This window comes from Bombina bombina, chromosome 4, assembly GCF_027579735.1.
Source record: "Bombina bombina isolate aBomBom1 chromosome 4, aBomBom1.pri, whole genome shotgun sequence".
Lineage (NCBI taxonomy): Eukaryota > Metazoa > Chordata > Amphibia > Anura > Bombinatoridae > Bombina > Bombina bombina.
In genome coordinates this window covers 348379051-348451139 of record NC_069502.1, presented here as the reverse complement: position 1 = coordinate 348451139, position 72089 = coordinate 348379051, and positions in this window count along the sequence as shown.

The following is a 72089-nucleotide window of genomic DNA, read 5'->3' as shown; positions in this document are numbered from 1 at the left end:
CTGAACAATCTGAGAAAACACATTTGGATGGAGAGACCACTCCCCTGGATGTAAAGTCTGATGGCTGAGATAATCCGCCTCCCAATTGTCTACACCTGGGATATGCACCACAGAGATTAGACAGGAGCTGGATTCCGCCCAAGCAAGTATCCGAGATACTTCTTTCATAGCTTGAGGACTGTGAGTCCCACCCTGGTGATTTACATATGCCACAGTTGTGATATTGTCTCTCTGAAAGCAAATGAACGGTTCTCTCTTCAACAGAGTCCAAAACTGAAGAGCTCTGAGAATTGCACAGAGTTCTAAAATATTGATTGGTAATCACGCCTATTGAGATTTCCAAACCCCTTGTGCTGTCAGAGATCCACAAACAGCTCCCCAACCTCAAAGACTTGCGTCTGTAGTGATCACAGTCCAGGTTGGCCGAACAAAGAAAGCCCCTTGAACTAAATGCTGGTGATTTAACCACCATGTCATAGAGTGTCGAACATTGGGATTTAAGGATATTAACTGTGATATCTTTGTATAATCCCTGCACCATTGATTCAGCATACAAATCTGGAGAGGTCTCATGTGAAAATGAGCAAAAGGAATTGCGTCCGATGCTGCAGTCATGAGGCCTAAAACTTCCATGCACATAGCCACTGAAGGGAATGACTGAGACTGAAGGTGCCGACAGGCTGCAACCAATTTCAAACGTCTCTTGTCTGTTAGAGACAAAGTCATGGACACTGAATCTATCTGGAAGCATTAAAATGTGACCCTTGTCTGAGGAATCAAGAAACTCTTTGGTAAATTGATCCTCCAACCATGTTTTTGAAGAAACAACACTAGTTGATTTGTGAGAGATTCTGCAGAACGTAAAGACTGAGCTAATACCAAGATATCGTCCAAATAAGGAAACACTGCAATACCCTGCTCTCTGATTACAGAGAGTAGGGCACCTAGAATTTTTGAAAAGATTCTTGGAGCTGTTGCTAGGCCAAATGGAAGAGCAACAAATTGGTAATGCTTGTCTAGAAAAGAGAATCACAGGAACTGATAATGTTCTGGATGAATCAGAATATGAAGGTATGCATCCTGCAAGTCTATTGTAGACATATAATGTCCTTGCTGAACAAAAGGCAGACTAGTCCTTATAGTCACCATCTTGAAAGTTGGTACTCTTACATAACGATTCAAAATTTTAAGATCCAGAACTGGTCTGAATGAATTTTTCTTTTTTGGGACAATCAATAGATTTGAATAGAAACCCAGACCTTGTTCCTGAAAAGGAACCGGCATGATTACCCTTGAAGACTCCAGGTCTGAAACACACTTCAGGAAAGCCTGAGCTTTTATTGGATTTGCTGGGATACGTGAGAGAAAAAATCTTCTCACAGAAGGTCTTACTCTGAATCCTATTCGATACCCTTGAGAGACAATGCTCTGAATCCATTGATTTTGGACAGAATTTATCCAAATATCCTTGAAAAACCTTAATCTGCCCCCTACCAGCTGAGATGGAATGAGGGCCGCACCTTCATTCAGACTTAGGGGCTGACTTTGGTTTTTTAAAAGGCTTGGATTTATTCCAATTTGAGGAAGGCTTCCAATTGGAAGCAGATTCCTTGGGTGAAGGATTCGACTTTTGTTCCTTATTTTGACGAAAGGAACGAAAACGGTTAGAAGCCTTAGATTTACCCTTAGGTTTTTTATCCTGAGGCAGAAGAACCCCTTTCCTCCAGTAACAGTTGAAATAATAGAATCCAACTGAGAACCAAATAAATTATGACCTTGGAAAGAAAGAGATAATAATCTAGACTTAGATGTCATATCAGCATTCCAAGATTTAAGCCATAAAGCTCTTCTAGCTAAAATAGCTAAAGACATGGATCTAACATCAATTTTGATAATATCAAAAATGGCATCACAAATAAAATGATTAGCATGTTGCAGTAAGCGAACAATGCTAGATATGTCAGAATCCAATTCTTTTTGCGCTAAATTCTCCAACCAAAAAGTTGATTCAGCCGCAACATCAGCCAAAGAAATTGCAGGCCTGAGAAGATGATCTGAATATAAATAAGCTTTCCTTAGATAGGATTCAAGTTTCCTATCTAAAGGATCTTTAAAAGAAGTACTATCTTCCATAGGAATAGTGGTGCGTTTAGCAAGAGTAGAAATAGCCCCATCAAATTTGGGGATCTTTCCCCAAAACTCTATAGAAATTGCTGGTAAAGGATACAATTTTTTAAACCTTGAAGAAGGAATAAAAGGAGTACCTGGCTTATTCCATTTCTTAGAAATCATATCAGAAATAGCATCAGGAATAGGAAAAACCTCTGGAGTAACCACAGGAGGGTTAAAAACAACATTTAAACGTTTACTAGTCTTAATGTCAAGAGGACTAGCTTCCTCAATATACAAAGTAATTAACACTTCTTTTAACAAAGAATGAATATACTCTTTTTTGAACAAATAAGTAGATTTGTCAGTGTCAATATCTGAGGAAGGATCTTCTGAATCAGATAGATCCTCATCAGAGGAGGATAAGTCATTATGTTGTCGGTCATTTGAAATTTCATCAACTTTATGAGAAGTTTTAAAAGACCTTTTACATTTATTAGAAGGTGGAAATGCAGACAAAGCCTTCTGAATAGAATCAGTAACAAATTCTTTAAAATTCATAGGTATACCATGTACATTAGAAGTTGAAGGAACTGCAACTGGCAATGTACTATTACTGATGGATACATTCTCTGCATGTAAAAGTTTATCATGACAACTATTACAAATGACATTCGGAGATATAATTTCCACAATCTTACAACAAATGCACTTAGCTTTGGTAGAACCGATGTCAGGCAGCAAATTTCCAACAGATACTTCTGAGGCAGGATCAGATTGAGACATCTTGCAAAATGTAAAAGAAAAAACAACATATAAAGCAAAATTATCAATTTCCTTATATCACAGTTTCAGGAATGGGAAAAAATGCAAACAGCATAGCCCTCTGACATAGAAAAAGGCAAGAGGCAAATAGCAATGGGGTAATAAATAAATGAAAAATTTGGCACCAAATATGATGCACAACGTAACTGAGAAAAAATGTTGGCGCCAACAACATCCGGAAATGACACACTTGCGTCACTAACGACGCAACCATGTGTAAGACTCGGCATCAACTACGATGCCAGAAATGATGAACTTGCGTCAACGGACATAATTTCGCGCCAAAAAAATCTCGTGCCAAGAATGACGCAATAAAGTCTAGCATTTGGCGCACCCGCGAGCCTAGTACTGCCCGCAAATTGTAAGAAAAATCTAGTAAATCAGAAAAAAAGACTAAAACCCCAGGTAAGAAAAAATATTTCTTAATATGTTTATTTTCCCCAAATGTGAAACTGACAGTCTGCACCAGGAAATACATGAACCTGACTCATGGCAAATATAAGTACAATACATATATTTAGAACTTTATATAAAAGCATAAAGTGCCAAACCATAGCTGGGGTGTCTTAAGTAATAAAAAACATACTTACCAAAAGACACCCATCTACATATAGCAGATAGCCAAACCAGTACTGAAACAGTTATCAGTAGAGTTAATGATATATGAGAGTATATCGTCGATCTGAAAAGTGAGGTAGGAGATGAATCTCTACGACCGATAACAGAGAACCTATGAAATAGACCCCCGTTAGGGAAATCATTGCATTCAATAGGTGATACTCCCTTCACATCCCTCTGACATTCGCTGTACTCTGAGAGGAATCGGGCTTCAAAATGCTGAGAAGCGCATGTCAACGTGGAAATCTTAGCACAAACTTATTTCACCCCCTCCATAGGAAGCAAAGTTTGTAAAACTGAATTGTGGGTGTGGTGAGGGGTGTATTTATAGGCATTTTGAGTTTGGGAAATTTTGCCCCTCTTGGTAGGATTGTATATCCCATACATCACTAGCTCATGGACTCTTGCCAATTACATGAAAGAAAGCTATGATTTCATTACGGTAGTTGATTTAAACAGAAATGTACAAAAGCAAGAAAGGGAAATCATGAACAATGTGCTGATATGGTATTTAATAAAGAGAGCATCATATGACCCACATTGGTCCATTGCCATTCTACCCAATCCCACATTCAAGTTCAATGAAACAAGATCAATCAAATATACTTAAAAGAGTGCAATGTTTATTAAAAAAAAACATATTTTAAGAATAAGAGAAACAATCAATTAATCAATCAATAAAAAACTTTCCTGTGATAAAAAAAATGAAGGATAGGTAGCTTTATTATTTTAAGGAGATATTTCAAGAATGCATTTATGAATTCAGAAAACAAAATAGGCACATGAAATTAAGAGTAAATTTCTAATAAAAGAATATAAAAATAATCAAGCTAATTAAAGACTAATGAGTAAATTAAATAATGTAAAGTTAATTTAAAATGCAGATTATTGTAATTAAAACAAAAATAATAGAGATTTCCCATCTCAACTATATAATAAACTACTTTATAGAGAGAGGGACACTGTTTCCTGATCTCAGAGTTAAGTTGTAGCTATTTGATGCCAATCAACTACTTATTTATTGTATGTGGGTTCACATAGAAAATAAACAACATTGAATCTATCCTAGAAAAATTTAATTGCCATATAAATGATGATAAACAACTGATTAGACATTTTTTTCAAGAATCTTTGGGCTCTAAAAACTGTGAGTTTAATTTAGGTAAGAGCACTCAACATTGGAATTTGACCTGAAATCTCTTTCCACCTTTGGCATTGTAAATAGGGATACTAGGAAAAAAGACCAGGGGAATCTATGGGCTCCAATTTATTAAACGTTGAGAGTTGACATGATCACTGCAAGGGCAGTCAATCATCCAGATTGGATCGGATAGAGATGATGTCAATCTACCACCTTTTAACCTTTGGTGGACAGGTTAAAGAGCAGCAGTCTTAAGACTGCTGCTATTTTACTATTGTTTCAAGTGAGCCTGAAATGCCAAACCTCCTAAGCAGCTATCGCTGCTTGGTAAATGGAGTCCTTGTGGCAGCTTTGCAAAGCCTGAAGAAAAAGCCAAATTCAGAATAACTCACTAAATATATCTAATTATAAATGGGACGTTTTTCCAAAGGAGAATGCATAAAATGAAATAGCATTTTTGTTTATCCCTGCCTAAAACCATGCAAACACACATTGGATATCTTATGTTTTCAAAATATTGGATGCCATTTATGACTGTAAATATATTGATTACATTCTTATCTTTGCATTTCAAAAGTAATATATAGCCTATTTTTATTGTACAGGTAGCCCTCAGTTTATGCCGGGGTTAGGTTCAAGAAGGAATAGTTGTAAATCAAAACCGTTGTAAATTGAATCCCAGTTTATAATGTAAGTCAATGGGAAGTGAGGGAAATAGGTTCCATGCCCCTCTCAAAATTGTCATAAGTAACACCCAATACATTATTTTAAAAGCTTTGAAATGAAGACTTTAAATTCTAAACAGCATTATAAACCTAATAAAATAATCACACAATACAGAATATATAATTAAACTAAGTTAAATGAACAAAAACATTTGCTAAACAGCATTATAAACCTAATAAAATAATCACACAACACAGACTTCACTTGCATTTTTCTGCAAACAGTTCTTTCTATGCATTCCAATCTGGACTGATTTATAGACAGGAAGATCTTGTTCCTTTGAAATCTGATCGATATCTCAGGTCTGGTTAAACTGATTAATTTCAGCTTGCTTGGCTTTACTGCAACACAAGCGGACAGCTCCACCTACTGGCTATTTTAATAAATGCACTGCTTCTCAATGCTTTTCAATAGCAGTCACATGACTGGAAAAAAAGGTTGTTATTCTGAAACGCTGTAAATTGAACCGTTGTAAAACGAGGGCCACCTGTACTTTCAAGCAGAACTAAACATTCAGTTCTAGCAATTTACTCTTAAAATATTCAAATAAGTATAGTTATTTTTGTGAATGTATCATTGGGAAAAATGCTTCTTACTAAGGTTGTTTAAAAAGTAGTAGCTTTCCCAAATAAAATTCAACTATAGTTTTGTAAGAATTTATTTGCTCATTATCCATTTAAAGGACCATTAAACTTGACATTTCAACAATGCATAACATGTTTCATTATTGTAAGTGAAACATTATTGCAATATAAATTCATTATTAATTGTGCAACCTTTTGTTGTAAAATACATCTAAAAAATGTGTTTGTTTCACTTTCTCCTGGGGAGGCTTGGGTTAATAATTTAAGGCAATTTATGTGAGCTTTTGTTTACTTTCCCCTTACTCCCTAAGCTTCTATGGTGTAACATGATTTTAAAATGTGGATTATCAGTTTCATATCAACAATCAAGATAGGCAAATCATTCATTGTAATTGTAACCAAGTTGAATCAGTGCTTAAAGGGACATTGATCCCAATTTTTTTATTTTGTGATTCAGATAGAGCATGCAATTTTAAGCAACTTTCTAATTTACTCCTATTAGTAATTTTTTTTCATTCTCTTGGTATCTTTATTTGAAAAGCAATAATGTAAGTTTAGCTGTCTGCCCATTTTTCGTGAACAACCTGGGTTGTTCTTGCTGATTGGTGGATTAATTTAACTGACCAATAAACAAGTGCTGTCCATTGTTCTGAACCAAATAATAGCGTAGTAGGAGTAAATTAGAAAGTTGCTTAAAATTGCATGCTCTATCTAAATCATGAAATAAAATATGTGGGTTCAGTGTCCCTTTAATTAGACATGTGCATGGCGAAAAAATTCGGTTTGGTTCGGATCAATTCAGATTTTTTCTAATTTCGGTTCGGAGCGATTCGAATTCGGAAAAATTTGAATACATTCGGTTCGGATTTGTTTCGGATTCATTCGGATTCGACTAAATTCGGTTCGGATTTGTTTCGTATTTATTCGGATTCGAATAAATTCGGCTGGATTCGGTTCGATTCGGTTCGGAAATTCCGAATTTCGGTAAGTGTTAGGTGGGATTAGACTAGTATTATGTACTGTACATTAGGTGTTACCCATAGCAGAGTGATATAACCTAATATACTGTACAATACTAGTGTAATCCATGGCCATCCGAATCTACCGAATAAATCCGAATAAATCCGAAGTAATTCGGATTTATTCGGTAGATTCGGCACAATTTTAATTCGGAGATTCGGTTCGATCTGAATCTCCGAATTTTCCGAATTTTCCGAATTTCAGAATCGAACCGAACCGAATCGCACATGTCTACCTTTAATCACCTTTAAGGGAATACAAAGGGACAGGCTACAAGTCTGCATATGTGCAAAGAAAGTTTGTGCTACACCTGAAATATTAGTTTGTGATTGGTTAGCATGGGTTCTTTTGTTCTGAGGGAAAGATAAATCCGTGTATAGAATAAACATAAAACAACATACTCATTTAACAAAATAAAGCTGCAGTTTTCAATGCAAAAGTATTCTTATATATAAAGGTTTAAAATCATGTAGTTTTCCATTTGTGTTTAGTGTTGTGTCTGTCTATCTAATCAATTAGAGGAGTCTGGCAAAAAAAAACATGCTTGGTTGATTTTATTCTCAATTTTCTAAGACATTTCAATCCATTTGAGATTTTCCAGGGAACAGTGTCTTTTTGCTCAAAATGTGCCTTTCACAGAGAAGAACTTTCCTGTAGTATTTTAGTCTGGTCCAGACTTAACAGTAAAGACCAGACAAAATACCAGGCAATCCCTCTCTGAATGAGAGAAACAGCAAAATCCCAGACATACATTTCTGCCTAGTGTGGGCCTCATCAATGAGGTGCAGCCATATCCCTCTAGGGACATTGAGCAAAGGGTTTACGTCTGGTTTCCCCCATCATACTTAGGGGACATAGAACAAGCTACTGAGTTGTTGTTTGTTCCTAGTAGAGTGCTTCTCTTTCTTTATGCATTTGAAACACAAATACATCTGTGTGCGTTCATGGTTTTATAACACCATGTTTGCTGAACTTCAAATTCTTTGTGGGCTTTTTGCAAAAGTTCATTGAAGGATAGCCAATGGCACATTATTGCACCATCAAAAATAAATTAATTTACACTGCATTAGTTCATGTTAGTGATATGTTAGTTCATGTTAGTAATATGTGTTTTAACCACACAGTAAACATTGGAGAACGAAGGCCAGACAGGTTATTAGAGTGCTAGAAAAAGAGGTAATGTTAAAAAATACATATACAACAGACACATACATACACATAGGGGCCGAATTATCAAGCTCTGTATGGAGCTTGATGCCCCTGTTTCCACGCGAGCCTTTAGACTTGCTGGAAGCAGAAGTTATGAAGCAGTGGGCTAAAGACCGCTGCTCCATAACTTATCCGCCTGCTCTGAGGTCGCGGACAGAAATCAACCTGATCGAATACGATTGGGTTGTTTGACACCCCCTGCTAGCTCACAAGAACTGCTGGTGCAATGATAAATACAGACAGCGTATGCTGTCGGCATTTGTCGATGTGCAGCAGACATAATACGCTACATCGTATCATGTCCGCTCACACAATGATAAATCTACCCCATAGAGTACACATATATTGCGTTTTAAATTTAAGATGCACACAAACTTTTTAAATTTCTTTTTAAAATATACTGTTTATAAATTATTTACTATAAGAGTGATAAAAGGAATAACTTAAAGGGACACTGAACCCACATTTTTTCTTTTGTGATTCAGATAGAGCATGCAAATTTAAGCAACTTTCTAATTTACTCCAAATATCAATTATTCTTCATTCTTTTGCTATCTTTATTTGAAAAAGCAGGCATCTAAGCTTTTTTTGTTGGCTCAGAACTCTAGACAGCAATTTTTTATTGGTGGATGAAAAGGTTGTTCACCAAAAATGAGCTGGCATCTAAACTTACATTCTTGCATTTCAAATAAAGATAGCAAGAGAATGAAGAAAATTTAATAATAGGAGTAAATTAGAAAGTTGCTTAAAATTTTAAGCTCTATCTGAATCACAAAAGAAAAAAAATTGGGTTTAGTGTCCCTTTAAATAATGATTGTCATACATGTTGGATTTAAACCTACATTGTCATAAAATGTAATATTATATCAACTTAAGAAGAAAAAAAAAAAAAACAGACACAAAATGGGTAAAGCATATAATTGATAAACATGAATTACTTGAGCACTTACCCTTAAACTTATAAAATGAGGGTAAAGGAATCCTAAGTACAGACATGGAATGTTTGTCACAATATTGTTAGCAGTGGAGGATATTTTCTTTTTATATCCTTTCAATGATGCTAATAATAGGAACAGCATAGAAAGTCTAAATTCAGTTATATTAGCAGTTAGATATTGTATTCTTAAAAATTGGAAAAGTAAGCGTTTATTAGGACTAGCTGAGGTGTTTAAAATATTTCAAGATCAGATTGTCTTTGAATCATTCCATCTCCATGATGCCTCTGAGAAAAGAATTAAGAAGTTCTTATGGAGATGGTCACCGGTTATTTTAACCTACCCAAGTGTTATTCAAAAAATGATTCTCTCCCCCTTCTTATCATCAGTAAGTTTTGCGGAACTGACACTATTAAATGTCTTTCCACATAGTTGGATCAAGCAGCCTGGAGGGGTCGGTGTGGAGGGGTAGTTGGAGAGTGGGGAGAGGATTAGTTTATTTTTTTTTGTTTGGTGTCTTGTCTTTTTATTTATTGTTTGGTGGTTCACTTCTTTTTTTTTCTATAATATGTACAAAACAATATGACATGGTTATTTGTTTAATTTGTAAATAATGTTGTGTAAAAATTCCTTAAAAAGTACAGCAGTGTATGTTATTATTTAGAAAACCAGCTATGGGCAATATGTAATGATGGTCAATTTATATAATGATGCAATCATTTCTTTGTGTGTTTTTTTTTCTTTTTGCTCTGCTTCGGTATGTTATTTTATGTTGTTTTTCGCCCTGCGTGGTGCAAAGAATTGCAATTTGATTTGTCTTTTGTTTGACATACACTGTTGGTTATATATAAATAAAAGTTAAAAAAAAAAAAAAAAAAAGGAATGTGTGCCACGCAGTATAATCTAGGTTTCCCAGGACATTTTTCATTCCTTTAGATGACTAAAATCTCGTCTTCCGGCTATGTCATCACTCAAAGAAAGAGAGGACTGAAATTAACTTCTTCCAGCACTTCATCAAAGCCTCCAGGACATGGCCTGGAATATCAGCAAAAAGAGAACTAGACCATTTCACTGGTATGCCTATTGAATGGCTGATAACTGCCAGAGGTTAGAAGTAAGGTAGAGCACCATCCTTTTCATATTAAGTAAAGCCCCTTTTAGTCTAAGATATTAGTCATCCTTGGGCAGCTCATACATAAAATGGAGACTCTAATTGGTCAGCTGATACCTTTCAACTATTTCCACATTCCTTATTCCCTAAATAAATAAAAAATCAATATCTGACGTGTTTTGTGTCTTATGGACCTCATATGCTTGTCCTATGGCCATCCATCTCTTACGATCATGCATTGACACATCCCCTCTCATAAGCATTGTCTCTCTCATACCAACATCTCACCCTAGTGCTAGCACAGCTTCAGCCACAGGTTGACTGCCACTTGCTCTCCCTCTCACTGTCCAGGCCTCAATATGAGGCTCAAGCACTCTTAGCCACTTTTTAAACCTTGGACAGCCACTGCAACTGCTGTGCTCTTCTGCATTTCACTGGCCCATCCCATCTCTTAAAGTGTGACCCTCTGACTCCATTCTGCTACCCTGGCCTAGTTCCTCACTGAGGGCCTGATGATTAAAGGATTCTCCACTGCAATAGCTCTCTTATTTCTGTATATGAAAGAAAAGACAAGCTCAGTGGAATATAGCACAGCATGATAAGAGTGTTTTGTTACAATTGCACTTTGTGCTTTGTATTTTATATTAATTTTACACTTCAGATTTGGTTCTTTCAGTATTATTACATTTAAGCTTTGAAATTTCTATTTTATATTTTAGTACATTAGATTTACATCCAGTGGTGATTTTACAAATTCTGATTATGTTTTGAAAGTTTCTGTGTTACTTTAACAAATTATGATCATACTTTGTATATTTCTATCTATCTTTTACAAATTAAATTGTACTTTCTATTTGCTCCATTGTAAAAAGTGACAGGGAAAGGGCAGCTCCTTAGACTGAATAGGGGAGTTCCCATAGTATGTCTGAAGCTCTCTTACAATTTTTATGAAATGATGTAAGCATTTTAAACAAGCTGATCCCACTGACTTATCCTGCCAGCTGTATGCAGAGGAAGTTTTCTCAAAATTAACAATAAACTTATTATAACTAACAGAAAAAGTAATATACACTATAGACAAAAACCAGTAAAATTGTAGTAAAACATTTCAGTTTAATTTGTAATTGATGCAAACTGAGCCTTTATATAAACCACAAGTGTTCTCCAGTTGCATTCTCTCTCTCTCATGTGAAATGTTGTATGCCAGAGAGCTTAATTAATTTATATGGAAGGCATCTCTCATATCTCTAGGTTCCACCCTTTTTCTTAGAAAATTCAGTGAGCTGAGTCCCTATGATGTCTACATCATAAATTCTCTCCAAACTAGTGAATGTTTTAGAAATTAATTACGCTCTCTGGGAGAATGAAGCTGAAATGTTTTCAGTTTTAATTTAAATAGAAGGAATGCAAAGTGCAATGTAATTTGTAAAATATACACATAAATATACAAAGTATGATTCTAATTTTTTAAAGTTACAAAAAAAACATGAAAGCATAATGAGAATTTGTAAAGCCAAAATTCTAAATACAACTCTACATACAAAATATAATACAAAATAGAAAGTGCAAAGTTTAAATGTAATAAAATGAAATCTACAGTAATATAGAATACAAAGCACAATGGGCCGATAATCTAAAGGCCTCTTGGGTGCTGAGATTATTAAAGAATGCTCATCCAGTACTTTTATTTCCCTGGTGGAATGATCTAAAGCTTTTTACCTTGAAAACAGGGTGTCTCACTAAGGGGAGTGTACTACATTTTTATATGGAGAGGAGATGCATTCATTACAAAAATACAAAATGAAATTCATAAATTAAAAATCATACAAAATGAATAATTGAACCATTCACACAGAAATACACAGGAAAATGTTATTTGTAAGGTGCATCAAAAATCGTAACAAAATTGTTCACCAAAAATCTTACCTTATCAAAAACATTTGTATGCAAATCACACAGGAATAAATCATATTAAATATGCACAGCAGGGGGGCGTGTCTAGGCAGCGGCCATGAATGGTCGCAACTTTAGGAGCTCTTGACATGAGATGGATAATCCACCAATTATCTATGCAACATCAGATCATCTTGACATGAAACCAATATACATCTTTGCTGTGGGATCTAAGGACCTCGCTGATACTCTGTTTGATGCTTTTATGACTGCAGTCTCCTAAACTGGACCGCTGAGGCCTTTAGTGGCGGACCTACTCCAGATCTCAGCACCCCCCCCCCACACCTAACCGCGGGTAAATACAGTCAGGAATAGAATGTTCTTCATATAACTACATTGCTATACCGCGACCCATCAGCTTACTGGTCATGGGGGAACTTTGTTACGCCATTCTGGCTTTATTGGATGACTTTGAACACAAAATCTGTAAGACAATGGCGGACTTGACCCTGCCATTACAGCTTGGAGATATACAGGCAGATAGACCAACATTGAAATGTGCTATCAGTGAAGCTGCCACAAGACCCAACAACAACATGCAGTGACTGACGTCTCAGCTACCTACTTCCCAGGCGCAAGATCTACGTATTATGTCTGTATTACAAGAACCCAGCATGCAGTCAATGATTATTCCTGCCCTCACTCCGGGGATTGCGGCCGACCCCCGGAGACGAGATGTGGGACATTTACATATGGAACAAGAGGACTGTGCAGAGGGCACATTACAGATATCAGTCACGCATTTACATAAATACCGTGACATAAGAGACACCGCATACGAACAGACCAGTACTCCTTATAGCTTGCCAGTCGGACTGCAACAGGAGGAGATTAGGACCCTCAGTGTTGAATTGGTGCCACAACTTAATAGGTCCTATAGAAGATTGTCCGTGCGGCAAGTCTATATCCAAAGGGTTGAATATGTGACGTTACTTCTACAGCCTGTCACCTTCCACGTAACTGCCGGAGTATATATTCTCGTCAAGAGAGGTGTGGGATAGGTGCTCGGTATATTACCTAGCTTACTGCATGGGCTCACCCCGGATCATGGGACCGAGTAGAACATTTTAACTTAACTTGTAATTTCTGAGGGCTCTTGACAAGATAGCTGGTATTTAGTGACATTACATTTCTAACATGTTTGGTTTATAGGATAGCTTGGGTTGAAATATGCATGTACTGTAAATTATACTATGTGGCTCCTACTGGTAACCCAATCTGGGTATATATTATTTTAGGCTGCTTGTCAAATTTAGCTATTAAGCATTTTATTATGTGTGATATTCTTCTACTGTATTGCGATATTACCCCATAGCTGACTGCAGACGTTTACCTATTTCGTTTTTATCCCTTTATTGCATACGACTTTAGTTACTAGGTACCCACTTACTTCAGTTCTTGAGTCACACCTACTATATGATCTTAATGATACTTAATGCTAGGTAGAGGCTTTAGATTCCCTTATAGTACTTTACTTACAAGGTTTGCTATATTATAAGTGTACTCCTTTGCCCTAAGCACCTTTTCTAGATGATAAGAGGATATTTCATAGAACATATATAGCATGCTCAGGGTTACTTACTTTGGAAATTTTACAAGCTATAATTCACATGGGAGATGTTCATTTTATACCTGCATATGCCTTGAAAGTTTCTTCATTGCTCATTATTATAATTATGTATAGTCCTTTTACAATAAGAGGTGCAAGGTCGCAATAAACTACCTTACGCTATATATTAGGAGAACATAATTATACTCTACCACTCCAAATTAGAATTAAGCATATAGCCCCAATGAAACTAGTTGTTAAAATGGCTCTATATATGTTTTCAGATGAGCTAGATATATTAGGTTGGGAACCCTCATATTTAAGTTTTTAGAGTTCCCCCATGACAGCTATGATTTATTATTGCTATTTGATGGATTAACCTTTAAGACTGTATCCTTAGTCATATTATGATGTTTCAGGTTGCGGTTATACATTAGACCTAATTATAGTCCTGAGGGTCCAGGAGTGGCCCTATCTGTTTTATCTTGATTGCAACTCTAAGACGCAACTGATTGTTATTCTTTGAAGTTCATCACCACACAGAGTCTTTACAAATATTATTTTATTGTTTATTTTATATGGATAAAATATGGTTCATTATTTAACTACACATTATATAAATCAAGAAAAGTGAGGTTGTATGTTGAGACCCAAGAGTGGCTTCATTCCGACCATTATTGCCTTCTGTATTTTTTTTTTCTTTCTACTTTGTTCCAATGCAGGGTCCAAAAGTAGCCCTATGTGTCATTTAGAGGGCATAGAGTTATCTTCAGACAAGCTTTTTATTTACTTATAACTTTCAATATCTTCATATGACTAAGATATATTTATGCAATATGACTTGCAGTGTATCTAATGTTGGAAAGGATTGTATCTTTTGACTATTCTGCTGTTTATTTTCTGATTGTAAGCCGGAATTGAACTTCAATAAAAAAAAAAAAAACCATGCATACAAAAATAACAATGAATTGAAGGTACAGTGCCCTGAAAAGTATATTGTGATTTCTATTAGGCATAAAATTCACGTTTAAACATATGCCAGTTTCTCCCTGTGTACTTCATTCTCCATTGCAAACTTTCACATAGCAGGAAGCTCTCATTATGTTTATGGGAGACATCTCACCACTCTCAGGAAGATACCTTTTTTAGAATTGCACTAAAATTGCCCCTGCAAGGCTAAACCTGTTTTTTTTACATTTTGGTGACAAACGTTTGATTATCGGGCCCAAAGTGTAAATGCAGCAGAACTCTCATGTCATGCAGTGCTATGTTGAAGTGGGCATGTCTCTCCTTCACATACAGAAATGTAGGGAACACCCCATGGAGAATAATAATATAATCTGTAATTTTAAGAATTTCACTAGGGATCTCACAGTGCTGGGGTATCATTTTAGATCATCTCACCTGAGCAGAGAGCTTGCGATCATCAGGCCTTGAGGCTGTGCACTTCCAAAAGGGCCAAAACATCTAGCATAGTAGGATCCATCTTGGATTTATCTGCCTTGCCCATGTAAGTATCAGAATTGTTGACATGTATGCAATTAATCTGTTTTATATAATAACATAATATTGACATATGAAAAAAAACTTTTTTAGACATTTCTAGTTAAATATATATTGTATTTTATATTGCATTTGAAAAGTTAAATACTGTGTTATACCTGTTTTTATTAATTATCAGCTAGGAAATGATTATGTTTTTTAAACATAAATGACTATCCAATCCAAAGCACTAGAAAAGCATTCAAAGACAAGACGTGCTTTTTTTGCATAGAATTGTACATGTATGAAAACAACACCTACATGAAAAAAGAAAGCATTAATAGGAATGGTCAAGTTTAAGAAAATACGTTGAGAAAAGGCAAGATATTCTGTTTGAAAGATTTCAAAATGTACATTCAATTTGTCAATGTTGTGCCAGTGACAATGCTAGTAATGTGTCCTCTGATGAACCAGACATTTTTGTTAAATTGTACAAATGAAAAGTATTGGGAAAGTTAAAAAATAGAAAGTCAAAATTAAACTTAATGATTGAGCATACAATTTTAAGAGGCTTTTCAACTAACTTCTATTATCAAATTTACCTCACTCTCTTGGTATCCTTTCTTGAAAGCAATAACTAGATAGGCTCAGGAACAGCAGTGCGCTAGTGGGAGCTAGCTATGATGGGTGTAATGTATCACCAGATGCGTTCATTTAGCTCAAAGTAGAATTTTAGACCATTCCTTTAAGCCTAATATTAGACTGTCAAGAAAATGACAATTAATATCTAGAAGAGCATCTTTCATGGTTGTCAAATGTATAAGCTTTTGCTTAACTTAAAAGTGCAACTTTTTAAAACCTAATGACAATTATTTAAAAAATGCTAGTTTTGTTATCATTAGAATAATTCAATCATTGACCCTTTCAAATGTTGAATAGGTTTATCCATTCAAACAGCACAGTTTTTTATTAAAAAAAAAAGATCAGCTAGATTGCATATAGCACAAATACAGTTAGACAGTTATGTTTAAGACAACCTAAGTTAATGTTTTATTTACTTTAGAATGACTCCAGGAAGATCATTCTTTAAGACTAGGGCAAGCCTGGCCATTACAGTCTGACAGACAGTCCGAAAAAAAATACCACACAATAACTGGCGAATCTGAAACATATTACAGGGATGCATGTAGTAAAATAAAAATATATAATTCTTTAATAGAGCCCCATCATCTTTGTTTTGTCATTTAAAAGCTGTTTTTTGCATGTTGAAACCTCTACCTATAGTAGTATACTCTTTAGAAAAGCTATATAAACAAGAGACAGTAAGCAGCAGTCAAGTTATACGTGAGGGGAGGGGAATAAATAGGTAATAACATTTCCCCTTTCAATTTCTCTCTATAGGTTTTGACCATTGTGTATATGCACAGAGATAAGATAAAGAGACCTTAATGTATATATAGATAAGAATATGAGTTCTGCTATATCTGCATGCTCAGACCATTAATATGGGCATGACCTTGAGAATAATGGTTTCATTTTTTTAATCTGCAGACATAGCTATTTCATGTATACAAATAAACCAAAAGAGACATTTCTCATATACTTTATACTCTGCTGCTGCTATAACAAGTAATTTTATACACACTAGATTAAATCCAATTTTACAGTCCAGCATCCATTTAACCCCGCAAATTATGGGTCTAAAAAAGAGGCAGAATAATATACCATAGATTCCACTATGCTGATGCTGTAACATGCTACACAGTGATTACTTCATCAGTGTTGGAGCTCATCTATATTTTTATCTAATTGGCCACAGCAAAGATTTAAAGATAACATAAGCAATGGGTACAAACATGGACAAATAAATGCTTGTTTTAAATAATCTTTTGTATGACCTTTCGTAATGTTGTGCATAATAGCTGAGATATGTTATGTGTGTGTCCATAGACAGAAAGACAGACAGACAGATAGTTGCAAATAATAATGTTATTGTTGTTAGATGTAAATGTGCTTTTTATAATATTGAAAAAAGAGTAATATTTTAGATAGATGCTAGATAGCTAGATGATAGATATTTAACTCATCAGAACCTTCTATTAAAGAGCAATAAAACACGATAATGCATTTATATTTTTATTTCTTCCATTGATCATTTTTTCAGAGAGGTGAATCTAGATTATGCTTGAAGGAGCTAAAGGATAAATAATTGGCATATTTTAATGGGGTGCATTAACCGTAATATGGATTTTGCATTCTGTTAGTCGTGGCTCCCCATCGTTTGATAGACGTATGTAAGGTACCCTGACAGTAATATTTTCAGTTATAATAACTATTAAAAAAATATATATAAAAATGTTATTCTTCAAAATTAAGTTGTGTCCTGAAGGTTTGTTTTATTATGGAAAGATAGTCTCATAGCACATCATAATTTATTCCTGTACTTTTCTACCTCTGAAATAAACAACTGTCATAATTTTGTATTGTTCTCAGAGATTCTAATTGAATTTTAAAACTTCAAATATCAAACAACTACTTCTATGATAGTTAGAGCTAACGATATGAGATTTTGATTTCCCTATTGGCTGGGTGATATAAACAGAAAGAAGTAAGAAAGAAAAGGGAAAAAATGTGTATGGATTTAATTCAGCAGCACAGAAAAGCTGCTAATTTTCTGCTGCAAAATGCACAGCCTACAAATGAGGCGAGAGTCAAGAGGTAAATGGGATACATATTAATATATTTGGCTTCAGGCTCAAACAAAAACATTTTAAATGCTTCAGCTGTCAGACAACCGATTCAGCATGCTAAAGTTGTGTGACATAAAGCAAGATCAAGGAAACAGCTGAGAAATTCAGTCATAAAATCCTTCACCCACAGCTCCAAATAATGAGAAATATATTTCTGTAAATCACTGTATAAATGTGCCTGTTAAACTAAGCATGCATTTGCTTGTTTTGTTTTTTATGTCAATAGTGGACCAGATTACAAGTGGCATGCTATCAGATTTTTTCTCGTTAGCGCTTTAACTGAAGCGAAACCGGATGCGCAATAACTTCAGGACTTCGGATATCGCAACTGTGTTAACTTCTTTTCCCCTTAGGCTTAAATGGAGCGCACTATAAAAGAAAAACTAACCCCTATCGCTCGCACGCTAATCTGATAACTGATTAGGACCTACAGCGTAGTTATACATATTTTACATTCCAATGTTCTTCACATAGAAGAAAATGTTCTTTTTATTTTTACATATTTATGTATATATATATATATATATCTATGAATGATAATTTTTTTGTAAAATAAATATCTATACCTATTAATCTATTTGAATATATACAGGTATAGATATAAAGAGATATGTATATATAAATATAATTAAAAAATATTAAGAACATTTTCTTCTAAGTGAAGAACATTGGAATGTAAAATATTTACAGTAAATACATAGTTAAACACGTAACAAAATATTAAAAAATATTAAAAATCAAGTTTTAAGTTATTTGACTGGAAAGGGCTCCAAAGAGTGTATGTCTGTATGTGTATATATATATATATATATATATATACATATATTTATATATATATATATATATATATATATCCAATAACAGAAAGCACTCCAGAAGTCTTGTTAATATATCACCTTTAATCGTGAACGTTTTCGGGCTACAAACAGCCCGTCCTCAAACTTACAAGGTTTTTGTAGCCCGAAAACGTTCACGATTAAAGGTGATATATTAACAAGACTTCTGGAGTGCTTTCTGTTATTGGATATATCGTGTTTTTGTTAGCACCCGAAGCAGCTGTACTAGGAGGATCTGGAGTGCACTTTGTATGTATATATATATATATATATATATATATATATATATATATATATATATATATATATATATATATATAGGTGTGTGTGTGTATATCCAAAGAGAGAAGCGCTCCACCAGGAATGAACAACAGCTCAGTAGCTTGTTCTATGGCGAGTTACCACCTAGGAGCAGTATTATATATGTATATATATATATATATATATATATATATATATATATATATATATATACAGTATATATATATATATACAGTATATATATATATATATATATATATATATATATATACAGTATATATATATATATATATATATATATATATATATATATATACTGTACATATGTATGATATATGTGTGTGTATGTTAATACATGTGTATAACCTGTAGAGTGTAAGCTCACCAGAGCAGGGCCCTCTTCCTCCTGTACTAGATTTGTTTAGTTTTATGTTTTGTATTTTATCACAAATCCTTGTCATTGTATACCCCTATCACTGCATACAGCGCTACGGAATATGGCGGCGCTATACAAATAAATGATAATAATAATAATAATTTGTGTGTTTTTGTGTGTATATATGTATGTATATACATGTATAAACACATAAATACACATGCTCATACACACACACACATACATATATATATACTTTTTAACAGAATCAGGTATGTGAAATTGAATGGAAGAAACATAAATAAACTACATTTTGAGGGATGCCTAAATATTGTGCTATCTGGTTTAAATGGTGTCTACCCTAGGTAACTTTATGGAATGAGTGGCACATATTAGTATGTACTGTAATGTATTTTACTGAGAAAACCATTGACTGGGTGTTGCTGCGGTGATAGTTATTTGTATTCCCCTTTCGTTGTTTGATTCTGTTGCAGTCTCCATTTCTACATCTAATAAAACCATTGTATAATGTAGTTTTTGTCGTTTTCGAGCTCTGGCTGCAAAAAATAGCAACAGCCATGAAAAGAGGCAGAAGGTTTAATAAGGAAAATATTAATTATAAATACTTTCAGTGTTCATATGATGCCTTTTTCAAACTGTATTTTATTCCAATATGATGCAATAAATGTAAGAAGAAAAAAAAATCTGTTATATTAAATATATTTTTAACAAATTCAATCCATTTGTTGAAACTAAAAGTTTTTTTTTGAATAATCCAAAATTATTTATCTTTTAACTAAAGTACTGAAACAAAATGAATAAAAGTGCAAAATTATTTTCTCGACTTGCTATACAAAAATAACAGGTAAAAAGAGAAAACTGGTCAAAAGACTTGATTTAACCAGTAAAGGTACATGATAGCTAAAATGCACATCTTAAGCAATATTAATATCCAGAATAGATCTTCATCAATATAAATAGAAATTTGGAACTGGTTTTAAATATACGCATGTTCATTCCAGTCATATTATTGAAAAAATATTAGGTAGTATACTGCATGAATATTGAAACCAAACAAGTTTAATTCCATTCCTTGCACAGCCCTTAAATAGAAAGCATATGCTTGTACAATTATACATTTTTTTATTACTGAACTTAAAATGTTATATATTAGAGTACACACCCAAATGTTGACTGAGCCGGCGGATACAAAAGGGGACCCGGAGAAAAGAGTCAGGAAATTTATCCACAAGTGGGAGGCTTACCTTCTATTTCTTTCACCTAGAGTAAGAGACAGTGTTATATACCCATTTAGAAATAGCCTTTTCATCTTGAGTGAGAACCTCCGAGGTAAATGGTGCCTACAGACTGACTGACTTGTCTCGCTTATCTGTGAATTCTGGAGGTCTTGACATTTGTACAATTACTGGATGTTGCTGCTTGGTCTGTGGGGGGCGAGTCGGAGGGCCCGGGTAAATGCTAATGTTATTCTTTGCGAATTGTCTGTTAATATTTTTCTTTTGTTTTTTTTTTCTTTGTTTTTGTTTTTGTTTTATTTTTGGTTGTTTACCTGGAAAAAAAATGAAAATTGTGTGGACGGTTTGATTCCCTGCCTCTGCAGGAGGAAATCTTCCTTTATATCATCAGTCACTATGATGGACTTGGCGAATCTTACAAGTGCTTTGAAATTTCTTATTGTTAAACTTGTCATGTATATTGTGGATCATTTTGTCCTCACTATCTATAAATAAAGTTATTAAAAAAAATAAATGTTATATATTAGTAATTAGGGTATAAACTCCAGAGACACAATTTAACACCATAACCACCTTATGGAATAAAACATTTCACAATAAACCTTCGTTAATGGAACTACTTGTCTAGGTATTGGGCTTCACTTGTTCCAGATTCTTAGCAGATTTCCAAACAGGTTATGGTAGGTAGAAATAAAAAAAATGGGTAAATACATCTACATACTTCCAACATGTTAGAAGCCTGTGCTAGTTTAGGGCATCATTACGAGTTGTGCTGCATTTAACTCCGCTAGAAGTAAGCATTTTGCGAGTGTCGGGTAGCGCTTCGAATTGCAAGTTGAAAGTAAAAAGTTTTTGCTCTCGCACTAAGCCGATGCTAGAAAATTCTGACTGTGTTAACGTATTCCCCCATAGAAGTCAATAGAGACTTTACTCATGCACAAACCCAATCACATTTTCTCAAGCGTGCTAACCAGACATGAAAATATTAATATTTCACATTCCAATGTTCTTCATATAGCAGAATATGTTCTATTTATTCATAAAAACATATTTCTGCATTAATATGATGGTAGTTTGATATATCTAAACCTATATATACTGTATATATATATATATATATATATACTGTATATGATTATATATAGTAATATATATATTTATATATAATCATCTATATATATATATATATATACAGTATATATAGGTTTAGATTTAGATATATATATATATATATATATATATATATATATATATATATATATATATATATATAGTCGTATGCAAAAGTTTAGGCACCCCTGACAATTTCCATGGTTTTCATTTATATATAATTGGGTGTTTGGATCAGCAATTTCATTTTGATCTATCAAATAACTGAAGGACACAGTAATATTTCAGTAGTGAAATTAGGTTTATTGGATTAACAGAAAATGTGCAATATGCATCAAAACGAAATTACACAGGTGCATAAATTTGGGCACCCTTGTCATTTTGTTGATTTGAATACATGTAACTACCTAGCACTGATTAATTGGAACGCACAATTGGTTTGGTGAGCGCATTAATCCTTGAACTTCATAGACAGGTGCATCCAATCATGAGAAGAGGTATTTAAGGTGGCCAATTGCAAGTTGTTGCTCTCTCAAATGACCTGAAAACAAAGATTGTTCAACATTATGGTTTAGGGGAAGGCTACAAAAAGCTATCGCAGAGATTTAAGCTGTCAGTGTCCACTGTGAGGAACATAATGAGGAAATAGAAGACCACAGACACAGTTCTTGTTAAGGCCAGAAGTAAAATATCGGAGAGGCAAAGGCAAAGGATAGTGATAACAGTCAAAAATAGCCCACAGACCACCTCCAAAGGCCTCTTGCTGCAGATGGTGTCACTGTGCATCAATTCAGCGTATGGGAGAGTTATGCGGAAGAAGCCTTTTCTGCACACACGCCACAAACAGAGTCGCTTGAGGTATGCAAACGCACATTTGGACAAGCCAGCTTCATTTTGGAAGAAGGTGCTGTGGACTGATGAAACAAAGATTGAGTTATTTGGTCATAACAAGGGGTGTTATGCATGGCGGCAAAAGAACACAGCATTCCAAGACAAACACTTGCTACCCACAGTAAAATTTGGTGGATTCCCCGCAAAAGGCCCTTTTAAGGGCTATTTGTTATTTAGTGTAGGGTAGTGCTTTTTTATTTTGGGGGGCTTTTGTTAGGGGGATTAGATTAGGTGTAATTAGTTTAAAATTCTTGTAATTATTTTATTATTTTCTGTAATTTAGTGTTTGTTTTTTGTACTTTAGATAATTTTTTTAATTGTATTTAATTGTATTTAGTTTAGGGAATTTATTTAATTATACTGTAGTGTTAGGTGTTAGTGTAATTTAAGTTAGGTTTTATTTTACAGTTATATTTGTATTTATTTTAACTAGGAAGTTATTAAATAGGTAATAACTATTTAATAACTATTCTACCTAGTTAAAATAAATACAAAGTTGCCTGTAAAATAAATATAAATCCTAAAATAGCTACAATGTAACTATTAGTTATATTGTAGCAATCTTAGGGTTTATTTTATAGGTAAATATTTATTTTTAAATAGGAATAATTTATTTAATGATAGTAATATTTATTTAGATTTATTTAAGTTAGGGGGTGTTAGGGTTAGGGTTCGACTTAGGTTTAGGGGTTAATAAATTTAATATAGTGGCGGCAATGTTGGGGTGGCAGATTAGGGGTTAATAAGTATAATGTAGGTGGGGGTGGGCTCCGGGAGCAGCGGTTTAGGGGTTAATAAGTTTATTTAGTTGCGGCAAGGTCCGGGAGCGTCGGGATAGGGGTTAATAACTTTTATTTAGGTGGCGGCGGTGTAGAGACGGTAGACTAGGGGTTAATAAGTATAATGTAGGTGGTGGCAGTGTAAGGGGGGCAGATTAGGGGTGTTTAGACTCGGGGTACATGTTAGGGTGTTAGGTGTAAACATTCCGATAGGAATCAATGGGATATGGGGCAGCAGAAACATGAGCTTTCGCTGCTTTCCGACTCCCATTGATTCCTATGGCATCCGCCGCCTCCAGGGCGGCGGATTGAAAACCAGGTACGCTGTGCCGGAATAGTGGCGAACGTACCTGGTAGGTATTTGATAACTGACAAAAGTAGTCAGATTGTGCTGAACTTGCGTTCGGAACATCTGTAGTGACGTAAGCATCGATCTGTGTTGGACTGAGTCAGGCAGATCAAATTTTACGTCACTAAATTCTACTTTTGCCGGTTTGTAGGGTTTGATAACTAAGGGGAGTCAGGCTCACCACAAATACGCTGCAGAATTCCAGCGTATTTGCGGTTGACGGCTTGATAAATAGATGCCCATATCTTTATTTATAAAAAAACAAATATATTATATGAAATACCAAAGAAGTCTCTTTGCCACATATTCTATAAAAAGTACATGCAAACCCAAATCTAATACACCTGTTCAGTAGGATACAAATACGATAACTAATGTGTCACATTAAACCACCTATTGTTACAATCTATTTTAAGCTGTGAAACCAGATATTATGGTACAGAAATTCCTACATGTAAGGACAGAGTATACGCTGGTAAAAAAGTGTCCAGGTTAGATGATATTGAGCTATAATATGCACAGTTCATAACTTTGGTGCCCACTCTTTCTGGTGTATAACCGCAGTTCACACCGCACTCTAGGTTTTAACCGGACTGTTTAAAAGCAAGCAAAGTCAATACTGTGGTGCTTACGTTACCTGAGCAGTGGAATATTCCCCTCCTGGGACTCCCTTTCACGGGAGCTCGTACACACACGAGTAGTATGATTTCATCTGTTAAGCCCTCCTACATCTCTGATGTCACAGAACATCTTGTAGAGCGCACTGGTACAAACGTACACACACCTGCCTTGAATGAACCTATGACTCCTTTCCATATAGGGACAGTATACACACTTCCCACATGGAAAGCTTCCTTTAATACCCCTATTCTTCCTAAGCCAGTCTGATGACGAGGGACTTTTTACAAAATTACTTCTCACCAATTTATTTTTCAAATTTGGGGCCCTCTTAGCTGTGAGGAGGGGGTAATCTCCCACTACCTCTTTTACTTTATCATCTAATTGTAGAATATGCCAATTCTTTTTTAATTTGTATTTCTTAAGTTGTTCCATTGATCATTAAATGTTGTTATAAATCTTATTTGCTTACTGTACCTTTTTGCTTACTTCTATAAAGGAGGTCATCCCTACTACTATTTCTTGCTCTAGTGTATGCTTTGTTTACACATTTGTTAGAATATCCTCTCCTACTGAACCTATCCTTCATTGATACTGCATGCTCTTCAAATTTATTTAGTGATGAGCAATTTTGTCTCAACCTTAGAAATTGACCAACAGGGATCCCTTTAATTAGTGACTGTGGATGGGCACTACTTGCTTCCAAAATGCTATTGGTAGCATTTGCTTTTCTATAATTGTCAACTTCACTGGTCAAGAAAATATTCTTATTATTCTTATTTAATTTACCAATACAAACTTGTAGGTCATCATAGCTACCATCCCACAGCATTAGAATATTGTCCACATATCTTATCCATAAAAGGACAGAGGACTCAAATATTTCACTATGTACATCAAAAATTTCATCTTCCCATGCTGTGGAGACATGCATATGTGGGGGCACATACTGCCCCCATTGCCATGCCTCTCACTTGCTTGTAGAATTTACCATCAAAAGTAAAAATATTATTTTGAAGTATAAATTCCAAAAGCTCACATATTAAGTCTGTATGTTTCTCAAAACTTGGGCCTTTTATCTCCAAAAAGGATCTTATTGCTCTTAAACCCACTGCATGTAGAATGGAGGAATAAAGACCTTCTACATCAAGAGATACAAGAAGAGTGTTTTCAGAGACAGTGATTCCATCAAGTTTTTTCAATAGATCACCAGTATCCTTTACATAAGAGGGGAGGCTGGTGAGGAAAGGTCTTAGAAAACAATCCACAAATTGTCCTAGATTCTCTGTACAGCCACCAATGCCAGAGACGATGGGTCTCCCGGGTGGCTTAGTCATGCTCTTATGGGAATCGTATATAACACTGTGACTGAGTATGGTAATTAAGTATACACCTTGTTTGGATGCTGGTGTAACATTAAAACCGGGACTGCCTTGGAATCGGCTTGCACGGCTTTAACACTCCGGAGGGAGATGACCTTTTGAGAGAGAGAGGAGGTCTATGTGTTTTTCAGCCTCTCACTAAACAGTGCTGTTTGCATTCAAGGCAGGTGTGTGTACGGTCATCTGAAACCGTGAGTACCTATTTATGGCGTTAGATTTTTAAGGGCAATGCCCATACAAATGCCCCTTTAGGTTTATTAGTGTTAGTTTTTTTTATTTTGGGGGGTTTGGTGGATGGGGGGTTATACTGTTAGGGCAACTTTGTTTATTTTTAATGTAAAAGAGCTGATTTCTTTGGGGCAATGCCATACAAAAAGCCCTTTTAAGGGCTATTGGTAGTTTAGTATTAGATTAGGGGGGGTATTTTGGGGGGGGTTCATTTTTATAGTGGTATTACTTTAGGTTTCATTTTATTATTTTGGATAGCTTTGTTTATTTTTGTCTGTATGTTTACTTTTTTATTTTTTGTAGCTTGTTTTTTTTATTTTTAACACACAGACTGTCCTCTGAGCAGTATATATATATATATATATATATATATATATATATATATATATATATATATATATATACAGGGAGTGCAGAATTATTAGGCAAATGAGTATTTTGACCACATCATCCTTTTTATGCATGTTGTCTTACTCCAAGCTGTATAGGCTCGAAAGCCTACTACCATTAAAGCATATAAGGTGATGTGCAGCTCTGTAATGAGAAGGGGTGTGGTCTAATGACATCAACACCCTATATCAGGTGTGCATAATTATTAGGCAACTTCCTTTTCTTTGTCAAAATGGGTCAAAAGAAGGACTTGACAGGCTCAGAAAAGTCAAAAATAGTGAGATACCTTGCAGAGGGATGCAGCACTCTTAAAATTGCAAAGCTTCTGAAGCGTGATCATTGAACAATCAAGCGTTTCATTCAAAATAGTCAACAGGGTCGCAAGAAGCGTGTGGAAAAACCAAGGCGCAAAATAACTGCCCATGAACTGAGAAAAGTCAAGCGTGCAGCTGCCAAGATGCCACTTGCCACCAGTTTGGCCATATTTCAGAGCTGCAACATCACTGGAGTGCCCAAAAGCACAAGGTGTGCAATACTCGGAGACATGGCCAAGGTAAGAAAGGCTGAAAGACGACCACCACTGAACAAGACACACAAGCTGAAACGTCAAGACTGGGCCAAGAAATATCTCTGTGGTTGCTGCTGCACGCAATGTTGATGGTGAACAGATCAAAACACTGACAGAATCCATGGATGGCAGGCTTTTGAGTGTCCTTGCAACGAAAGGTGGCTATATTGGTCACTGATTTGTTTTTGTTTTGTTTTTGAATGTCAAAAATGTATATTTGTGAATGTTGAGATGTTATATTGGTTTCACTGGTAAAAATAAATAATTGAAATGGGTATATATTTGTTTTTTGTTAAGTTGCCTAATAATTATGCACAGTAATAGTCACCTGCACACACAGATATCCCCCTAAAATAGCTAAAACTAAAAACAAACTAAAAACTACTTCCAAAAATATTCAGCTTTGATATTAATGAGTTTTTTGGGTTCATTGAGAACATGGTTGTTGTTCAATAATAAAATTAATCCTCAAAAATACAACTTGCCTAATAATTATGCACTCCCTGTATATATATATATATATATATATATATATATATATATATATATATATATATATATATATATATATATATACCAATTTAGCAGAGCCCACAGTGGATAGAACAATATGAGAAAATGGACAAGCACTGAGTGGGAGACAGAGATGACCCTTTAACACTTCCCATTCAGTCTTGGTGCCAAAAGTACAGCAGAGGTCACTTCTGACAGAAAAGGTATAAATAGCACTATCATAGCACACAGTTCCAAGTTAATGTAGAAATAAACAGCTCAAAAAGCACTGCCAGCCACACTAAGCCAAAGGCTTCTTAACAAGGCTTGAGTTATCCCAGCCTTAGGATTCTTCAATATAGCAAACCCACAGGTCCTGGCAGCCACAACTGTGTACCTTTGTCAGTGCTCCAGGACCGACTCTAAGTAAGCATAGAGTGGTCTCTACTGCACATTGAACCTGATAGCAGAACACCTAAAGAAACTTGTAAGGGTTGAAGAGATTATGTCTGTGCATGTAAGCAAGGGAGAGCATAAGGGGTAAGCATACTATTGGGAGAGCACACAGGTTTGTTCATTAAAGGGACAGTATACACTCATTTATTTTCATATAACTGCATGTAATAGACACTACTATAAAGAATAAGATGCACAGATACTGATATAAAAATCCAGTATAAAACTGTTGAAAAACTTACTTAGAAGCTCTCAGTTTAGCTCTGTTGAAAAGGTAGCTGGAAAGCCCACTGCAAGTGGCAAATAAGACACCCCCCTCCCTTCTTTTGCATATGAAAAGAACCTTTACACAAACACAAGCAAGCTGGAATAGGTAGCTGACGGTATTCTCATAAAACTTTGGGGCTTGGTTAGGAGTCTGAAAATCAGAGCAACATTATTTAAAAATAAGCAAAACTATACATTTAAAAAAAAAAAAACCTGTATGGGCTAAAAATATTTATGCATAAAATATTTATGCAAAGAAAAAATGAGTCTATAATGACCCTTTAAGGGTGGAACAAGCATCTGCAAGTTAGTGGGTACAGATGGAAGGTTGACTGTGTAAAAGGGTGGGAAAGAGTGTCTTGTGATTTGTATAAAAATGGGAGAGTATCTGATATATTTTGCATTTATATACACAATGTGTGTGTATAATGGTGGAAGATTTCCAGGGAGGGATCAAAAGTGATAAGAGCACCATTATGTATTGTCAATAATTTTGAGAGGGTGCCCTGGTTAATAGTGGAAGATTTCCTAGAAGTATGAGTGAAAGTTGGAAGAGCACCTATATTTGCATGTAAGGACAGTAGAATGTGTAGCTGTGAGAGTGTGTGCTTATGGGTGGGTGGTTGGGTGCATGGTGCAAGTGTAAAAAAAGAACATCAACATTGTGTGTATAATTGTGGACAGTGTTTTGTGCATGTGTTTAAGAGTGGAGCAATACTTTGAAATGGAGGGAAAAGTGCCTGAGTGTAAAAGAGTAGAAGAGCACCTCAAGTTTGTGCGAAGGCTTAGATAACAACTTGTGTAAGTAAAAAAGGAAAGGGGAGCACCTGGGGTTGAGTGTGCAAGTGTGGGATAGTGCTTGGGAGAGAGTGCATAAGAGTGGATGATTGCATAAATATTTCAGACAATCATTGCTCTCTGCAACTTTGAAGAGGTGATTAGTTTAAGTTGGTTGTAGGGGAGGAATGGGAAAACCATACCCTTAGCTTCTACTGATTTGTCATTTAACCCCCCTCACATCCTATATCTAAACATTATCTCCCCACTTCTTACATAGCTCTTCTCTGGCAGTCACTTGGGAGGATATCTGGCATCTAGAGGGGCATAAGTATGCATGTGAGCAGCAGTCCCAGCCCAGAAAAGCTATGCTTGGCAACTACAGGTAGTGTTGTAATTCTAATAGCCTGACTGCCCAACCCAGTAACATTGATATTCCAGACAGGGAGACCGAAGTAAGTTATTTATAATATCTCACATGACTAAGTGTAACAATGCTTTTTGATGCACAATTGATCTCTTGAGTGGAGGTACTGCTCTATGCCTGTGCCCTAGCTCCTACACTAGATGCCAGAATCATTTCTGCCAGAAAGAGGTAAAAAAACTGGGGTGCAATGAGGTTATCAGATGGGATAGGATGAAGTAATATATTCATATATGGAAAGGTTTGGCTTTCTTTCATTGTCAGGCACATGCTATATTAAGACATTAAAAACAATTTTATTCATCAAAACCAATTTGTATTATAATATATAATCAAGCTTCAAGTGAGCAATATTTTAGCAAGTGCCACAAATCATTGAACTAGAAACATAGGATTAGCATAACATAATGGGAGTAAACCAGTTACAAACAAGGTGTGGTGGACAGGCATATAGGAGTTGTGCGAAATAGTGAAACTGGGGCTTACATTAATAGAATCAAAAGGCTATATCATGGCCCCCCTGGGCCAAAGGCTAGAGAAGCCCCCTGTTAACTAATTCTACCATTTGCTTTCTTTGAACATAAAAACATTTTATAAGATATTGTGTACAGCTTTATTCACAGTTTTACTTGAGTAAGTAGGATAATTGTTACAAAATGGTTTTAGCTTCCATTCTTGAAACATAACTTGATAAATTTGAATAGTGTTTCATAATCATATAATTATGATTTGTTGAGTGTCAAGAAAGCGGGTCTGTTGATTTTGTATTGTTTCACAAATCAATAAACACATTATTAGTTTGTAGTTAATGCTAATTTACAAACAGTGTTATCACTGACTGACTGTACCTATCTATCATTTATTATGAGCTCCCTACTCAATGTGACCTTTTAAACAGTGCCTCAGTGTTCTAATTACTCACCAAAGCTGCCACATCTGTTTCAACTTTGCATACCACATTATGAATAGATGACAGCCAAATAGAAGCAATAATATACAGTCTTTTAAAAATGTAATTTGTGCATGCAACAATAAAAGTCCTATATCACTAACCAACAGGAAAGAAATTAACTACAGTGTGCAGTATTGCTATTAAAGGGGCATTAAACAGTAAGGGCTAGATTACAAGTGAAGCACTAAATTATGGAGCGCCTGCAAACTGGCAAATTTTCCCATTTGTGTGCGTGCGATAATCAACAAGCCATTACAAGTAGTGATGTCACAAACCTAAAAATTTCGGTTAGCGAATGGCGGACTCGAACTTCCGCAACTGTTCGTGAACCGGCGAACCGGGCGAACCGCCATTGACTTCAATAGGCAGGCGAACTTTAAAACCAACAGGGACTCTTTCTGGCCACAATAGTGATGGAAAAGTTGTTTCAAGGGGACTAACACCTGGACTGTGGCATGCCGGAGGGGGATCCATGGCAAAACTCCCATGGAAAATTACATAGTTGATGCAGAGTCTGCTTTTAAGCCATAAAGGGCAAACATCACCTAACATTCCTAAATAGTTTGGAATAACATGCTTTAAAACATCAGGTATGATGTTGTATCGATCATGTAGTGTAAGGGTTACGCCCGCTTCACAGTGACAGACCAAACGCCCCATTTAAAGGTACAGTCTACACCAGAATTTTTATTGTTTTAAAAGATAGATAATCCCTTTATTACCCATTTCCCAGTTTTGCATAACTAACACATTTATAATAATATACTTTTAACCTCTGTGATTATCTTGTATCTAAGCCTCTGCAAACTGCCCCTTTTTTCAGTTCTTTTTTCAACTACTGTTACAACAGATATGAGTGGTGACACTAGTTGGCAAGTGGGCCTGGCACACACGCTGGCAGGCAGGCAACTGCAATTAGATTACACTAGCAGACTGATGTTTCACAGTCAAAAAAGTTTTTTTTTACAAAATTTACACTACTGTTACAACAGATATGAGTGGTGGCACTTAGCAAGTGGGCCTGGCACACACGCTGGCAGGCAGGCAACTGCAATTAGATTACACTAGCAGACTGATGTTTCACAGTCAAAATTACACAGGCAAAAAAAAAAAAAAGATGTTCTAGCCCTAAAAAGGGCTTTTTGGGGTGCTGTCCTTACAGCAGAGATCAGATGAGTCCTTCAGGACTGTAGTGGACACTGAATACATTAGCCTAGCTATGAATTTCCCTATAAAATCAGCAGCAGCTACACTATCCCTCCTCTCACTAAGAATGCAGGATCAGAATGAATCTAAAATGGCTGCTGTCCAGGAGCTGGGAGGGTCTGGGAGGGAGTGTCTGCTGCTGATTAGCTGAAATGTGTCTGCAGACTGTGAGATACAGGGTCAAAGTTTACTCAATGATGACGAATAGGAGGCGGATCGAACATCGCATATGTTCGCCCGCCGCGGCGAACGCGAACAAGCTATGTTTGCCGGGAACTATTCGCCGGCGAACTATTCGCGACATCACTAATTACAAGTGGCTGGCTATTGCTACCGTGAGCTTGCGGTAGCAATTAGCGCTGCGAAAATTACCCAGAGATTAGATCTTTCGTTAATTTTCTAAAAGTGCCCCAAATTCCCTCAAAATAGAGGGCATTATAGTTTATTAAAAAAAAATATGATTTTTTTTTAATTAAAAAATAACTGCCCCAGGCAGTTTTAAGGGTTTTAAGGTGGTGGGAGTGGGGTGTTAGAAACAAAATGGTACTGAAAAGTGTTTCGGCTAGATTACGAGTTTTGCTGTAAGAGCGTCGCGGTATTAACTTGCAAGTTATTGTCACCGCTCACTTCCCTACAGCGCTGGTATTACAGGTTTTCATAAACCCGGCGTTAACAGGCAAGAAGTGAGCGTAGAGCAAAATTGAGCTCCATACCGCACTCCAATACCAGCGCTGCTGAAAGCTGCGGTGAGCTGGATTTACGTGCTCGTGCACGATTTCCCCATAGACTTCAATGGGGAGAGCCGGCTGAAAAAAAGTCTAACACCTGCAAAAAAGCAGCGCAAAGCTCCGTAACGCAGCCCCATTGATTCCTATGGGAAAACAAAATTGATGTTTACACCTAACACCCTAACATGAACCCCGAGTCTAAACATCCCTAATCTTACACTTATTAACCCCTAATCTGCCGCCCCCGACATCGCCGATACTTACATTATACTTATTAACCCTAACTTGCCGCTCCAGACATCGCTGACACTATAATAAACATATTAACCCCTAAACCGCCACACTCCCACATCGCAAACACTAATTAAATATTATTAACCCCTAATCTGCCACCCCTAACATAGCCGCCACCTACCTTAATTTATTAACCCCTAATCTGCCGCCCCCAACATCGCTGCCACTATACTAAATTTATTAACCCCTAAACCAAAGTCTAACCCTAACCCTAACACCCCCTAACTTAAATATAATTAAAATAAATCTAAATAAAAATTGCTATCATTACCTAAATAATTTCAATTTAAAACTAAATACTTACCTGTAAAATAAACCCTAAGATAGCTACAATATAACTAATAGTTACTTTGTATCTAGCTAAGGTTTTATTTTTATTTTACAGGCAAGTTTGTATTTATTTTAACTAGGTAGAATAGTTACTAAATAGTTATTAACTATTTACTAACTACCTAGCTAAAATAAATACAAATTTACCTGTAAAATAAAACCTAACCTGAGTTACACTAACATCTAACCTTACACTACAATAAAATACATTACCTAAATTAAATATAATTACCTAAATTACAAAAAACAAACAAACACTAAATTACACAAAATAAAAAAGACATTATCAGATATTTAAACTAATTACACCTAATCTAATAGCCCTATCAAAATAAAAAAGCCCCCTCCCAAAAAAAAACCCTAGCCTAGACTAAACTGCCAATAGCCGTTAAAAGGGCCTTTTGCGGGGCATTGCCCCAAAGAAATCAGCTCTTTTACCTGTAAAAAAAATACACACCCCAACAGTAAAACCCACCACCCACACAACCAACCCCCCAAATAAAAGCCTAACTAAAAAAAAGTAAGCTCCCCATTGCCATGAAAAGGGCATTTGTAAGGGCATTTAGCTCTTTTTCAATTGCCCAAACCCTTATCTAAAACTAAAACCCGGCCAATAAACCCTTAAAAAAACCTAACACTAACCCCCAAAGATCCACTTACAGTTTTGAAGACCGGACATCCATCCTCAACGAAGCCGGGAGAAGTCCTCAGCGAAGCGGCAAGAAGTCCTCAATGAAGCCCGGGAGACAAACTGGCAGAAGTGGTCCTCCAGAAAGGCCAAAGTTTTCATCCAGACGGCATATTCTATCTTCATCCATCCGGCGCAGAGCAGGTCCATCTTCAAGACATCCGGCACGGAGCACCCTCTTCAATCGGTCTTTTTCCCGAATGAAGGTTCCTTTAAGTGACGTCATCCGAGATGGCAACCCTTGAATTCCTGATTGGAACAGCCAATAGAATGCAAGCTCAAACCTATTGGCTGATTGGATCAGCCAATAGGATTGACGCTCAATCCTATTGGCTGATTGCATCATCCAATAGGATTTTTTCACCTTTGATTCCGATTGGCTGATAGAATTCTATCAGCCAATCGGAATTAAAGGGACGCTATCTTGGATGAAGTCACTTAAAGGAACCAGGAAGAAGACTTCGATTGAAGAGGATGCTCTGCGCCGGATGTCTTGAAGATGGACCCACTCCGCGCCGGATGGATGAAGATAGAAGATGCCGTCTGGATGAAGACTTCTGCCCATCTGGAGAACCACTTCTGCATGCTTGCATGAAGACTTCTCCCAGCTTCGTTGAGGACTTCTTGCCGCTTCGCTGAGGACTTCTCCTGGCTTCATTAAGGATGGATGTCCGGTCTTCAAAACTGTAAGTGGATCTTTGGGGGTTAGTGTTAGTTTTTTTTTAAGGGTTTATTGGGTGGGTTTTAGTTTTAGATTAAGGTTTGGGCAATTGAAAAAGAGCTAAATGCCCTTTTAGGGGCAATGCCCATCCAAATGCCCTTTTCAGGGCAATTGGAGCTTAGGTTTTTTTAGTTAGGATAGTGTTTGTTTGTTGTTTGTTATTTTGGTAATTGTATTTCATTTAGGTTTAGGTTTAGGTTAGGTTTTATTTTACAGGTAAATTTGTATTTATTTTAGATAGGTAGTTAGTAAATAGTTAATAACTATTTACTAACTAGTCTACCTAGTTAAAATAAATACAAACTTGCTTGTAAAATAAAAAATAAACCCTAAGCTGGATACAATGTAACAATTAGTTATATTGTAGCTAGCTTAGGGTTTATTTTATAGGTAAGTATTTAGTTTTAAATAGGAATTATTTAGGTAATGATAGTAATTTTTATTTAGATTTATTTTAATTATATTTAAGTTAGGGGGTGTTAGGGTTAGGGTTAGACTTAGGTTTAGGGGTTAATAAATTTAGTATAGTGGCGGCGACATTGGGGGCGGCATATTAGGGGTTAATACATTAAGGTAGGTGGCGGCGATGTTAGGGCGGCTGATTAGGGGTTAATAATATTTAACTATTGTTTGTGATGCGGGAGTGCGGCGGTTTAGGGGTTAATATGTTTATTATAGTGGCGGCGATGTCCAGATCGGCAGATTAGGGGTTAATAAGTGTTAGATTAGGGGTGTTTAGACTCGGGGTTCATGTTAGGGTGTTAGGTGTAATCATAAATTTTGTTTCCCCATAGGAATCAATGGGGCTGCGTTACTGAGCTTTACGCTACTTTTTTGCAGGTGTTTTTTCAGCCGGCTCTCCCCATTGATGTCTATGGGGAAATCGTACACAAGCACGTAATACCAGCTCACCGCAGCTTTCAGCAGCGCTGGTATTGGAGTGCGGTATGGAGCTCAATTTTGCTCTACACTCACTTCTTGCCTGTTAACGCCGGGTTTATGAAAACCTGTAATTCCAGCGCTGTAGGGAAGTGACAATAACTTGCAAGTTAATACCGCACCGCTCACAGCAAAACTCGTAATCTAGCCGTAAGTATGTATATATATGTTTATATACATATATATTTAAAAATGCTGGCCATCGCTGCGTGACTTATCCACATTATTGTGTGCTGACATTACAAAGAGGAGCACTAATATCACTTGCTTGCAAGTGATATTTAGCACTCCACTTGTAATCTAGCCCTTAATGCATTCTAGATATAATGATGTACAAATTATCCTGAGGATATTATGTAGATATGTTTATAATAATGTTAGTTGTTTAGATATTGAAGAAACAAGTTTAATGTTTTAGATTCTATAATGTACTTTGATCTCTATAAAGTAAAGTGTGTCACAATGTTAAAACCTAGATTTCACTTATCTATACATTTTCTGATGAGAACAATTAAATGGACACTGAACACAATTTTTTTTTTTTATGATTTAGATAGAGCATGCAATTTTAAGCAACTTTCTAATTATACTATTATCAAATGTTCTTCATTCTCTTGGTATCTTTATTTGAAATGCAAGAATGTAAGTTTAGATGCCGGACCATTTTTGGTGAATAACCTGGGTTGTTCTTGCTGATTGGTGGATAAATTCATCCACCAATAAACAAGTGCTGTCCGGAGTTTGAACCAAAAAATAGCTTAGGTGCCTTCTTTTTCAAATAATGATAGCAAGAGAACGAAGAAAAATTGATAATAGGATAGATTAGAATGTTGCTTAAAATTGCATGCTCTATCTGAATAAAAAAAAAATTGGGTTCAGTGTACCTTTAAGAAAAATAAGCTGCGGAAAATAAAGTAATTATATTTATCAGGATTTAAAGTCCCTTTAACATTGTTATATTCAATACAGCAGCCGCATAACCATCATAAGCACTCTTAATCTGTCCCTAATTGTACTCCAAATATTAAGGGCCAGATAACGAGCGCAAATGCTCATCGGGCTTACTGCTGATATTACGAGTTGAAAGTAAACAAGATCGTTTTTGTGAAACTGCAATTTACGCTATAATGATTATCGTGACTTCAGAGCTCTGGTAAGCTCAGCTGTTATGCAAAACATAGAAGTTGCACAAAACACATCATAAATACAGCACAGGTACACTCCTAATAAAACCATCTAATAAAAAATATTTTTTTTAAAAAATTGCACAAAAAAGTTATAAAGGCTCAAAGATATGAGATCTCAGGTGGTAGAAAAATAAAGGCAGGCAAACGGCTTTAACATAAACATACATACATATATATCTTTAAAATGTATATATATATACACAACTTATATATAAATATAAATATGTATATATATATATATATATATAAATATATATATATATATGTTTATATATGTGTACACACAGTATGTATTTATATACAGAGTCAGACATATATACACACTTAAACACATAAGTACATATGTATACATATACTAGGCAATAAGCGGAGGCATTCTTAGGTGGAGGCTCCACTTCATCCAATGTCCGTCGTAGACTGAAGTTTGATTGCAAGGTACCGCAATCAATTTGAGACACCTTGCATCCCTATTGGCTGAAATTTTGAAATCAGCCAATAGGATTAGAGCTACTGAAATCCTATTGGCTGTTCTATTCAGCCAATAAGATTTCATTAACTCTCATCCTATTGGCTGATTTTAAAATATCAGCCAATAGGAACGCAAGATACACCAATAAATATGGGGTACCTTGCATTCAATCTTAAGTGTGCAGCGGACGATCTCATGAAGAGGAGCCTCCACGCTGGCGAGGAGCGCCGCCGCAAAGGAGTGCCGCCGCCGAGGACCACCGCAGAGGATCGCCACATCTGAGAAGACAGCTCCACACCTCTGCTGCGCACCACCTTCGCTGTGGGTGAAGATATAAGATGATGGACCTGCCTGGAAGAAGACCTTCTCCGCCATACTTCAGGAACCGTGAGTACCTATTTGTGGCTTAATGTTAGGGTTTTTTTTGGGGGGGGTTATTTTTAAAGTTAGGGGTTTGGGCGCTGTAAAAGAGCTGAATGCCCTTTTAAGTTCAGTAAAAGAGCTGAATGCCCATTTAGGGCAATGCCCATACAAATACCCCTTTAGGGGCAATGGGTAGTTTAGGTTTTTTTAGTGTTAGGTTTTTATTTTGGGGGGATTGGTGGGTGGGGGGGGTTTACTGTTAGGGGGGCTTGGTTTATTTTTAATGTAAAGAGCTGATTTCTTTAGGGCAATGCCCTACAAAAAGCCCTTTTAAGGGCTATTAGTAGTTTATTCTTAGATTAGGGAGTGTTTTTTTATATTATTATTATTATTTTCATAGGGATTAGGTTTAATTTTTTATTTTGGATAATGTGGTTGATTATTTTGTTTAATGTTACACTTTTTTATTTTGTGTAATGTTAGACTTTTTTATTTTTTTCTGTAATTTTAGATTAGTTTAAACTTAGTTAGGTTTTTTATTTTAATTGTAATTTAGTATTATTTTAATTTATGTAATGGGTTTAATTTAGGGGTGTTAGGTTAGGGGGGTTAGTGATTAGTTATTTCTGTTGTGGGGTTTCGCAATTTAACATACACAGGCCTAGATTTAGAGTTTTGTCGGTAACGCCCACGTAGCTAACGCCGGCTTTTTTCTGGCCGCACCATAAAAATAACTCTGGTATTGAGAGTCCACAAAAAGGCTGCGTTAGGCTCCAAAAAAGGAGCGTAGAGCATTTTTAACGCAGCTTCAACTCTCGATACCAGAGTTGCTTACGGAAGCGGCCAGCCTCAAAAACGTGCTCGTGCACGATTCCCCCATAGGAAACAATGGGGCTGTTTGAGCTGAAAAAAAAACCTAACACCTGCAAAAAAGCTGCGTTCAGCTCCTAACGCAGCCCCATTGTTTGCTATGGGGAAACACTTCCTACGTCTGCACCTAACACCCTAACAAGTACCCCGAGTCTAAACACCCCTAACCTTACACTTATTAACCCCTAATCTGCCGCCCCCGCTATCGCTGACCCCTGCATATTATTTTTAATCCCTAATCTGCCGCTCCGTAAACCGCCGCTACTTACATTATCCTTATGTACCCCTAATCTGCTGCCCCTAACACAGTCGACCCCTATATTATATTTATTAACCCCTAATCTGCCCCCCTCAACGTCGCCTCCACCTGCCTACACTTATTAACCCCTAATCTGCCGAGCGGACCTGAGCGCTACTATAATAAAGTTATTAACCCCTAATCCGCATCACTAACTCTATAATAAATAGTATTAACCCCTAATCTGCCCTTCCTAACATCGCCGACACCTAACTTCAAACATTAACCCCTAATCTGCCGACTGGAGCTCACCGCTACTATAATAAATGTATTAACCCCTAAAGCTAAGTCTAACCCTAACACTAACACCCCCCTAAGTTAAATATAATTTTAATCTAACGAAATTAATTAACTCTTATTAAATAAATTATTCCTATTTAAAGCTAAATACTTACCTGTAAAATAAATCCTAATATAGCTACAATATAAATTATAATTACATTGTAGCTATTTTAGGATTAATATTTATTTTACAGGCAACTTTGTAATTATTTTAACCAGGTACAATAGCTATTAAATAGTTAAGAACTATTTAATAGTTACCTAGTTAAAATAATAACAAAATTACCTGTAAAATAAATCCTAACCTAAGTTACAATTAAACCTAACACTACACTATCAATAAATTAATTAAATACAATACCTACAAATAACTACAATGAAATAAACTATCTAAAGTACAAAAAATAAAAAAGAACTAAGTTACAAAAAATAAAAAATATTTACAAACATAAGAAAAATATTACAACAATTTTAAACTAATTACACCTACTCTAAGCCCCCTAATAAAATAACAAAGACCCCCAAAATAACAAAATGCCCTACCCTATTCTAAATTACTACATTTCAAAGCTCTTTTACCTTACCAGCCCTGAACAGGGCCCTTTGCGGGGCATGCCCCAAGAAATTCAGCTCTTTTGCCTGTAAAAAAAAACAATACCCCCCCCAACATTACAACCCACCACCCAAACCCCCCTTAAATAAACCTAACACTAAGCCCCTGAAGATCTTCCTACCTTGTCTTCACCCTACCAGGTTTGCCTATTCATCCTGAAGAGCTTCTCCGATGTCCTGATCCAAGCCCAAGCGGGGGGCTGAAGAGGTCCATGATCCGGCTGAAGTCTTCATCCAAGCGGGAGCTGAAGAGGTCCATGATCCGGATGAAGTCTTCTATCAATGGCATCTTCAATCTTCTTTCTTCCGGATCCATCTTGCAGACCTCCGACGCGGAACATCCTCTTCTCCCGACGCCTAATAGCCGAATGACGGTTCCTTTAAGGGACGTCATCCAAGATGGCGTCCCTCGAATTCCGATTGGCTGATAGGATTCTATCAGCCAATCGGAATTAAGGTAGGAATATTCTGATTGGCTGATGGAATCAGCCAATCAGAATCAAGTTCAATCCGATTGGCTGATTCGATCAGCCAATCAGATTGAGCTTGCATTCTATTGGCTGTTCCGATCAGAGGGACGTCATTCGGCTAGTAGGCGTCGCGAGAAGAGGATGTTCCGCGTCGGAGGTCTGCAAGATGGATCCGGAAGAAAGTAGATTGAAGATGCCGTTGATAGAAGACTTCATCCGGATCATGGACCTCTTCAGCTCCCGCTTGGATGAAGACTTCAGCCGGATCATGGACCTCTTCAGCCCCCCGCTTGGGCTTGGATCAGGACATCGGAGGAGCTCTTCAGGATGGATCGGTGAACCTGGTAGGGTGAAGACAAGGTAGGAAGATCTTCAGGGGCTTAGTGTTAGGTTTATTTAAGGGGGGTTTGGGTTAGATTAGGGGTATGTGGGTGGTGGGTTGTAATGTTGGGGGGGGGTATTGTATGTTTTTTTTTTACAGGCAAAAGAGCTGAATTTCTTGGGGCATGCCCCGCAAAGGGCCCTGTTCAGGGCTGGTAAGGTAAAAGAGCTTTGAAATGTAGTAATTTAGAATAGGGTAGGGCATTTTGTTATTTTGGGGGTCTTTGTTATTTTATTAGGGGGCTTAGAGTAGGTGTAATTAGTTTAAAATTGTTGTAATATTTTTCTTATGTTTGTAAATATTTTTTTATTTTTTGTAACTTAGTTCTTTTTTATTTTTTGTACTTTAGATAGTTTATTTCATTGTAGTTATTTGTAGGTATTGTATTTCATTTATTTATTGATAGTGTGGTGGTAGGTTTAATTGTAGATAATTATAGGTATTTTATTTAATTAATTTATTGATAGTGTAGTGTTAGGTTTAATTGTAACTTAGGTTAGGATTTATTTTACAGGTAAATTTGTAATTATTTTAACTATTTTAGCTATTAAATAGTTCTTAACTATTAAATAGCTTTTGTACCTGGTTAAAATAATTACAAAGTTGCCTGTAAAATAAATATTAATCCTACAATAGCTACAATGTAATTATTCGTTATATTGTAGCTATATTAGGGTTTATTTTACAGGTAAGTATTTAGCTTTAAATAGGAATAAATTATTTAATAAGAGTTAATTAATTTCATTAGATTAAAATTATATTTAATTTAGGGGGGTGTTAGTGTTAGGGTTAGACTTAGCTTTAGGGGTTAATACATTTATTAGAATAGCGGTGAGCTCCGGTCGGCAGATTAGGGGTTAATAATTGAAGTTAGGTGTTGGCGATGTTAGGGAGGGCAGATTAGGGGTTAATACTATTTATTATAGGGTTAGTGAGGTGGATTAGGGGTTAATAACTTTATTATAGTAGCGGTGCAGTCTGCTCGGCAGATTAGGGGTTAATAAGTGTAGGCAGGTGGAGGCGACGTTGTGGGGGGCAGATTAGGGGTTAATAAATATAATATAGGGGTCGGCGGTGTTAGGGGCAGCAGATTAGGGGTACATAGCTATAATGTAGGTGGCGGCGCTTTGCGGTCGGCAGATTAGGGGTTAATTATTGTAGGTAGCTGGCGGCGACGTTGTGGGGGGCAGATTAGGGGTTAATAAATATAATACAGGGGTCGTCGGTGTTAGGGGCAGCAGATTAGGGGTACATAAGTATAACGTAGGTGGAGGTCGGCAGATTAGGGGTTAAAAAAATTTAATCGAGTGGCGGCGATGTGGGGGGCCTCAGTTTAGGGGTACATAGGTAGTTTATGGGTGTTAGTGTACTTTAGAGTACAGTAGTTAAGAGCTTTATGAACCGGCGTTAGCCCAGAAAGCTCTTAACTACTGACTTTTTTTCTGCAGCTGGAGTTTTGTCGTTAGATGTCTAACGCTCACTTCAGACACGACTCTAAATACCGGAGTTAGAAAGATCCCATTGAAAAGATAGGATACGCAATTGACGTAAGGGGATCTGCGGTATGGAAAAGTCGCGGCTGAAAAGTGAGCGTTAGACCCTATTTTGAGTGACTCCAAATACCGGAGTTAGCCTAAAACCAGCGTTAAGAGCCTCTAACGCTGGTTTTCACGGCTAACGCCAAACTCCAAATCTAGGCCATACATAGTAGATAAGGTTGAAAAAAGACTGAAGTCCATCGAGTTCAACCTATACAAATCTAAAATACTTACAAAAAGCTCCAGTTAAGCTTAAATAACCCCATTAAAATGTGACCCATTTAATACTAGCAATCATATCCATTAATTTTGTTTATATACAGAAATTTATCCAGACTATTTTTAAATGTATCTATGGTATTGGCATTCACTACCTCCTTTGGTAATGAGTTCCACAATTTTATTGCTCTTATAGTGAAAAAACATTTCCGTTGCAGGAGATTAAATCTCCTTTCCTCCAACCTTAAATTATGACCTCTTGTCAGAAACAATTTTCTTGGAATAAACAGAGCTTCTGCCATCTCTTTATATGGGCCTTGAATATATTTATATAAAGTAATCATGTCACCTCTCAAGAGCCTTTTTTCTAAAGAAAACAGACCCAGTTTGGCTAGCCTCTCCTCATAGGTTAATTTATCCAATCCCCTTATTAGCTTTGTGGCCCTTCTCTGAACTTTTTCTAGTTCTGCAATATCTTTTTTAGCAATCGGTCCCCAGAACTGCACTCCAAACTCAAGGTGAGGTCTTACCAGGGCTTTATATAATGACAGAATTATGCTTTCCTCCCTTGAATCAATGCCTCTTTTAATACATGCTAGTATCTTATTAGCCTTTGAAGCCGCTGCCCTGCATTGTGCACCCATCTTTAGCTTGTTATCTATTACTACTCCCAAATCCCTTTCCTCCTGTGTTTGGCTAAGTCTTGTCCCATTTAAAAAATTCGTAGCCTGCTTATTTTTACTTCCAAAATGTAGACCCTTGCATTTTTCCATATTAAAACTCATTTTCCATTCACTTGCCCATAGTTCTAATTTTAGCAAATCCCTTTGTAAAGAGAGTTTGTCCTGCTCTGACCTAATGACCTTACTTAACTTAGTATCATCTGCAAAAATAGAGATGTCGCTATTTAATCCTTGCTCCAAGTCATTTATAAAAATATTAAAAAGAACAGGGCCCAGTACTGATCCCTGGGGGACGCCACTGATTACCTTTGTCCAATCTGAGTATGATCCATTTACTACTACTCGTTACTCCCTATCTTTTATCCAGTTATTTATCCATGAGCTAACATTTTCAGCTATTCCCAGTCCCTTAATTTTGTGCATTAATCTCTCATGTGGCACTGTATCAAATGCCTTTGCAAAAAGTATATCACATCAACTGATTCCCCTTTATCTATATTTTTACTTACTTCCTCGTAGAATCTAATTAGATTAGTTTGACATGATCTATTTATCCTAAAGCCATGCTGATTAGAACTCATAATCTTGTTTACACGAATATGCTCATCAATATAATCCCTTATAATCCCTTCAAATATCTTCCCCACTATTGATGTCAGACTAACTGGTCTATAGCTTCCTGGATCATCCCTGCTTCCCTTTTTGAAGAGTGGCACCACATCAGCTTTACGCCAATCCTGGGGTACCATGCCTGAGGATGAGTCTTGAAAAATTAAGGTTTGTCTATAACAGTGCTAAATTCCCTTAACACCCTTGGGTGTATTCCATCTGGGCCTGGAATTTTATTTACCTTAATATTTTCATGTTTTTTCCTGATATCCTCTAAACAAAACCCAGTTAGTGGTATGGACTGGCATGTTCTATTCTGTTCCAAAGTATCATTCAATGGTTCCTCTCTTGTGTATACTTAAGAAAAAAAACTGATTTAGTACCTCAGCCTTCTCCCTGTCATTATTTATCATGCTATACTCCACGCCTTTTAATGTACCTATATTATCCTTCTTAGATTTTTTGCTATTTATGTTCTTAAAGAACCTTTTAGGGTTAGACTTAGAATCCTTGGCAATTATATTTTTCATTTTCAATTTTGGCTAATTTGATTGCTTTTTTTGCATGGTTTGTTACATTCCTTATAAATATTGTATGTTGAGTCTGTACTATTTTCTTTTAATAATTTAAATGCCCTATGTTTTTTCCTAATTTCTCTTAACACATTTTTATTTAGCCATAACGGCTTTGTTTTTTTATTTTTATTTTTATAACCATATGGTATGTGTTGATATGTATATTTATTTAACACATTTTAAAATATTATCCATTTATCATCTGTATTTTTATTAGAAAATACATTGTCCCAATTTATATTATTTAATGATTTCCTTAAATCGTTGACTTTTGCTTTCTTGAAATTAAAAGTCTTAGTTAAACCTTTAAAACACTGCATATGAAAAGAGATTTCAAATGTGACCATGTTATGATCACTGTTACCCAAATGCTCTTTGACTTCTGTGTTTGATATTATATCTGTATTATTTGATAGCACTAAATTCAATATAGCTTTACTCCTAGTTGGCTCCTCTATTAATTGTGACAAGAAGTTATCCCTGAGAACATTTAAAAATCTATCCCCCTTAGCTGAATTACTAGTTTCATTGGCCCAGTTTATATCAGGGTAGTTAAAATCTCCCATAATTACAGCACTGTTATTAGCAGCCTTACCTATTTGGATAAGTAATTGAGTTTCCTCCGGGTCACTAATGTTGGGAGGCTTGTAGCATGTTCCTAGTAATATTTTTTTAGGATTTTTCCCCCCACTCTTTATTTCAACCCACGGGGGTTTCTACATTGTCACTTGTATCATAAATATCTTCCCTTATTGTAGGTTTAAGGTTAGGTTTAATATACATGCAGATTCCTCCACCCCTTTTATTATTCCTGTCCCTCCTAAATAATGTATACCCCTCTAAGTTAACTGCCCAGTCATGTGAATCATCCCACCAAGTTTCAGTTATACTGATAACATCATAGTCCTCTTCTGCAACTAAGAGCGTCAGCTCCCCCATTTTACCTGTCATGCTTCTTGCATTTGTTGTCATACATTTAATTGTCATGTGCTTTCTGCTGCTACTTGGTGTGCTTTCCTCTATACTTTCTAATGTGACATTTCTTAATTCATCCCTTCCTTGAGATATTAAGGGAGTGACATATTCACAGACTGATCTCTCTGTTCTATTTTGTTCTAACTGACCCTCCCCCCCTTTGCCTAGTTTAAAAGGTTCTCTAAACGTGCTACCATCCTTTCCCCCAACACACCTGCACCAATGTCATTCAGGTGCAATCCATCCTTACTGTACAAATTGTACAGTACAGGGTTAATAGATTTATTATGTTAATTTTGATGTGGATTAATGGCGGTTTAGGGCTTAATAGATTTATTAGGTTAACAAGCTATGTGGGTTAATGGCGTTTTAGGGGTTAATAGATGTATTAGGTAGTTTACTATGTTGCAGTTGGCGGATTTAGGGGTTAATAATTTGATTAGGTAGTTGGTTGTTATTTTTTTCTTAATACTTATTGCAGGCCATTAGGTTTTTTTTCGTAATACTTATTGCGGGCAGTTAGGGTTTTTTTTTAATGCTTATTGCGGGCGGTTAGTTTTTTTTTTAATGCTTATTGCGGGCGGTTAGTTTTTTTTTAATGCTTATTGTGGGCGGTTAGGTTTCTTTTTTAATACTTATTGCGGGCGGTTAAAAAAAAATGTAATACTTATTGCGGGCAGTTATGTTTTTTTTAATACTTATTGTGGGTGGTTAGTTTTTTTTTTTAATGCTTATTGCTGGCGGTTAGGTTTTTTTTTTAATACTTATTGAGGGCGGTTAGATAATTTCATAATTCTTATTGCGGGCGGTTAAGTTTTGTTTTAATATTTATTGCGGGCGGTTAGGTTTTTTTTTTTTTTTAATGCTCCTTTTGCCTTTGCTGCATCCAGGTGAATTCTTTTGGCTGCGCGTACAGCCAACATTTTTTTGGCTGCCTCACGCTGCCAACATTCCTTTGAAAAAGCAAAAGTACTAATGGCACTGCAGATATTAACAGATTAGGGTAGCCTGTTATCCACTGGAAATAATAATTATCTCTATATGAATATATATAGATAATTCCAGATCCTCTATTATCCAAATTGGCTGAGGTGCTGTGTACTGGGACTTTAAGAAAAAACAAAATCAATCAAAGATTGATAGATTGTACACCTAGATAGCACTCATCCCCTAATCAAAGGCGGCTATGACATTGGACAAAAAATATAGTATCCTAGGAGAGGAGATGCGAGAATATTGAGTTAAAATATAACCTTTATTGGGTAATTTAAAAGAAAACAAAGAAAAACCACACACACTCAAGAATTAAAAACACAAAGTTGGGTCATTAACATATACACCAGGTATTCACGTAATGTGGAAAGTGGTTGTGTATCACTCTAGATCAAATTTATCAGAATAGAACAATGTTTGCTCACCAATCTCTTGTTTCTGCCAGCTATACATTTAGACATACAGCAAGGTCTCAGTTCCTCCCTCTCTGGAGTAAGCCTGCACAATGAGACACTGATTTCCTCTAAAGAGCAGCATTTAAAGGGATCAAACTGATTTAACAAGAATCAGCTGTGGTGAGTTGCTAACAAATTAATGTTTTGTTAAAAGGGAAAAAGTGACCTTTCCAATCTCCTGCTAATATACACTCCTCTCATCCTGTCACACATCCCCCTCCCCAGCGTAACACCAGTGTGTGAAGCGACTGCTGCAATAAGCCCATGCACACAAGACAGTGCATCAGCGTTACCATGGTGCAAGCCAGTTTTGTGCTTCACCACAAAAGTAAATAGTTGCAAGGACAAGAACCATCTAGTGACTCGTGAGTTTCTATCTTTGTTGGTGTGCATCCATTTTAATGGAGCATGGTCTGTGACAAGGGTGAAGCACCTGTCCAGCAAATAATACTTTAGAGTCTCCATAGCCCATTTAATTGCTAAGCACCCTTTTTCTATAACATCATAGCGCTGTTCTCAAAGCAACAATTTATTTCCTGCTTAGATATACCACAGGATGTTCTTCTTTGCCTATATACTGTGACAGTACAGCACCCAAACTGAACTCAGAGGCATCTGTCTGTAAAAAAAACTCTTTATCAAAGTCAGGTGCCACGAGGACAGGTTGCTTACACAATGCTGATCGAAGGTCTTTAAAAGCCTCCCCTGCCTTTCTGTCCCACCTTACTCTCTCTGGACTTCTGGCTTTTATAAGGACTGTGAGAGGAGCAGCTCTGGTTGCAAAATTGGGTATGAACCTGCAGTAGTAGCCGACAAGTCCCAAGAAGGTTCTAACCTGCTTTTTCCTAAAAGGCCTGGGCCAATTCTGTATCCTACCTTGTTCAATTGGGGTTTCACTAACCCCCTTCCCACTACGTAACCTAATACTTAGCCTCTGACAATTCAATAAAACATTTGGAGGGGTTGGAGGTTAACCCAGCTTTCTTAAAGGTGTCTACCACTGCCTCTACTTTCTGCAAATTAGAGTCCCAGTCTGTGCTATGGATTATGACATCATCTAAGTACGCAGTGGCATAGTGCGCATGTGGCCTTAATAATTTATCCATGAGCCTCTGAAAAGTTGCTGGAGCTCCATGGAGACCAAAGGGCATCACATTATATTGAAATAAACCATCTGGGGTTACAAAGGCAGTTTTCTCTCGGGCATGCTTAATGAGGGGTTTCTGCCAATACCCTTTTGTTAAATTCAAAGTGGAAAGAAATCTGGCCTTAGCTAGCCTCTCTACCAGTTTATAAACCCGTGGCATTGGGTATGCATCAAACTTTGACACTTCATTCAATTTCCTAAAATCATTACAAAATCCATCCGTTTTAGGTACCAAAACAATTGGGCTAGACCAATTACTATGTGATTCTTCTATCACATCTAATTCAAGCTTTTTCCTAACCTCTACTCGTACAGCCTTCCTTTTTGACTCAGGAATCCTGTATGGATTTAACTTAAGGGTTACTCCAGACTCAGTAATAATATCATGGGCAATTTCTTGTGTTCTGCCTGGCATAGGCGAGAAAACATCCTTATTCCTCTCCACCATTTCCATAACTCCCCTTACTTGTTCAGGTGATAGCTCTGGGGAAATAGTTACTACTTGTTCTAAGACTTGAGGCTCAGCCCGGTATCATCTAACTGGGCTACAAATACTTCTCTATCCCACCATGGCTTAAGAAGATTTATGTGGAATATTTGCTTTTTCTTATGACGGTCAGGTTGACTAACTTTATAATTCACAGGGCTTACCTTTTCTATAATTTCATAGGGTCCCTGCCAATGAGCCAAAATCTTACTCTCAGCTGTAGGACCTAAAACCATTACCCTGTCACCCTGTTTAAATTGCCTTACATTAGCACTCTGATCATAATACAATTTTTGAGCATCCTTAACTATTCCCATATTCTGATGAACCAAGGGAAATACTTCTTTTTTTTTCTTTGTTACATCTGAAAGTGGATATTTTAAAATGTTTAATCTTTGTTTTCCTGTAAAAGACATGACCCTGTCTTGAATAAAATAACTTTTCGCTAGTATAGGTTTGCCCTTCCCTGCCAAAAGATCAGCTGATCAACTTTTCAAATTTTGGACACAAACATTCACTTTCTGTTTGTTTCATTATTAATCAATTTTTCTTTATAATATTCTTGTTTAGTTGCTTGTCCCTTTAAGTATACTATTTAAATGTAGTATTTGTTATTTCCATTACACTAATTATACAGCATCATTTAATTATCAAGTACATATTTCACTGTAAACTCTTGTACTTGATTCATGTGAGTGTGGTAGAGGAAATAGGTTAGAAATTGATAGATCTTCCAAGTGTCTAGTTGTATTTTGTACAATCCCCCAGATTATCTTTCTGTTACCCCCAGCACATGGCTAAAACATAACATTTCTCACAATTAGAAAAAACAAAAGACTGGTCATTGGCAAAATGTAAGGAGGGTCTAATAAAATATATTTAAAACTTAAAATATGCATATGCCAAAATTGATAGTGCAAGTTCTATAAATTTTAAACATTTGATTGGCTTGTTAGTGGATGCCAAAATCCTATAGGTTTGAATGCGCCCCACGGACATTTGCACCCTAGGTGATTGCCTTAATGCGTCTAATGTTGCCTCCATCCTATTTCTGCCTGGCTTTCAAACAGTGAGTGCAAAACCAAAATACGCAGCCTTTTCATCTCACTAAAGTCACTATGCTTATTGCTTGTCAAACAAAACACTGAACATAGAATAAACAGCTCAGAATGTAATTCCCCATAAATTATTTTCTAAAAATTAGACATTGCAAATTGCAATATCAACCCTCCCAACCTCCCCAGACTGTCACAGGGTGGGGAATATGCCCACTGTTCCTTCTGCAGCTCCCTCTCTCATGACTAAGGCCCTGATATCCAGAGATGTCACTCAATACATGTTGTGATTTCACTGAACCCCACTCACAACACACCGCTCGACCCTAGCGTATCAGTGTCCCAGCCCTTTCTGGTCACAGCTCTGCTTGCACCCAACTACCTCTTTGTCCTAGAAAGCCTCTAGGACATCTGGAGAAATTATTCTTAGAATTTAGCATAGTAAATAACTCCACCAGATTTAATAAATATGTAATCTATTCTTACACACACACAGTTCTTACATTTATTTGGATAGAAACAAGTATCTATTAACAATGACATTAGCAACACAATAAAATAAAGTTAGCAGTTGCTGACAAGGGAACATTATTACCATGATGATCACTGCCCAATTACATATAAAGAAGTGAAACATTTTATTTTAATGGTGGAACCTCCTTCTTTAACCCCTGCAAAAAGCACAATGTTCTTTGAAATGACAGCTGAAGCTGTATTATATGTTCCAATTACTTTCTTTTACCTATTTACAAATATGATATAGTAATTGTTTAATTGACTTGTTAACCTAATTAAGGTTTACTGTTTGAAATGATTCAATTGAATAATTATTAGGTGGGGCAGGTAATATAATTCTACTAATTTTAATACCAGTGAGATTCATCAACATTTCCTCAGGGAAACCCAGTCAACCAGAATTTGAAACTATCTCTGTTTGAAAACTAATAATTAACCAGATGTTAATGTATTTTAATTAATCAACCCTGACCTGTTGTATTTCCATTGGGACTAGGTAAAGCATGCTCTACAATGAGAAGTATTTTTTTTATAATGGAATAAATATGTACTGTCATAAGTATTATATCTTTATTTTAATATTTCATTACTGATTCATAAGTATTAAACCATAATATTAATTTTTTTAATTTAATATTTTTTTAATGAACTATGAAATTACTGAAAATACACAAACTTACACATTATTCTTGCCCATTAAAGGGACATAAAAGAGTGATAATAAAATGATGTAATGTGCTAATGCATTTTAATACTGTACTATTCCTTGCACTGATTATTAAGATTTAGGAGATGCCTAAATAATAAAAGTGCAAAATAAAATGAGTATTTTAACAAATTTTACAAAATGAACAATTGAATTGTTCAAAATTCTTCACCAAAAGACGTATTTTTTCAAAAACATAAAGGGCCAGATTACAAGTGGAGCGCAAAATTGCGCTTTTGCAAGTGCGATATTTGTGCTCCACTCATAATACCAGCACACGCAATTGTGTGCTAGTTTCTCAAGTGCCCTTGCATTCGCATTGCACAGAAGCATTGAGCTCAATACAGCCTGCTTCTATAGGCTCCAATAGGAGCCTCGTTCTCATGCCATCAGAAACAGCATGAAAACTAGCACAGCGAAGTGGGTAAGTCGTGCAGCGATTGGCAGCAAATATAAATATATATGTATGTTTAAATGTGTGTAAACTCATATTAACACATAAATATATATGTACATAAGCATATACAGATATATTTACTGGGAACACACAGTCCCCATAGACTGCAATGTAAAGGCACTTTTCAGTGCCGCTCTTTTTCTAACACCCCACACCCACTAACTTTAACTGCTTATTGCAGTTATTTTATTAAAAAATAAAAATGCTACAATTTTTATTTTTTCAATAAAATATGCACCACTGTATTTTGGGGCCAATTGGGGGACATTTATAAAATTAACAAGAGATTTGATCTCTGGTTAATTTTATAATTGTTTGTAATGGCTGTTTATTTAACGACCCCTTGTAAATGGGTGAATTAGCGCCCCACTTGTAATCAAGCCCAAAATCTCTATGTAAATTACAAAGGAGTAAATCATATTAAATATGCACAGCATAAATTGTAATTTAAGTACACTGGATGTGCCAAAATCACTTAGAAATTCTTACTTTTAAGCACAAAATACAAAGCATAATAGTTTTTTTGTAAAATGGGCTGAATATGGGCATTTCGTGGGAGGTTGTCTCTCTAATCCCAGTGTAATTCTGTTAAGATTTTACATTTTTTTCTTTCTTATTTTTTCATTAATATTTATTTATTCTAACCTTCTAATAGTAAATATAGGCCTATATTTAATATTTAGTGAACTATTACCTTTTATCTCACTCACTGGTAAATAATAGTGATATATTTTTTTAACCCCTGTAGTTACATATAGATTTGACTAAATCTATAACTGTATGAGGTGCCCAATAAATTATATCTTGCTCATCAAACAAGGACCACTAGCAACATGAAAAAACAAACTTTACAGATGCAACATCAGAAATAAGTTGTAAATGTAAACTATTGGAATGTCTGTTTTATTATGGTAAAGCAGCCTTGCTCAATACAACAAAACATTTTTCTGGAGGGTTTTAGAGGCGCAGTTAGGATTTTTTCTCTACACCTCAGTTTGGTATGTGGAATTCATAAACATTCTATTGCCTGTGAACTATCCATTTTCGTTGTTGTATCTTGCTATCTCAAAGCTGAAGAGGTCTCATTTTTTTTTTTCTTTTATTTCTCTTTAAAATTTTTCAAGTTTTCCTATGTGTATTTTTTAGAGTGAACTGTTTTATATCGGGAGTTATTTTATGTTTTTATTTGTTTTCTTCTATAAGGTTTTGAAGGTATTATTGTGATACCGGTATCCTTCAAAGTGGAACTCATTCTATGGGCAGAGAAATAAAGAGTTACAAGATAGATGCGGCTCCATTGATTTTAATACAGAGTGACTTACATACAATGTAGGTTTTGATTGTTACAATTAATTAAGCTTTTATAGATTTAAAAAAAAAATAATTAAAGGGTAGTACATAATAGGAGAGATTTTGACAAGGTCAATCAATAAACCTTTTTGTGATAAGACATATGCTGAAACCTTGAAAATTCTCTTTGACCAGCAGGGCATCAAGATGAGTGTCTAAATATTGTTGCTGAGAAGGGCTAAGTATAGCCTATCGCTTTAGGACTGCTCATTTATTCAATGTATCCCAATAAAATGAATTAAAGCTTTCTTGAAAAGATAATCGACTTATAGGCATAACTCAGAAAATGCATTATTAAAGGGACAGTCAACACCAGAATTTTTGTTGCTTTAAAAGAAAGATAATCCCTTTATTACCCATTTCCCAGTTTTGCATAACCAACACAGTTATAAAAATACACTTTTTACCTCTGTGATTAACTTGTATCTAAACATCTTCTGACAGCCCCCTGATCACATGACATTTTATTTATTATCTATTGACTTTTATTTTAGCCAATTAGTGCAGTGTCTGCCACAATTCACGGGCGTGCTCACAATGTTATCTATAGGGTTTACTTGAACTAGCTCTCCCCTGCTGTGAAAAGCAAATACAAAAGCATGTGATTAGAGGCGGCCTTCAAGGGCTTAGCAATTATCATATGAGCCTTCCTAGGTCTAGCTTTCAACTAAGAATACCAAAAGAACGAAGCAAAATAGGTGATAAAAGTAAATTGGAAAGTTGTTAAAAATTACATGCCCTATTTGAAACATGAAAGTTTTTTTTGGACTTGACTGTCCCTTTAAGTTAACAGTATACAAATGTCCATTTGGTGGATCATGGTAATAATGTACTCCCAAGGTATACTGAGATCACACAATTTTGCAGACTGTTCAGCATTAAAATCATCACCAGCAGAACATAGAAGATTTTCAATTGAATCAGTGCAGTTTTGTAAATGCAGGATGTACCATCTTTCTTCTTAACCCAAAGCAAACTTAAGTGAACATTTTTATTAGATTTTGTTACAGAATTAAGATGCTATTGCGAAATTAAAAATAACAGTATAGTAATTAGGATAAGTCTGTGTTGGTAAGTCTCTGCAGATTTCAGTATAATCCGGGTAAATCTAAATTATGAGCTGTAGTGAGCTGTAGTGAAAAGACATTATAGTAATACAAATGACCAACTGCATTGGGTTTAATGAATTCTGAAAAGACCACATGTCTTCTTAGAAACAGTAAATGAGAGATCACTGTGGTAATCAGTATATAGATGATCTTGATCACCATTCCCTCTAAGGTGTGCGCATGTGCGTGTGCAACCCTTTTGCAAAGAGAGCGCCATGAGCCTTATTAAAATGTAAGTATTTGTTTTTTTTATGGGGACTTTTTTTTTAAAATTGTGGCATTCTGTTGAGTGTTATGCTTACTGGTGCTAGCTATTTGGAGGGGAAAGTAAGAAGGCGAAAAATTAAAAAAATATTTTCTCTCCGCCCTCCCCTCTGTTGTGATTGGGGTTGTTACGGCTGCTCTGGGATGTAGTTGTGCCGGTGGTGACAGAGAAACCATGGCTATGGAGTCCGACATCACAGATCTGAAACAAGGTTCCGTGGGGTGGTGATGTCACTGCTTGAGATTCAGTATTAGCATTTGTATTATAAAAGAACAGAGCATCACTAGTCTCCTGCATTGTTGATGGCAACTAGCGTGGTGGGAAACTCGTGGCTGCAGCTAGCATGTTTGCTAGTATGGGGAGAGTGAGGTCAGAGGGACAGTAGTGGAGAGCAAAGGGGGAGAGAAGCAGAGCTCAGATGATGTACTGACTGTGTTCCAAATTAAAGAGTGTGTCATCCAGTATGTGGACAGATAAGCCTTAAACACACCAGGCCCTTTGTTGTAGAGCACAAACTGACCAGATAAAGACAACATACACAGACAAATATATATATACTATATATATATATATATATATATATATATATATATATATATAACAAATATATATATACTATATATATATATTTATATATATATATATATATATATATATATATATATACAGTGGGGGGGGAAAGTATTTAGTCAGCCATCAATTGTGCAAGTTCTCTCACTTAATAAGATGAGAGAGGCCTGTAATTTTTATCATAGGTATACCTCAAGTATGAGAGACAAAATGTGGAAACAAATGCAGACAATCACATTGTCTGATTTGGAAAGAATTTGTTTGCAAATTATGGTGGAAAATAAGTATTTGGTCACCTACAAACAAGCAAGATTTCTGGCTCTCACATACCTGTATCTTCTTCTTTAAGAGGCTCCTCTGTCCTCCACTCATTACCTGTATTAATGGCACCTGTTTGAACTTGTTATCAGTATAAAAGATACCTGTCCACAACCTCAAACAGTCACACTCCAAACTCCACTATGGTGAAGACCAAAGAGCTGTCGAAGGACACCAGAAACAAAATTATAGACCTGCACCAGGCTGGGAAGACTGAATCTGCAATAGGCAAGCAGCTTGGTGTGAAGAAATCAACTGTGGGAACAATAATTAGAAAATGGAAGACATACAAGACCACTGATAATCTCCCTCGATCTGGGGCTCCACGCAAGATCTCACCCCGTGGGGTCAAAATGATCACAAGAATGGTGAGCAAACATCCCAGAACCACACCGGGGGACCTAGTGAATGACCTGCAGAGAGCTTGACCAACGTAACAAAGGCTACCATCAGTAACACACTACGCTGCCAGGGACTCAGATCCTGAAGTGCTAGACGTGTCCCCCTGCTTAAGCCACTACATGTCCGGGCTTGTCTGAAGTATGATAGAGAGCATTTGGATGATCCAGAAGCGGATTGGGAGAATGTCATATGGTCAGATGAAACCAAAGTAGAACTGTTTGGTAGAAACACAACTTGTCATGTTGGGAGGAGAGAGAACACCATACCTACTGTAAAGCATGGGGGTGGCAAAATCATGCTTTGGGGCTGTTTCTCTGCAAAGGGAACAGGATGACTGATCCGTGTACATGAAAGAATGAATGGGGCCATGTATTGTGAGATTTTGAGTGCAAACCTCCTTCCATCAGCATGGGCATTGAAGATGAAATGCGGCTGGGTCTTTCAGCATGACAATGATCCCAAACACACCACCCAGGCAACGAAGGAGTGGCTTCCTAAGAAGCATTCCAAGGTCCTCGAGTGGCCTAGCCAGTCTCCAGATCTCAACCCCATAGAAAACCTTTGGAGGGAGTTGTTAGTCCGTGTTGCCCAGCAACAGCTCCAAAACATCACTGCTCTAGAGGAGATCTGCATGCAGGAATGGGCCAACATACCAGCAACAGTGTGTGACAACCTTGTGAAGACTTACAGAAAACGTTTGACCTCTGTCATTGCCAACAAAGGATATATAACAAAGTATTGAGATGAACTTTTAATATTGACCAAATACTTATTTTCCACCATAATTTGCAAATAAATTATTTCCAAATCAGACAATGTGATTGTCTTGATTTGTTTCCACATTTTGTCTCTCATAGTTTAGGTATACCTATGATGAAAATTACAGGCCTCTCTCATCTTCTTAAGTGAGAGAACTTGCACAATTGGTGGCTGACTAAATACTTTTTTTCCCCACTGTATATATTGACTATATATAAGTCAACAAACTCTTGCAGAAGGCACCACCTTGTACGATTAACATCCCATGTCTCTAAGTTGTCCTCTGCTACTAAATATAAGTCCAGGGCAGGTTGAAGGTATTTTCTTTTAATGGGCACTTATAAAACCACATTTCACAAGATGCTGTTGTTTTGCTGCTTACTTTGGTGTGTTACTACCATTTTTATGATCACCTACATGCATGAGGCTGGAGAAAATTTGTAGACATTAACCAAAATCAAATGATGTATAAATTCATACCTCAATGTGTGTGTTTATCTGAAAATGTGTGTATTTGTGTGAGAGAGTGTTTGAATTTGTGTGAGAATGTGTGTGTGAGAATGTGTGTGCTTTTGTGTGAGAATACGTGTTTTTGTGTGAATGTGTGTGTTTCTGTGAGAATGTGTGAGAATATATTTGTGTGAGAGTGTCTGCTTGTGTGAGAATGTCTGTGTGTGTTTGTGCGAGAATGTATTTGTGTGAGAATGTGTGTGTGCTTGTGTGAGAATGTCTGTGTATGTTTGTGTGAGAATGTATTTGTGTGAGAATGTGAATGTGTGTGTGTTTCTGAGAGAATGTCTGTGTGTGAATGTGTGTGTGTTTGTGTGAGAATGTGTGTGTGTGAATGTGTGTGTATGAGAATGTGAGTGTGTGTGCTTGTGTGAGAATGTGTGTGTGTGTTTGTGTGAGAATGTATCTGTGAGAATGTGAATGTGTGTGTGTTTTTGTGTGTAACCAAAAACAGATGATGGACCTAGAATTTTTAAATTCATACCTTAATGTGTGTGTGTGTGTGTGTGTATGTGAGAGAGAGAGAAAGATAGAGAGAGAGAGAGAGAGAGAGAGAGAGAGGGAGAGAGAGAGAGAGAGAGAGAGAGAGAGAGAGAGAGAGTGAGAGACAGAGAGAGAATGTGTGTGTGTGTGTGTGTGTGAAAATTGTAGACATTAACCAAATTCGGACCTAATCAATGTGTGTAAAAGTTAGTATGTGTGAGAGTGACAATTTGTGTATATGAATAAGAGTGTGTGTGTGAGAGAATGTATGTGTGTAAGACAGAGTGTTTGTGAGTGTCAATGTGTGAGTTTGTGTATATAAATTACTACATTTACAATATTTTTTAATTTGTGAAATATTGCACAGGTACAACATTTTGCTCACATTGCTCAAAAAATTAGAGGGAACATCTAAATATTCAGTTTCTCCTTTAAAATGGACACAAAACTCCACATTTTTCTTTCATGATTCAGATAGAGCAAACAATGTTAAACAATTTTCCAAATTACTTCTGCCAATCAAATTTGCATCTTTCTATTGGAATTCATTGTTTTTCTGATATGGCAAGAAAAGGTGTCTTCAGTGTTTCTCCCACACTCTTTAGCTGGTGGGGGGGGCAGGGCCGGACTAGGAAATCAGACCGGCCCAGGAAATTTGTATAGACCAGCCCAGTCCCACCCCCCTCCAGCCCAGCCAACTATGCCCCCTGGTTTTATTCCACATGTAAAACCTGCATAAATCAAATACAGGCAACGGAGTACCAGCAGTCGATCTCCCCACCAATCCCCAACAGCGGTGCTACACTGCTACTAACCTACTTGAGCTCTGCAGGCCAATCCGGCCTTGTTTGCATGAATATTACAATTTGGTTATCTGTTGTTAATTGAGTCTTCAAATATCACGTGCATTTTATTAGACCAAAATATTAAAAATAATTTTAAAAAAACTTTCCAAGTTAGTTTGTACATTTAGAGTGATTATGGTTAATATAAAACTACAGGGATAAAAAAAATGATTTACCTGTTTTGGATGGATTCCTCCTCACTTTCATCCAGTTAAACGTTTTAATAGGAATACGTTCATTTACAGAAGGTTTTCTCTCTATATTTGGACTGGTCAGGCCATACATAACTTCCTCTTTACCTGAAACCAGCTCTAAAGTTGTTAGATAGGTGGGAGTAGGACAAGTATGTGCATTCCCACGGTAAGCAGAAAAGCCCAAGGAAGCTAAAGCTGGAGTCTGGTAAAGTATCTTATTGTAGCAGTGGTCAAGGCTGTCAGAGTCCAGACCTCCTCAGCTGCTCACAGCCATCACATGTAGTAAATGCGGAAAATGCCTGAATGAGTGGCTGTGGCTGAGCCTATCAGTCTGTGTGCAGTGCTGCTTGCTTGCAGCTCTGCCACTGCGCTACCTCACACAACTGTGCTTTGCTGGCAAATTGCTGCTCTCCACACACTGGACTGCAGCTGCCTCTGCTGGCCCACCGTAATTTTTCTCGGTATCCCAGGGGCCCAAACCGGCCCTGTGTGGGGGGTGGCTTGAAAAAAACAAATATGATGTTGCGTGCTTTCTCATAATTCTCCAAAATCAGCTCACTGCTTCACACGCATTAGCAGGCATTAAACCTGTTATTTTTATGTATAGATACATCTCTTTGGGGACTGTGGTTCAGGAGAGGCATTCTTTGCTGTAGCATGGGGATCTAAAATACATGGGGATAAACAGAACTGGTGAACTTGACAAGTTATGTTGGAGAGTTGCCTGAAAGTAAATTCAGACAAGGGGGGGTTAAGGTAAATACTAAAAATCCTAAGGCAGAAAAAGCCAAGTTGCTGCAAAAGGCAGTGCCAAGTACCGACTAAGTGTATATATTGAGAAAGAGAGAAAAAATAAATACTATGTGGCACACTTGCTATATAAGGGTGAGATTTTTTTTACCAAAAAATAGGTAATGAATAGGGGGGGAAGGAAGGAGGAAAGGTTTGGATACTAAAATTTAACTTTTAATAGTTAAAAAACTAAGACACATGTTAAAATAATTAAAAACATACAAAACACATATGCCTGCCCTCTGGAGAATAAGTGTAGAGACTTGAAATAATAATGTCGCACAGGTATCTATAAATAGTTAAAGGTAAGGTAAAGTTAACCATACTCGTTAACGCCATCTTCAAGTTTATTTCAAATTAGCCCCAGTTTAATTCATCGTTTTTTAAAGATGTGATTACATAACTTAGTTTATTACCTTAATAATTAATAATTTTTCCTCCGCCCACCATTTTGTGATACTTGATTGACACTCTAGCTATATTTGTTTCTCCAATGATTGTTTCACCCCCGGAGGGTCAGCCCAACCATTACAACATCACTCAAGTCCTAAGCGCATGCATTAAACAAGAATCATCCTACTTCTTCACCGTGCTCGTTCATGAGACGCGCATGCTCTGTGTGACTTACAAAATACGAGTTGACATTGATCGCGGTCCAAGTGAGTGACTAGTATTTTAATTATGAAATGTCAATTTTAATAATTTAACATTTTCGTTATAATAATTTAGTGTGAAACGAAATTGTCAATATTTTATTTCAATTCTTTATCTTATACAACTATTATCACGCACTAACAAATACCGATGCTATAAGCATAAGTGTAATAGCGATATGGATATTCCTTTTGCAGTACATTGTAAATTATTTTTCATTAAACTTTAAAGTATGTAATCTATAATCTAAGTATTTTTTTAGAGTAGCCTAACGTATGAGACGCACATGCTGTGTCTGATTTGTCTTACACGTAATCATAACAAAATGGCACAAAACATCTATCGCTCTCCTAGCTCATTATTTTTTTATTTTTTTTAACAAAATACCTCTAGATATTATAAATATTTTGTTTTATCTAGTTATTGATAAACAAAATTGTATATCTTATATTGATAATATTGATTTGAACAATTAATTTAACATGAATACAATGTATAAAATATGTAAACTTATGCTATAAGCATAATTGAAAGTGCAAGATCGATATGCTTTCCTTATAAAGTGCAAATTATCCATTGTTGGAGTTTTAAAATATATATCTAAAAAATGTATTGTATATTTTTATAATCATAAATTATATGATTACAATAATATATATTTTAAAATAAAAAATCTACATATATATGTTTTAGGATATATAGATATGTTATATATAGAATAACAAATGCAATACAAATTTAATTTGAAAATAATGGAAATATATTTATTTTTACACATTTATGTGTGTATAAATAACACTGAATTCAGATACTATTTTCAATATAGTATTGAAAAAGTAGATTTTTTTTTTAAAAACGCAATACATATTCGCATTCTATCTTTTCAGTCGTATATTTCTTTCTTTCTTTCTTTCTTTCTTTCTATGTTTATGTCTGTTTGTCTGTCAATCTTGTATATCCAGTCTATGTATTTGTCTATATTTATATTGTACTCTGTGACTATCTATCTGTCTGACTATCTAACTGTCTATCTCTTTGTCTTTCTGTCTCTCTGTCTTTTAATCTTTTTATTTGTAATCCAATATATCTGTCTCTGTTACTGTCTAGCTGTCTGTCTTTATGTTTAGCTCTGTGTTTATTTGTATGTGAATGTACATATATTTTCAGTCTGTGTATATTTTTTTTTTTTTTTTTAATTAATTGTGTTTAATGGTCATTGTGTGTGTGAGAGTCATGGGTTTGTGGTCATTTTTTGTGCGTTATAACTAGTGATTGAGGATTATTATGGCTTTTCTAGTGAAAGTCTATAGAGAGGCTAAGGGTCATTGTGAGTGTTACAGTGATTGTATTAGTGTTCTAATCTTAGTTCTTCTATTGAGAGTCTGAACATTTACATATGTGTGTGTGTTTTAGTTACTGGTTATGTGTCAGTGTGTGTGTCTTATATTAACTGGTTGATGGTTATTTTATTTTTTTATTTACTGTATGTGTGAACTTTTTATTTTATAATGGGCAGATGTTCAGTATTCATTTTAAATTATGACGATTAATTTCAGTCTGGTTTTTTTTACAAATTGTTTTCTCGGTTCTAATTATTTGTTTTTCAATAAAATGAATGGCAGAGGCGCCATTCATATAGTGATTGTGTGAGACTCATGATTTTTGTCATATAGTTAGCTGAAGTGTGTCTGTATCTGTTTGATTTTGTGAGTGCCTGCGGATCGTGTTATAATTTAGTGGATGGTGGTCAGTGTGTGTATATGTTTAATACAGTTATTTGATGAGACAAAATAGATTTTTTATTAAAATATTGGATTTTTCATGTTGTATATGTGTTATCCTAAAATTAATTGTATTTTTTTATTTTTTGGGGGAATGGTTGAGTGTAAGTGTTTGTGTGTTATAGTGAGTGGTTGATTGAGAGTGCATAAATGTGGTATAGTGAGAGGTTTGTGGAAATTTATTGTTTTAGACTGAGGTGTTGATGTTCATTTTGATTTTTTTATAATGAAGTGATGATGGTCACTTTTTGTGTTCTATTGAGTATCAGTGGGTAATTATCTGTGTATGTCTATATATCATTCTTTCTATCTAACTATCTACTGATCAATCTTACTATCTATCGATCCATGTATCTATGTTCGTTCACATATATCTTTTTCTATTTCGATATTTATAATCATTTTTCAATTTCACTAACTATCTTTATATATACTGCTCTATTTTAATTCATATTTTTTGTTTTTATTTGTAATGGGTCTATATATCATTCTATCTTTATATCTATCTTTATGTACATATGTCTATGTGTCTAAGATTTTATCTTTATAAAATTTGTTCTTTCTACTTTGTCTTTTTTAAATGTATATATTTATTTAAAAATATCGGTTTACACAGCTGTCTTTCTGTATATCTATACATATATTTAACCCCTTAGTGACCAGACCACTTTTCCATTTATTGACAATATGGGACCAGGGCTATATTTACATGTCTGCGGTGTTTGTGTTTAGCTGTAACTTTCCTCTTACTCATTTACTATCACCAAATATATTTTATACCTTTTTATCGCCATTAAATGGACTTTCTAAAACTACCATTCTTTTCATCATATATTATAATTTACTGTAAAAAAAATTATAAAATATGATAAAAAATAAAAAAAAAAAACACTTTTTCTAAATTTGACACCCAAAATCAGTTCCACATCTACAACCACTAAAAAACAATCATGCTAAATAGTTTCTAAATGTCCTGATTTTAGAAATACCCAATGTTTACATGTTCTTTGCTTTTTTGGAAGTTATAGGGCAATAAGTACAAGTAACACTTTTCTATTATCAAACCATTTATTTTCAAAATTAGCGAGTTACATTGGAACAATGATATCTGTCAGGAATACATGAATATCCCTTGACAAGTATATATTTTCTTTTAGTAGACAACCTAAAGTTTTGATCTAGGCCCATTTTGGTATATTTCATGCCAAAATTTCACCGCCAAATGCGATCAAATAAAAAAAAAATTGTTCACTTTTTCACAAACTTTAGGTTTCTCACTGAAATGATTTACAAAAAGCTTGTGCAATTATGGCAAAAATGGTTGTAAATGATACTCTTGGATCCCCTTTGTTATGAAATTGCAGACATATATGGCTTTGGCATTGCTTTTTGGTAATTAGAAGGCCGCTAAATGCTGCTGCGCACTACACCTGTATTATGACCACCAGCAAAGGGGTTAATTACGGATCTTGTATGGAGCTAGTAGGGTTAATTTTAGCTTTAGTGTAGTGTAGTAGACAACCTCAAGTATTGATCTAGGCCCATTTTGGTATATTTAATTCCACCATTTCACCGCCAAAAGCGATCAAATAAAAAAAATCCTTAACTTTTTCACAATTTTCGGTTTAACACTGAAATTATTTACAAACAGTTAGTGCAATCATGTCAAAAATTGTTGCACATGCTTCTCTGTGATCCCCTTTGTTCATAAATAGCAGACATATATGGCTTTGGCATTTCCTTTTGGTAATTAGAATTCCGCTGCGCACCACACGTGTATTTTGCCCAACAGTTAAGCTGTTAATTAGGGAGCTTGCAGGGTTAATTTTAGCTTTAGTGTAGAGATCAGCCTCCCAGTCGACACATCCTACACCCGATCCCTTCCTGACCCCCCTCAAACTGCTTTCTTCCCTCCCCCACCTCACAATTGTTACCGCCATCTTAAGTACTGGCAAAAAGTCTGCCAGTAGTAAAATAAAAGGCTTTTCTTTTCTTTTCTTTATTTTTTTAAAATATTTAGTCTGCAGTGATGGATCCCCCTTAGCCACCAACCTCCCTGATCCCCCCATACATCTCTCTAACCCTCCCCCTGTACCTATTTTTCTCCATCTTGGGTACTGGCAGCTGTATCCTGAGTGCTGGAACTCTATTTGTTTGTTGTGATACTGGAAGCTGTCTGCCAGTACCCAAATAAAAGAAAAATGTTGTTATTCTTTTTTTTTTAATAATTAACACTTTTTATGCAGTGTAGCTGCCCCCCCATACCCCTCAATAAATATCAATTAATACAAAGACAGGGAAAGTCCCTAGTACATACACTATTAAGAAGCTTATTTACAAAATTAAAGTTAAGGATACCAAAGGGTGAATATGTGCATAAGCACCAACATATAATCGAACAGAGGGCAGGGTGAAAGCCTGACACGCGTTTCGCCAATGCTTTGTCAAAGGCAAAAACCATCCGGAATCTTTCCCCTAGAGTTACAGACCAATCAAAATCTGCTGTCAAAACAATCACGTGGTTTGGGACGACCAATCATTGATCGTTGTCATGTAAACACAGCACACATTGTCTCAAGAGAGGAGTGTATTTACAATCCAATCACGGGTCTAACGGGATCATTTTGACTGCGGGTTTTGATTGGTCTGTAACTCATCTTTAGGGGGAAAATTCTGGGAGGTTTTTGCCCTTGACAAAGCAGTGGCGAAACGCACGCCAGGCGTTCGCCCTGCCCTCTGTTCGATTATATGTTGGTGCTTATGCACATAATCACCCTTTTGGTATCTTTAACTTTATCTTTACTTTTGTAAATAAGCTTCTTAATAGCATATGTACTAGGGACTTTCCCTGTTTTTGTATTAATTGATATTTAACTCATGACGTGACATGATAGGAGTCAGTACATTGTTCAGATAGGGGCCAACACTTTAAGTGTAACAGGGATCCCAGTGTCATTAAGCTATGGTGGCTTAGTATACATACTTCATAGGGGTTAACTTTATCTTTAAGTGCGGTAACCTAATGTGGTATAGGCTGGTACAAATTAGTATGCTTAAAGATTAATAACACATTGTGCAATTGCCCCTTGTTGTATGCACATTGTTTAACTATTTATAGATACCTGTGTGACATTATTGTATTAAGTCTCTAGAGGGCAGCAATATGTATTTTGTATGTTTTTTTAATGATTTTAACATGTGTCTTAGTTTTTTAACTATTAAAAGTTAAATTTTATTATCCAAACCTTCCCTCCTTCCTTCCCCCATATTCATTACCTATTTTTTTGTATAAAAAAACTCACCCTTATATAGCAAGTGTGTCACATAGTACTTCTTTTTTCTCTCTTTCTCAATATATGAACTTGACAAGTTGACATGTGTATAGCCAATAGGCTTTCGAATCTACAATCATGGATTTTGCTTTCTTCTCTCTAGGTACTTAGAAGATTTTTGAGACCATGGTTTGCGTGACCTTTCTGTCTCTGATGTTAGGGAATCTCGCCGCCTGGATGAAGATGGATTTCCGGACTTCAGGAACCATAAGTAGATTTTATGGGGTTAGTGTTAGTGTTTTTTGGGGTGTTTTTTTTTTTGATTAGTGATGGGCGCTTGTGAAAGAGCTGAATTCCCTTTTAAGGGCAGTGAAAAAGAGCTGAATGCCATTTTAAGGGCAATGCCCAAACAAATGCCCATTTAGGGGCAATGGGTAGTTTAGGATTTTTTAGAGTTAGGTTTTTTATTTTAGGGGGTTGGTTTGGTGGTGGGTTTTACTGTTGGGGTAACTTTATTTTTTACAGGTAAAATAGCTGTTTAACTTAGGGCAATGCCTTACAAAAGGCCCTTTTAAGGGCTATTGGTAGTTTATTATAGGTTAGGGGGTGTTTTTATTTTAGGGGGGCTTTTTTATTTTTATAGTGCTATTAAGCTTAGTGTTTGTTATTTTTCATAACTTAGGGTTTATTATTTTTGTAATTTTAGATTTTTTAATTTTTTTCGTAGTGTTAGTTTTTTTTAAATTTGTAGTTTAGGTTTTTAATTGGTAGTATTTTTTTTATTTTATTAGAATAGTTATGTTAGGTTAATTTATCGTTTAATGTTAGGTTTATTTTTATTTCACAGGTAAGTTTTCATTTATTTAAATATAGTTATATTGTAATTTTAATTTAATGTCAGGGGGTGTTAGGTTTGGGGGTTAATTTTGTGTTTTGCAATGTGGGAGGGCCGGCGGTTTAGGCGTTAATAGGTTTATTTAGTGGCGGTGATGTGGGGGGATCCCTTCTTAGTGGTATATAAGTTTCTGCATCATTCAACTGTCTTAGTGCCTCGTCGATATACAATTTCTGTCCATAATTACTACACTGCTGCCCTTGTCTGATTGTTTAATCACTATATCAGTATTGTTTTGTAGATTGACTAGAGCTTCCCTCTCACTCCTGGAAAGATTCGAAACGGATCCATCACTTGATTGGAAATTACTGTTAAATCTTCCACCACTCTCTGATGAAAAATCTCTAAAGTTTTACCTCTAGCCTGGAGTGGATAGAAAGTAGACTTAGATTTCAAACTATTCTGAATGCCACATTTTTAAGATCCTCAAAGGTAACCATAGTACAAAGGACATCTGATCATCTGATCATAATTATCATTACAAGAAGACTGGATCATATCTTTCCGCTCTTTTGGTACTGCATTGGAATGAAAATACTTTATTAACATCCAAAATAGTTTGAAACAAATCAAAATTCTGTGAGGGAACAAATTCCAAACCATAACTCAATAATTTTTTCTCAAGTTCAGTAATCTGGGTGGTAGAAAGATTGATAATCATATTTAACTTATCTTTTAATTTATTGGAAGCCTTCAAAAAATTATTGTAACTACAAGGTGTTTTATGTCCATTAGAAGAGTTTTGCGATAGACATTTTACAATACACTGATGCACTTATACTTTTTTTTAAAAATAAAGCACATTCTTGAACATGAAAGTACATTGCAAAAATGCTTTTAAATGAATTTAAATTGTCCTGTACTTCATTTCAAATTCCACTTGCATGTCCCTCAACATTTTTCGGCAATATGAAGATTTTGCACAGACTCAGAATAAAGAACTTAAGACAAAAATAAAGTATAGTTTATAAACAATATTTTACACAGGGGCATATTATCTTATACAACAAAGGAGTGTAAAATTGAAATTTAGTGGTAGGATATCTCTATAGCTTCTCTCTATTTTGTGACAAATGTGATAAATGTACTGTCGTGCATCTAAATGCCACTGTGTTGTGGCCTTGCATCAATTAACATTTAATTTGACTTTTACAACCTCACTTATCACCTCTTTTCATTCCTTCAATAATAATAATTGTTACCATTCAGTAGTGACTATTCATGAGCACTCAGCTACCTTGAAAACAGAATTTCATATTAATTCATCAAAAGAATAATGTGAAAAATACAAAGCTGTAAAAATGGATAAAAAAATAAATAAAATAAAGATGACTTATTACATTTATTAACTGTCCCTTCAAAAACTCAAAATGAATTCAGAAATATAACAAATGCAACATTCAAATGAAATAGAAAGTATTGTGAGATGATATATTATTTTATTTATGCTAAAGACCCTTTACCTAACTAACATTTGTGTAAAACTTTTAAGTATAGGCAATGAATATATGTGTTAACTACCTAAATCTAGTATGACTTCTTAAGACTAGATGACACGTTGAAGTGTCATTCTTTGGCACTTTGCCATAATAGTAAAAAAAATTACATTCTCTAATCCGTTAAAGAATGTAATTTTACAAACCCTGTTCTACTGTGTGTTTAATCCTTGCAAAGGGGTTAAGCACATAATAGAAGTGCCTTTCAGGAACCAGGTGCACTGCGGAACCTGCCGCTGATTTAATCAGCACCGCTAGTCGTATGATTCAGCAGTGCACCGCGAGTCCCAAGTAGCACTTCTACTGTGTCTTTAACCCCTTTGTGGGGTCAATATTTGTAATATAACATGCTATTATGGATTAGAGCATTTAATGTTTTGAATATTCTGGCCCTTTAAGTCAACTCCCTTTATGGCAAAATGTCAATTCTATCTCTATAGAGTGATTTTCCAATAACCTGCCAAGAAGGTAATTCTTGTTAATGATCGCATCTTTTGAAAAAGATGCTGATTCAACTGAATTAAAAAATATTTTTATTTCAAAAGGAATTGAATACAACATGACATTTAACTACTTGTCCATTGAACTATAAACTTTGTTTTCCTTAATGTTTTTCTAATGAGTTTTCATACCAACACCAGAGTATCAAATGTATGAGGAATTGCGTTTTAGGTTATTTTTTTCTATTTGAAATAACTGGGTTTGCTCACTTAAACCACAAACTATTGTTCTCAAAAACATGCCCATTCAAATGTGGAGTGTCTGCAGAAAGATCAGATCTTCTTATTCCCTCTCTCTCTAAACACTAAGGTAAATAAATAGGTACAGAAATTTTAAAGGAACATTAAACTACTGGGTACAACTACAATAGGATGGTTTCTACTCACTATGCTACTGCATGCCCTCTCTTTAAAGCTGTACTCTTATTTTAACTAATTACAGAATCCAGCTGCTTAAGCTTTGCATTTTATACTGGGCGCCGCCATCTTGTAGCTTGCGTATTGCCTGTGACAAAAGCATTGCACTTTCACAGATCTGTGATTTTTTGGGGTTTTTTTTTTACAGCTGTACCTTGCATGTAGTTTTTCTCACATAATAGAGAGTATAAGTGTTATATTTTTGCAGTTTGCACAGTTTAAAAGGTACATAACAAATATAAACTCCAAGATGGGGGCGCCCAGTGTGATGATGCTTAGCTTCACTAACTGATAATTGTAAGAGGTTAAAATAAGAGAACAACTTTGAAAACAGCTGCAGGCAGAAGAGGAAAAACAATAGCATGGTCAATAGTAACCCTGTTACTGTACGCAACAGTTTAATGTCCCTTTAAGTATAAGTTGGTGGTGATTCAAGTGATCAAACTGATTAATAAACCTAAAAGTTATAATTTAATTTCTAATACATTTAATACTATAACAAGTGATTGGGAAGACATTAACAGGTAAAATATTAATAGTCCAAAGGAATCCACTCCACCAAGAACTTATATTTTTATTGTTCTCTCATATAAAATGTGACGTTTCATCCCCTCTGGCCTTAATCATGCATATGATACAAGCTTACCCATATTCACAATATATAGGCATGTTAATTAACATAAATTACACACAGATGTTCCCAAAGAAATTCATGTAGTGAGTAAACCCCTAGTGGCTCTGACATATCATTACATATACAAAATTAACCCTTAAAAACAACCTTAATAGTGAAACCAAATTCGCAGCCACCTCCTATGTATACTTTATTTAAATTCCATAATCATCTTTTATTACACACATATATAAGGAGAGTCAGTGTTTACACATTTAATGTTAGATGTATGTTGGTTAATCCTTTCCCTACCATTTCTAGTGGACTCTCCTATAAAGATTAAAGAATATGGACACTTAATTAGGTATATAATAAATGTGGTCTCACATGTGAAATATGTTAAATTTGCCTGTATATTGTGAATATGGGTAAGCTTGTATCATATGTATGATGAAGGCCAGAGGGGCAGAAACGTTGCATTTTATATGAGAGAACAATAAAAATATAAATTCTTGACAATTACCTATAGTGTTATGGATTTTTTTTTGGACTATTATATGGTTTAAGGGTAAGCAGTAACCCCTTCCATGTGCACTCTAACAAAGTTGTGAAGGATACTTAATATAGTGCTGAGCTCAGTTATTAATACTTTAGGTAAAATATTAATGGCACAGGATCCCTTTAAGTGCTGTATGTTTTATGAGATGTGCAGTAAAATGGTGAAAAGTGTTAAAGCAAATGGCACCAGATACTGGCTTTGTCAAGTTTAATAAGGTGTAACCCAGACATATCATCATACCGATGGGCATAAAAGTGTTTTGATAATGTCATTGGATACAGACTAGACATATGTGAGTATAGCCTCACATGTTCTCTTTGTCTTAAAGAGATGGTAAACACCTTGTATTTAAAATACATTTCAGTGTTCTTGCATTAAATTAACATGGTAGATGAGTTAAAAAATTATTTAAATGAATACACAGATTGGTTGCTGAAATAGTTTTTAAATAGCCAAACTTCAGCCACCAGTCCTGATTTGCTACTGAAGTAGACACTGCTAGCCACTGTTCTTTTGTTTTAAAAAAGGAATCACTGCAAAGTTTATAATTTTATCTTTTCTACTTCAGCCAATTAGGGGCAGATATGTGGCAGGGTTAGTTTTATAAAGCCTGTCATGTACTCTTTCAGTTTTTAGAATTAGAAAAATTATAATATACAGTTTTTAGACAAGTAATTAAAGATTTTATATTGCAATCTCAAACGCCTAGATTTAGAGTTTTGTCGGTAACGACCCGCGTAGCTAACGCTGGCTTTTTTCTGGCCGCACCTTTTAAATACCTCTGGTATTGAGAGTTCACAGAATGGCTGCGTTAGGCTCCAAAAAGGGAGCGTACAGGCATATTTACCGCCACTGCAACTCTCGATACCAGAGTTGCTTACGGACGCGGCCAGCTTCAAAAACGTGCTCGTGCACGATTCCCCCATAGAAAACAATGGGGCTGTTTGAGCTGAAAAAAAACCTAACACCTGCAAAAAAAGCCGCGTTCAGCTCCTAACGCAGCCCCATTGTTTCCTATGGGGAAACACTTCCTACGTCTGCACCTAACACTCTAACATGTACCCCGAGTCTAAACAGCCCTAACCTTACACTTATTAACCCCTAATCTGCCGCCCCCGCTATCGACGACCCCTGCATATTATTTTTAACCCCTAATCTGCCGCTCCGTACACCCCCGCCACCTACATTATCCCTATGTACCCCTAATATGCTGCCCTAACATCGCCAACCCCTATATTATATTTATTAACCCCTAATCTGCCGCTCCCAACGTCGCCTCCACCTAACTACACTTATTAACCCCTAATCTACCGACCGGACCTGATCGCTACTATAATAAATGTATTAACCCCTAATCCGCCTCACTCCCGCCTCAATAACCCTATAATAAATAGTATTAACCCCTAATCTGCCCTCCCTAACATCGCTGACACCTAACTTCAAGTATTAACCCCTAATCTGCCGACAGGAGCTCACCGCTACTCTAATAAATTTATTAAACCCTAAAGCTAAGTCTAACTTTAACCCTAACACCCCCCTAAATTAAATATAATTTAAATCTAACGAAATAAATTAACTCTTATTAAATAAATTATTCCTATTTAAAGCTAAATACTTACCTGTAAAATAAACCCTAATATAGCTACAATATAAATTATAATGATATTATAGCTATTTTAGGATTTATATTTATTTTACAGGTAACTTTGTATTTATTTTAACCAGGTACAATAGCTATTAAATAGTTAAGAACTATTTAATAGCTAAAATAGTTAAAATAATTACAAAATTACCTGTAAAATAAATCCTAACCTAAGTTACAATTAAACCTAACACTACACTATCAATAAATTAATTAAAAAAATACCTACAATTATCTACAATTAAACCTAACACTACACTATCAATAAATTAATTAAATACAATTCCTACAAATAAATACAATTAAATAAAACTAACTAAAGTACAAAAAATAAAAAAGAACTAAGTTACAAAAAATAAAAAAATATTTACAAACATTAGAAAAAAATTACAACAATTTTAAACTAATTACACCTACTCTAAGCCCCCAAATAAAATAACAAAGCCCCCCAAAATAAAAAAATGCCCTACCCTATTCTAAATTACAAAAGTGTAAAGCTCTTTTACCTTACCAGCCCTGAACAGGGCCCTTTGCGGGGCATGCCCCAAAGAATTCAGCTCTTTTGCCTGTAAAAAAACACATACAATACCCCCCCCAACATTACAACCCACCACCCACATACCCCTAATCTAACCCAAACCCCCCTTAAATAAACCTAACACTAAGCCCCTGAAGATCTTCCTACCTTATCTTCACCATACCAGGTTCACCGATCGGTCCTCGGAAGTGTTGATCCAAGCCCAAGCGGGGGGCTGAAGAGTGACGTCCATCGTCGGGCTGAAGTCTGGATCCAAGCGGCGGCTGAAGAAATCCATCATCGGGCCGAAGTCGGAAGTCCATCATCGGGATGAAGTCTTCTATCAAGCCGCATCTTCAATCTTCTTTCTTCTGGAGCGGAGCGGAGCCATCTTCTTCCAAGCCGACGCGGAACATCCTCTTCAACCGACGCCTACTAGCCGAATGATGGTTCCTTTAAATGACGTCATCAAAGATGGCGTCCCTCGAATTCCGATTGGCTGATAGGATTCTATCAACCAATCGGAATTAAGGTAGGAATATTCTGATTGGCTGATGGAATCAGCCAATCAGAATCAAGTTCATTCCGATTGGCCGATCCGATCAGCCAATCAGATTGAGCTCGCATTCTATTGGCTGATCGGAACAGCCAATAGAATGCAAGCTCAATCTGATTGGCTGATCGGATCAGCCAATCGGATTGAACTTGATTCTGATTGGCTGATCGGATCAGCCAATCGGATTGAACTTGATTCTGATTGGCTGATTCCATCAGCCAATCAGAATATTCCTACCTTAATTCCGATTGGCTGATAGAATCCTATCAGCCAATCGGAATTCGAGGAACGCCATCTTGGATGACGTCATTTAAAGGAACCGTCATTCGGCTAGTAGGCGTCGGTTGAAGAGCATGTTCCGTGTCGGCTTGGAAGAAGATGGCTCCGCTCCAGAAGAAAGAAGATTGAAGATGCGGCTTGATAGAAGACTTCATCCCGATGATGGACTTCCGACTTCGGCCCGATGATGGATTTCTTCAGCCGCCGCTTGGATCCAGACTTCAGCCCGAGGATGGACGTCACTCTTCAGCCCCCCGCTTGGGCTTGGATCAACACTTCCGAGGACCGATCGGTGAACCTGGTATGGTGAAGATAAGGTAGGAAGATCTTCAGGGGCTTAGTGTTAGGTTTATTTAAGGGGGGTTTGGGTTAGATTAGGGGTATGTGGGTGGTGGGTTGTAATGTTGGGGGGGATATTGTATGTGTTTTTTTACAGGCAAAAGAGCTGAATTCTTTGGGGCATGCCCCACAAAGGGCCCTGTTCAGGGCTGGTAAGGTAAAAGAGCTTTGAACTTTTGTAATTTAGAATAGGGTAGGGCATTTTTTTATTTTGGGGGGCTTTGTTATTTTATTAGGGGACTTAGAGTAGGTGTAATTAGTTTAAAATTGTTGTAATTTTTTTCTAATGTTTGT